Source organism: Sorghum bicolor, chromosome 5 (assembly GCF_000003195.3).
Source record: "Sorghum bicolor cultivar BTx623 chromosome 5, Sorghum_bicolor_NCBIv3, whole genome shotgun sequence".
NCBI classification, from domain to species: Eukaryota; Viridiplantae; Streptophyta; class Magnoliopsida; order Poales; family Poaceae; genus Sorghum; species Sorghum bicolor.
The window spans coordinates 60,258,291-60,330,379 of NC_012874.2; the positions used below are offsets into that span (position 1 = coordinate 60,258,291).

A 72,089-nucleotide genomic window follows, 5' to 3' on the forward strand; every position below is an offset into this window, starting at 1 on the left:
GGCGAGGAGAGGGGGGAAATGGGGAGGGGAAGGTGCTCGGGCTCGCGGGCTCTCCACTACTTGTTGAGACACGAGGAAGAGGAGGGAGGTCGTGGGGAAGCGGGGGGCGCGGCTCGGCAGTTCCTGGGAGAGAGAGAAGCGGGGCAGACGGTTGGGGGGAAGAGGGAGCTGACAGGCGGGCCCGCTGTAACATCCCCGATGTTACGGTTACTAAAATTTGGATCATGTCATAATGAGCATTGCATTGCATACCTGTTAAGCACATTATTATGCATCCACCTAAAACAAGTTTATTTTGAATGGTTGTGCTTAGGGAATTAAAGTGTGTATATGTGGTGTATGGATGCTTGTGTTGGGTGCTAAAACCCAAGGGTGAACGATTCCCGAAAGATTAGGGGGGAAACCCTGATTTTTGAACCCTAGAGTTGCCCCCTTTTGTGCAATTCAAAAACCAAGCAAAATTTGAGGTTGAGTTCAAAAGCAAAGTTGTAGATCTTGTCAAGGTGTACAACTTTGGTGTTTTGAGTTTTTGAAGTTTCATTATAGAATTCAAAGTAATTTTGAAAATACAGATTTCCAGAAAGTGTCCCCTTTTCCAATTTGAACCTCCAATTCAAAATCTATTTGGAATTTTGAAACGTGACCAACATGAAAGTTGTAGAGCTCAAAAAGTTGAACAACTTTCATGTTGGGAGTTTTTCAAGTTGTTTGGAAAAATCAAAAGTAATTTTGGAAATCCTGATCTGCCCGAATTAAAAAATTTGAATTTTCCCAAATTGGATTTTGAACTTCAAACTGTTTGGTCAAATTCACCATGTTCCACTCAAAATTAGCTCTGGTCACCAAAATATGATTTGTAGCTTATAAAATTTTGCACAACTTTTATTTTGGTGGCAATTTGGCTTTAGTTCAAATTTTGGTCGAATTTCACAAAAAACAGAGAAGAGGGGATAAGGGCCAGCTACAGTGATCCGATGAGGATCACCGGCCCCTGTCCAACGCAGCCGCCGCGCAGGCAGCGCCGCGCGCATGCGTGCAAGCACGCAGCTGCTTGCTGCCAGTGCCGCCAGGTGACGTGGACGCCCCGGGCTCGCTTCCTCCTCCACTTGAGCCCCAGCGTGGACGACGCCGCCCGATTTCTCTGCCCACGACCAAGGAACCCCGACGGCTCTCTCTTTCAAATTCACCGTGCTCAGTCCCTCTCGAGCCAAATTGAGCACTCCACCGCGTTCGCCACCTCCTTGCGAACCCAGTGCACCCTGAAAGGTCCTTGTTTGGTTTTGGTAATTGAGTGACAACTTAGGTGGACTAATAGTGTTTATATGAGATACACAGGAGATTAGTCCACAGGTGATTATGTGATGATGGAGGAGCTCATTGCATATGAGACATGACATGGAGTCATGTGACCAAGGTGGAGAAGATCAAGATGAGGCTTGGCTCGATGGACCGGTTGCAAGAGTGAAGGGCAAGTCGGAGGCTTTGAAGCGAGGGACCGCGTGTGACGGTGAAGCTTGAGCAAGACTTGGCGCTGATGGACCGAGGCAACGGTGAAGAGCAAGTGAGGTCAAGATCGATGAACCAATACGGTCACATGATGATATGAAGTGGATCATATCATTTGGTGATTGGTTGGTGCATGTGTTGCATCAACATTGGAGGAGATGGAATGGAAAGCGCAAGGCAAAGGTATAACCTAGGGCATTTCCATTTCACCGGTCATAGGTGTGTAGAGAAGTTTATGACCGAATTTAGGATAGATGGCCGTACTATCAAGAGGGGCAAACTTGTTTGCATATCGGTCATCTAGTGCCACTTGAGCGATCTAACTTTGCATACGTGTTAGGATCGAGTGGCGTGGCAAGTTTGAGAGGCTAACTCCTTTGGGAAAATGTTTGTGAAAATGCTAACACACTTGCACATGGTGGTGTACACTTGGTGGTGTTGGCACATTTACAAAGGAGGTGGAGTTCCTAGGGTTGAGAGGCGTGTGGGTTCCTCTCTCCCATTCGGCGCTTTTCGAGAAAATGAAGTGCATATTTTCTATTGCGCCGGTGGGAAATTTGGAGAAGTCGCGGGAGTGTTTCTCAGTTGGAAACACTCACCGGACGCTCTGTGCGGAGGCACCGGACGCTGGCCTTTAGCGTCCGGTGTGCTGTCGGGTGTAGCAGAGTGCACCGGACGCACCGGAGTGAGTCCGGTGCTCAGCGTCCGGTGTGCAGGCGGTTTGGCGACCCTCTCTGCGCATGAGTCCGGTGAGCACCGGACGCTCAGGGTGCGTCCGGTGGCTTGCGTCCGGTGACCGTGCGAGTTTGCGGAGCTCTCTGCGCACGAGTCCGGTGTGCACCGGACGCGTCCGGTGTGGACTAGTTGAGCGTCCAGTGGTGCTGTGTAGGCACGCGTGCGGAGTAGCCGTTAGCGGCAACGGTCGAGTTCAAACGGCTAGTGACACGTGGCTAACGCCTGAGCACCAGACGCTGGGGGTTGAGCGTCCGGTGGCTCCCTGTGAGCGTCCGGTGCCCACGTGTTTTGCCCAGTGAAGGGGCAACGGCTAGTTTAGCCCTTGGGGCTATAAATAGAAGTGGTGGCCGGCCTTGGCTGGTGCTGAGCACCCTTGGGACTTAGTGTCCATGCTTGGGGAGTGCTAGGAAAGCCTCTAACTCACTTGTGCTTGCAAGAGTGTGAATCAATAGCGATTGAGTGATTCTAGTGCGTTGCATTGAGAGATTGCATCGAGTGGCACTAGGTGTTCGTGTTGCAAGCCGGTGGTGCTTGTTACTCTTGGAGGTTGCCACCTCCTAGACGTCTTGGTCGCTTGTGACTCCGTCGAAGCACGCAAGGAGATTGTGCGGTGCTCCGGAGAAGAGATTATGAGGGGTACGGTGCTCACTCCGCGGGGATCGCGAAGAGCAACTCTAGTTGAGCGAGACGTGAAGAGCAACAAGTGGTCCGGCCGGGTCAAGTGCTAGAGCTTGTGGTAAGCACACCACGTGGGAGAGTGTGACTTGCGGGTCACCACTAGCAAGAGGACCGGCGGCAACCTTGGAGCTTGTCTCAACGGGGACGTAGCTTGGTGGCAACCAAGTGAACCTCGGGAGAAAATCATCGTGTCAACTTTGTTCTTCCCGTTGGTTTGAAAGTCTCTAACACAAGCTTGTATTTACATTCATATATTTGTGCTTGTGTAGTTGCTCTTGTATTTAGTTAGCTTGTGTAGCTTGCTAGTTACCTTCTTGCTTGTGTAGCTAGAAGTAGTTCCCTTGCGTGACTAATTTGGTTTGTGTAACCTTGTTAGTCACATTGCTTAGTTTGTGTAGCTAAGTAAGTTGTGCTCTCTAATTTGGCATTAGTTGCCTTGTTATTGAGCTTGCTAGTGAGCTTAGGCTTTGTGCGCTTTGCCTCACTAGTTTGTGTAGGAGCTCCCCCGGTTTGCAAAGTACTAGTTGCATAGGTTTGTGTGACCTTGCTCCTAGAATTGTTTAGGTGAGCTCTTGCTAAGGTGGCACCTTGCTTGCTTGTTTAGGATCTTTTCAAGGTGCTAGAGAACTTAGATAGAGGGGTGTAGTCTTGGCTAGACCGATAGTTTTAATTCCGCATTTGTTTCGGTTAGCCGGCGTAGTAAATTTTAGAAAGGACTATTCACCCCCCCTCTAGTCCGCCATCTCGACCCTTCGCACCCCCGAGCTCACTCCCTAATCCACTCAATCGCCGGAGCCCCTCTGTCTTCTCCAACTCCGGCCGGAACCGCCGCCGTGGAGCTCTTCCCGTGGCCACGGTGTTCCCGTCGGTACAACGCCTCTCTAGCGGCCGTTTCAAGTTCTTTCTGTGCTCCAGTTGCTCATGCGCTCGCTCCTTCTCCCTGGGCGTGAACAGGTCCACCGGAACGACATCGCCAAGGCTAGAGCACCCGCCCGACGACACCGCCTCCGTCGCCAGCGACCTTGGCTACTCCCGCGAGCCTTGCAACATGAGCACCACCCTCTCTAACCTGCGTGGAAGCTCTCTAGCTCGTCCGTTTGCGCTCTACCGAGCTCTAGTGGCCGGTCTACGGGTGACCGCCATGGCCGCCCGCCTCTTGCGTGGCCGAGGTGGAAGGGAAAGGGTAGAACGAGAGTAGAGGATGTCGACAGAGTCGCAAAGGCGAGGCGAAGCCGATGCGCACACGCGCGCGGGCCGGGAACCACGCTAGCGGCGGCCAGAACCGTGGCCGAGCCGCCGTGCGCGGTAGAGACGAAGCTGACAAGTGGGGTCTTCCTGTCAGCGTCTCGCAGAGAGGAGAGGAGGGGGAGCCTGACGAGCGGGACCCGCCCGTCAGCGACCGCCTGAGGAAGGAGGAGGCGCGCGCAGCGCCCGTGTGGGCCGAGCGGGAGCGGGCCGGCCTGCAGGCCGATTTCCCGGCTGCTCGCTGCGCAGCAGTTTTTCTTTTTCTTTTTGTGCAGTTTTTGCTTTAAGTTTGATTTGGTGTAGAAAATTGTAGATTAATTCAAAAATCATGGAAATTTTTGTATAGCTTCCATAAAATGAATAGAACATAGGAAAAATATTAGGTTCTGTTTTCTAATAGTTTGCAAGTGTATAAAAATTACCTCTTTTATTTAAGGAATAAAACTTCTAGGAATTTTAATAATTTATTGATATGTCCAAAAATCACCAAAATTTGGGGAATGTCTCTGAGGATTATTCCCTGGCTCCACACAAAATTTGGTGGCATTGGGATAATGTTTGAATAAAATATTATTAAACCCCTATTTAGTACTTAAATAATAATTCTAAAATAATTAGATGATAATTAGTTAAATCCTCCTAATTGGGGTTGAGTGATTTTGAAATTGTGTGGTGACCTAAGGTCATTAACCCTAACGACCTTTGGCATTTGGTTATTGTTTGGCACTAATGCTTAATTACTGTCATTAATAATTAATTAAGAATTAATTAAGGTAAATAGGATTAATAAGTAATTAATTTGGGATAATTATGAATTAAGAGGAGTCTTAGTTTACAGATGCAACCTCTTGGGTAAAGACACTGAGTTGATAAGCAACTTTAATTACTGTTTAGTCTATGTTGCACCAAGAAGGCAAGTTGTACTCGACTTAGTCCTTCTTGCATATTTGTCATACGCATATCATGAGCATTCATCCTTTTTGCGTATAGTGCCCGTGACCGAAGGAGCGACCGTTGAACCGAACCCCGAGGTCGGTGCTCCGTTCGAGGAAGTCGGATCCGAGACTTGGGAAGTCTCCGAGGGTCCCTCTCTGCCCTGCAACCAAGGCAAGCCCCGGATGCATTAACCCCTCCTTGAATGTTTTAAATCTTTTGTCACTTATGAATTGAAAATGCTGCATTAGGTAGTTGAGAATTGGGTTAACCTACTTGCTGCATTCACTACCTTGATTTTTGTTATCTTGTCCTTTGCACCGTTTATTTTGAAAATTGCGTAGAGATGCTTAGCCCTGCTACTAGATAGGTTTTCAAACAAAGTTTGAAGGGTTGTTGTGGAATACACTTATGATCTATGAAATTTCAATTTGAGACCGGTCGGTGGACTTGCTTTAAGAATGGAGTCTTAAAGTAGTGTCTCCAACTGTGTCGGTTAAGGACCGTTCCGTTGATGGCCTGCTGGTTGAGACTTTATAGTACTAGCCACTTGCCCTCGGTAAGACCAATTTTGTAATCCCTCGACGCGAACAGCTACTCGCGCACTACGCGTGGAGCGATGGCGAGAGTAGTGTGTACCCACCTTACGGATCTGAGATGACCGGGAAACATCTAGATCGGCTGTAGGATGGTGGAGTACTGTGCTCTCGGGTGCCGCGAACCTGGTCAAATTTGGGGAGAGCTTGATTTGGGTTGACATATGCAAGATTTGGTTCTACATATGTCGGGTGGTTAGGAACTCCAGCTGGATTGCTAAGCGATTCGAATCGTCGTTGCTCCCCGATTGGGAGACTCAATTCCTTCGACCCTCATCGTAGATAATTATGCAACTAAGTGATAAAATGAGAAAGGGGAAATTGTCTCATGAGGTTCGGATCCCAATTCCCGGACTCAGAGTGACATGAAGCTATGGCCGTTGGATAGATAATACATTGAATAAGGACTAGGAGCTCACAGACTTGTCTGTGAGAGGCAACTAGATAGACTGTCCTCGAACTTCTCAGCCTCTCAAGGAGAGGAATTCGCTGGTAAAACTTGAAAGTAAGGATGCACTATTAGTAAGCTTTTCAGCAAAACACTTTGGCTCCTTGCTCAGCCACTCCTTGTCTACCCTAAGCCTGCATTCCCTAATTTCTCCTCTTTTCCTACCGGGTAAGTCTTGTTGAGTACTCCTGTACTCAGGGTTTTATAACCCCTGTTGCAGGTGAAGCTCAAGACCCGACTTGTTTCAGACCCTGTTGTGTGACCGTCGTCGAGGTTGACGACGAGGAAGAGTGAGCGTGACCCATGGGCAGGGTCTGTAAATTTGAAATCTATGTTCTAAAGTTTAAGTTGCTCCGCTGGACCAGGCTTGTAATAACACTTTACTATTTGGAAGAACTCCATTTGTAAATTAAGTTATGTAATACTTCCGCTGTTTTACTCTAAAATTTTATTTTGATCGTATATCGTCTGTGATACTGCAACGTCTTCGCAACGAGTGATCCTGGTGTTAAGGTGGCCACTTGCTATCCTGTAAGGGAGAGAAGAAGTTCTCGTTAAGTGACCATCGCTAGTGGTCAGGACGAGTTTGCTTAATACTCCACAGGTAGCGGTGGGATGAGCGTCCTGAGGTGTTCATCGGACTTCTGGAGTGGGAGGATCCCCGGCGTCACCGTCAGAGGTCCTTGGGACAATGACAGGTGTCGGTGGGCCCAAACACTTAGGAGGTTCTGCCACACCCGGCCTGTCAGCGGGGAGAGAGAGAGGGAAGGGGGAGCCGGCCAGCTGGGCCTGGCCCAAGAGAAAGGGGGAGGGGGCGCGGGGTAGCCGGGCCCAGAAGGCCGAAAGGGGAAAATAGGAGGGGGAAACTTCCAGTTTCCTTTTATATATTTTTTATACCAAATTTCCAATTGAAATTTTGAGCAGGAAAAAGAAAACAAATAAAACATTTTGTTTTCCAACCAATCATCACAAAAGAAATGCTCCAGCATGAATGCAACAAAAATTATTATTCTAAACTTATTTTAAATTTTAATTTCCCCAAATTTATTTATTTTCCTATATTGAAAATGCTCACAAAATAATTCATTTAAATTCAATTCATCTATTTAAAAGAAATAAATTTTTGGGTGTTACAATTCTACCCCCCTTAAAAATAATCTCGTCCTCGAGATTGAGACGGTGCTTACTCAAAGAGATACGGATAAGATTGTCTCAGCTCGTCTTCTCTTTCCCAAGTGGCTTCTTCTTCTTTATATCGGTGCCACTGCACTTTGCACATCTTTATAATCCGAGTTCGGGTAACTCTTTCTGCGGTTTCTAAGATCTTGATTGGATATTCCTCATAAGTTAGATCTCCTTCAACTGTGAGTTCTTCCAATGGAATTTGTTCCTCAGGCACTCGCAAACATTTCTTCAGTTGCGACACATGGAACACATCGTGAATACCTGACATACCCACAGGCAACTCTAACTGATAGGCCACTTCTCCACATCTCCTAAGAATTCTGAACGGTCCAACGTACCTTGGTGCCAATTTACCCTTCATATTAAACCTCCTGACACTTCTCATAGGTGACACCTTCAAGTACACATAGTCGCCTATCTCGAATGCCAAATCTCTTCTAGTATCAGCATAACTCTTTTGTCGAGACTGGGCTACTCTCAAGTTGTCCCATATTTTCCGTACTTGTTCCTCAGCATCTCTAAGAACATCTGGTCCAAATACTTGACTCTCACCAGTTTGATTCCAAAACAAAGGTGTTCTACATTTCCGCCCATACAATGCTCCAAACGGTGCCATATCGAGACTTTTCTGGTAACTATTATTATATGAAAATTCAGCATATGGCAAACTAGTGTCCCAACTGGTACCATACTGTAACGCACATGCTCTCAACATGTCTTCTAGAATCTGATTTACTCTTTCAGTCTGCCCATCGTTTTGGGGATGATACGCGGAACTAAAGTTCAACTTTGTTCCCAATGATTCATGTACTTTATGCCAAAACTGTGATGTGAACTGTGTACCCCGATCAGACACGATCTTCTTCGGAACTTCGTGCAGACTCACGATTCTATCCATATATAATTTTGCCAAGTTTGCACCATCATAGTTGGTCTTAACGGGCAAAAAGTGAGCAACTTTAGTGAGTCAATCCACTATTACCCAAATTGAATCATACCCACGCTGAGTGCGGGGCAATCCTGTGATGAAATCCATACCTACTTCTTCCCATTTCCATTCACGCACTTGCATTGGCTGCAACAACCCTGCAGGTCTTTGGTGCTCAGCTTTCACCCTCTGACAAGTGTCACATATGGCTAAATACTCAGCCACATCTTTCTTTAATCCATACCACCAATATTTTTCTTTAAGATCTAGATACATCTTGGTGCTTCCGGGGTGAATTGAATATGCAGAGTCATGTGCTTCACGTAGGATTGCATCTTGGATGGATTTTACTTCAGGCACACATATCCTCTTCCCAAACCATAGTGTACCATTTTCATCCAACCTGAAACCTGGTGCTTTTCCAAGCACTACATTCTCTAAAATTTCTTTTAATTTCTCATCCTCCAACTGACCATTGCGGATTTCTTGCTCTAGGGTGGGCTCTAACTCCAATTCAACAGTGTTGTTCACTAAACCCAATTTGAGATGCTCTATTTCAGCTAGCAACTCTGTGGGAATGAAGGTCAATTGCATCCCATTGGCATAACTCTTTCGACTAAGTGCATCGGCAACAAAGTTTGCCTTCCCGGGATGGTAATGCACTTCCAGGTTATAATCCTTTATTAATTCTAGCCAGCGGCGTTGCCTTAGGTTCAGATCCGACTGTGTGAAAATATACTTCAAACTTTTGTAATCCGTATAAATATCACACTTGTGCCCAATTAAATAATGCCTCCAAATCTTTAGAGCATGAACCACGGCAGCTAGCTCCAAATCATGAGTAGGATAGTTCAGCTCATGTTTTCTCAACTGCCTGGATGCATAGGCCACTACTCTTCCTTCCTGCATAAGCACACATCCAAGGCCTAGGCGAGATGCATCGCAATAAATAGAGAAGGTTTTACTCAAATCTGGGAAGGTCAACACTAGAGCTGTGGTCAACCTTTTCTTTAGCTCCTCAAAATTCTCTTGGCACTTATCTCACAAAATAAATTTGGCACTCTTCTCTAGTAGGGCTGTCATGGGCTTTGCTAACTTAGAGAAGCCTTCAATAAATCTTCTATAATACCCAGCTAATCCCAGAAAGCTACGGATCTCACTAGCATTGGTTGGAGGCTTCCAATTTAGCACATCCTGCACTTTACTGGGGTCTACGGCTATTCCACCGTTAGAGACCACATGTCCCAAAAATGAGACCTCATCCAACCAAAACTCACACTTGCTTTTCTTGGCATACAATTTATTCTCTCTAAGCTTTTGCAAGACCAGTCTCAAATGTTCAGCATGTTCTTCTTTTGTTTTGGAGAAGATTAGTATATCATCAATGAATACTACCACGAACTTATCCAAGTACTCCATGAACACCTTGTTCATCATATACATGAAGTATGCAGGTGCATTGGTCAGCCCAAATGACATGATTGTATACTCATACAAGCCATACCTTGTGGTAAAAGTCGTCTTAGGTATGTCAGTTGCACAGATTTTCAACTGGTGGTAGCCAGATCGGAGGTCAATTTTGGAGAACACACATGCTCCTTTCAGTTGGTCAAATAAGTCATCTATTCTAGGCAGTGGGTACTTGTTTTTAATAGTGACTTCATTTAATGACCAATAATCCACACACATCCTCCTAGTGCCATCTTTCTTATCAACAAAGATTGCCGGTGCACCCCATGGTGAAGAACTAGGACGAATAAACCCTTTTTCTTGCAATTCCTTAAGCTGTTTCTTAAGTTCCTCTAATTCATTTACCCCCATTCTATATGGTCTTTTCGCTATGGGTGCAGTTCCAGGTAAAAGCTCAATAAGAAATTCAATGTCTCGGTCCGGTGGCATACCTGGCAACTCGTCCGGGAACACATCTAGGAACTCATCCACCACCCGGTCTTCTTGATTACCACCACTCAACTGATTAACTGTAGTAGTCGGCTAAGGTTGTACTGCCACATCCACACTTATTCTGTCCCCACCTGGTGATGTCACAACCACAGACCTCTCCTAACACTGAATTACTGCCCCATGCTGCTTCATCCAATCCATTCCAAGTATAAGGTCAATTCGCATGGTTCTTAACACAATAGGTTTCACCTTGAAATCTACCCCCTTAGAGATATACTAGTGGAGGGGCTCCAGTAATTAGCTGGCATGGTGCCACCCGGTGAATTTACTAGCATAGAATTTTTCAGAGCACAAAGTCGGATGCTATGCACTCTAACAAATGCTTGGGAGATAAATGAATGTGAAGCACCAGAATCAAACAGTACGGTAGCGGGGATGGAGTTGATGTTGAACGTACCCATCATAACCTCAGGTGCTTCCTGAGTTGTGTCAGTGGACACACGATTTACTTTCCCAGAGAACGGAGGTCGAGCAGGCCTCTGATTGCTGTTCTGGTTTTGCTGGGCTGGTGGATTCTGCTTCTTGGGGCACTGGTAGGCATAGTGTCCCACCTCTCTGCAGCGGTAACAGGCATTGGGGTTGCCGCTGGGTGCTGCACTCTTGCCAGGAGCATTGTTGGGCACTCCTTGGCGTGGTGCTTGGTTGCTGACCTGTTGCTGGGGGCGTTGCTAATTCTGGTTGCCATACTGCTGCTGGGGACGTTGTTGGTTCTGGTGGTTGTACTGATGGTGGTACGGAGGACGCTGAGGAAACTGACCACGGTTCCACTGATTTGGCGGTCCTTGACTGCGCTGAGGGAATCCGTACTGAGGGTACGCACGTGGGCGAGTGTTGCTGCCCGACGGCTGCCCCTGGAGCTTTCTCTTCTTTGCATCCATCTCCTTGCGCTTGTTGTCGATGACAATAGCGCGGTTCACTAATTCTTGAAAACAAGGGTAGGTGTTGCTCATCAGCTGCAGCTGCAGTCCATCATACAAACCCTTCAGGAAGAGACGCTGCTTGTCAGAGTCCCTGGCCACCTCATATGGAGCATATCGTGACAGTTGAGCAAACTTGTCACGATACTCACTGACTGACATCGATCCCTGCTTGAGAGACCGGAACTCTTCTGCTTTCAATTCTATCAGGCCCTTTGGAATATGATGGGACCTGAACCCTTCAGTAAACTCCTTCCAGGTGACTGGCGGAGCATTGTTCGGGCATCCATATTGATAGGACTCCCACCACTCCTGTGCAGGTCCTTGCAGTTGGCCTGATGCGTACAACACTTTCTCCAGGTCGCTGCATTGGGCTATGTTCAACTGCTTTTCGACTGCTTTTAACCAGTCGTCTGCCTCCAGTGGATCAGAGGCATGGGTGAACACCAGGGGACGTCCCTTCAAGAACTCCCCACGCTTGTCATGGACTTGAACCGGCGGTGGTGCTGCTACTGGTTCATTGTCCATACGGTTCATCATGGCTTGCATCAGATTAGCTTGCATACCCATGAGCTGCTCAATAGTCATCGGCGGCGGCAGTGGTGGTGGATTCTCAGGTACACCACGTCCACGGCCACGACCACGGCCACGGCCACGTCCACGACCAGCGACTGCTCCTTCGGCGTCCATCTGCTTCCAACAAAGATTCACGGCTTTTAGTGATCTTCCAAAATAATTATTCATCGCTTATAATGAATAAAAACAAGACTAGCAGTTTTCTGGACAAGTTTCAAACTCAGCAGGTCAGTAATCCATGGTTATCTCAGAATCTAGAGGTCCAATAGGAACATGATATACATCGTTGGAAAGGTTAAGAAATTCTCTACAAACTTTATTTAGACCACATTTACTGGTTCCAACCGTAAAATAATCAAAATTGTGGTTTATCAGGTTCTGCTCTGGTTCTCAGTCTGCGCAGGTACAGCAGATTAAATCAGACATATCTCATAGACCCGAACAGATAATGAGGTGATTCCAGTTGGAAATAAAAAATATACCAGTCTAGTTTTCACCATAAAAATTTCGTAATTTTTGACTGAACCAATTATGAGATACAGAATAAACATCACAGACTGCTCCAGAAACAGCACGACTGAGACAGAGAATAAGTAACCCAACCTCACATTAAGCAACATTTACTTCTAAGATTAAGGTTTAGAAACATGCGGACAGGCCCACATGTTTCCACAATCAAACAAAACTCCAAATCATAATTGTTCATCATCACAAACAGCAACACACTAAAGTTCACATGCCACACATTACTGAAATACTCGTGCTAACGTCTAACTAGAAGGTATTGGGAAATCTAGGGAGCTCTATCCTGCAGAACGAACTTGTGGGCTTCTTCTTGTTGATGGGTGGCTGTCCAAGCTGACCACGCAGCTCATCCACCTGGCGCTGGAGGCGCTTCCCCGCTTGCTGTGCAACACGCAGCTCCTGCCTCAGTGCCACATTCATCTCAACGTGTCTCACAGTCGTATCCAGGGTAGGGTCACCGGCAGGAGGTGCCACGACATGCCATGTCCTGCCATCTGGGTCGTTGCGGGGAAGGAACCGGTACCTATCCTCCTGCATGGCCTCAAAACGGCGGACGTGGTAGTGAAAGTACGCAGGTTGGGCTGCATCCTCCATGCTCTCATAGGCGGAAGCACGCCTAACCCTGCTCTCATGGATGGACTCCATCTCATCCGAGTTGTCGACGTTGTTCCGAGCTGTGATGATCACCTCGGCCTTCCAGTAGGTGTTCTCCAACGGGTGCTTGTGCTCCGAGCAAAGGTAGCGGACGGTGGCAGCAAACTCCGGGTAGTAGCTCGCCAACACACCCGTGAGCAGAGTGTGGTAGTGAGTGTCCTCGTCAGCCACCATGAACTTGTTCCTGGAGGTCCATCCCATCTCCGGAACAACCTGTGGGTGCTGAGGCGTCGGTGCTGAACCCATCGACGCGTGGGGTGCAGGCGCAGGTGGTGCAGGCGCAGGTGGAGCAGGCGCAGGTGGTGCTGGAGCGGCGGCCTGCGGAATCGGTACTGCCACCGGAGTAGGCGCTGAAGGTGTAGGCGTAGGAGACCCCGTGTCCTTAGGCTCCTCCTCCTCGCCGCCACCAGAGGCGATGACCTCGGGCTCAGGTAGGTGCAGGTACTGGTGCTAGTGCTGGTGCAACTAGCGAAGCACGGTCGGCGGTGAAGAGGGCACGGTACGCGGCTGCGCTGCGACGAGGTATCTATAAATTTTATTTTAAGAATTAGAATCAATATGTTTACATAAATAGAACAGTGGGTAAGAATATATAAAATTTTAATAAAATAACAAGAAAGCAAAGTAAGCAGTGAAATAAATAAAGCAAAAATAAAAACCCTAAAATCGACTGTTTCTACCTAGGTTTGTGTCCTACAGTCAGCCTTACTTTGATACCAATTTGTCACACCCAAATTTAAGGATAAATTTGAGTACAATAATCTCATGTGCTCCCCAGGAATAGTCGCGCACACAAGTCGACAAATTACAAATGTATCATCACAAGTGTCTTACATAACATTATTACAACACAAATATATCAATGTCTGCGACAAACGGAAATAAAACACATAACTCTAAGCTTGGTAGCTCCAATCACAGGGACGACCGACTGGTGGATCGCCAACCTAGAAGTCCTCAGGGAATTCTTCATAATAGCTTTCATTTGTTACCCATCCGGGATTTTTGTCCAAAAAGAAATAAAGAGACAAGCGTGAGTACATCTCGTACTCCGCAAGCATAACATAGGATTTTATGCGGCTCAAAAAGGTCAGACACTGGCTACTGGAGTTAGCATTTTAATTGGTCAATGTTTTAATCCTATTTTATCATGAAATATGCTTAAGTTCCCGATTAGCCCAAATGAGTACATGATTTTTTTAGATAAAGGATATACCATCCGGCCTCTATATCCGAGGATGTACACAGCCCAGTATTACAGAGTTTGATATGAGAAAAACAAAGAGAGCCAAAGTCCTATACATGGACTAGGACGCTAGTTTAAACAATATAAATGTTTCCATCCTTTATTGGATATCTCTAAAGCAATTACTTCTAATTTCTTGCTTATCTTGGAGAGCACGTCCTTGGCTGTCTCAACAAGCTGCAGCTGAGCCCAAAAGCGTAACCAGTACGCTCCCCTAAAAATTACCTGCATAATAGAGTTAGTTTTCATTTTATTAAAAACATAATCATTGCGGCATCTCCAGATAGCCCAAAGCAAAGCAGCCACCCCCACCCAAATCAGATTTCTAATCTTTTTATTTTGATTAGATAGCCAAGTACCAAACATGTGGCTGATTGATCTAGGTTGGGTCAAACTAGTAGCAAAGAAGATAAGCCTCCAAATCATTTTGGTGAAGGGACAGTCTAGGAATAAATGTTGAATAGTTTCATTCCCATTACAGCAAATGCACTTCTGACTCCCTTTCCAATTTTTCCTAGCAAGGTTGTCTTTGGTTAGGACGACACCCCTTTGCAGGAACCAGAGAAAAATTTTAATTTTTAGAGGTACCTTTATCTTCCATATCTTCCTATGCCGAAAGGGTGTATGTGTATCTATAAGATTGAGATACAAGGAACGGACAGAGAATAACCCAGATCTGGTTAAACTCCATCTGAAATAATCTGAACCATCCACCAATTCGACATGGGATATCTTTGCCACTAGACTAAGCCAATTTGTAAGTTTATTATCCACCAAGGCTCTCCTAAAAGATATGTTCAGAGGGTTCGTACTCATCACTTTTGAGACTGTGGCGTGAGGATCTCTCACTATGTTGTATAAAGATGGATAACTAGCTTTCAGAGACTTAGCCCCTACCCATGTATCTTCCCAAAACCTAGTTGCGGTTCCATCATTAATATGAAAAGAACATTTTGCCAACACCTCATCTTTGATACGCATGAGGCCTCTCCAAAAATGGGAGTCATTGGGCTTAGCTGTCGCCTGGGATAGGCTTTTGGAGTTTAGGTATTTATTCCTTAAAAGCGTTTGCCATATACCTTCTGTATTCAATAGATTAACTAGCCATTTGGCTAGGAGGCACTTGTTTTGCAATTGTAAATTTAGGATACCTAATCCTCCTTGATCCTTAGGGCGGCACAGGATGTCCCATTTGGCAAGGCGATATTTATGTTTGTCAGAAGATCCTTGCCAAAAGAACCTTGATCTATAATGATCTAGGTTCTTTAAGACTCCCTTGGGAATCTCAAAGAAGGACATCATGAACATCGACAGGCTACTTAGGACTGAATTAAGCAGTACTAGTCTTCCCCCATAAGACAGGTACTTCGCTTTCCAGCAAGAGAGTTTCTGTTTGAAACGATCTTCTACTTTTCTCCATTCAGAATTAAGGAGTTGTCTATGATGCATAGGGATCCCAAGATATCGGAAGGGATATTCACCAGTATTGCATCCAAAGAGACTATTATAAAAGGATTCCATCTCTTTAGCAGCTCCATAGCAGAAGACTTCGCTCTTGTGGAAATTGATCTTCAGCCCTGATAGCTGTTCAAAAGCACAAAGCAACAGTTTCAAATTCTATGCTTGTTCGAGGTTGTGGTCAATAAAGATAATGGTGTCATCTGCATACTGTAATATGGACAGACCATCATCTATAAGGTGGGGTATAACACCTCTTATCTGACCGTCGGCTTTTGCTCTGTTAATAAGGAGAGCTAGCATATCTACGACGATGTTCAATAAGATTGGTGACATTGGATCTCCCTGTCTGAGTTCACGTTTGGCTGGAAGTAGGGCCCTATGTCATCATTGACTTTGATTCACACACTCCCACCTGTGACCATAGTTTCTACCCATCGACACCATTTGGGAGAGAAACCTTTCATACGTAGCGTTTGTTGTAAAAAAGACCACTTCACTTTGTCGTATGCCTCTTCAAAATCAATTTTGAAAATGACACCATCTCTCATTTTAGTGTGAAGCTCATGGATGGTTTCGTGTAAGATGACGACCCCCTCCATTATATTCCTGCCTGGCATAAAGGCAGTTTGTGTTGGTCTCACTACAGTTTTGGCTACCATATTAAGCCTATTTGTGCCCACTTTAGTAAAAATTTTAAAGCTCACATTAAGAACACAAATTGGCCTGTATTGCTGAATTTTTATGGCATTATTAACTTTTGGGATTAAGGTAATAATACCAAAATTCAGACTATATAGGTCAAGAGTCTCCCTATGCAGCTCAGTGAATAAGGGAAGGAGATCATCCTTTATCACTTCCCAAAACACCTGATAGAATTCCACTGGAAAACCATCTAGTCCTGGAGTTTTATTATGCTCCATTTGGAAGACCGCATCCCTCACTTCAGATTCAGTGAAAGGGCTAATGAGGATGTCATTTTCCTCCGGAGATACCTGTGGAATATCTAGGATTTGGTCTTCCCTAAGGGAAAGCTCTACACTCTTCGGCTGTCCAAAGAGTTCTTTATAGTAAGTCGTAATATGTCTTATGAGATTATAATCTCCTATCACAGCACCTTGATCATTCTCAAGTTTATAGATATGCTGCTTGCGATGTTTCCCGTTGGCCACTAAATGAAAGAACCGAGTGTTAGCATCCCCTTCCAATAGGGTTTTAACTTTGGCTCTCTGGTACCATTTCAGTTCCTCCTCTCTCAGAAGGTTAACCAAACGCTCTTTTAGATAATGCTTCAGATTGATCTCTTGATCACATAAAGGAGAGATCTCAGCTTTCTTATCAATTATCTCTAAAAGAGCTAACAGAGTCTTTTTTTTCTTTTTGATATGACCCTGCTGTGTGTTTTGCCCATCCCCTTAGATATTGGCGGAGTCTACGAATTTTAAACTGCCATCGTTCAAGGGGAGTTGACCCAGAGCATGGAGATTGCCAAATATTTGCAACCATATCATAAAATCCATCTCTTATCAACCATCCTCTCTCAAATTTGAAAGGACTATTGTGGGCCTGGTGGGTATGGTCTGAAATATTACCATCCCTTGGTTCTACTGTGGTTAATGGAAACATGATCTCCATTTCTGTGGTAACTAGGACTCTATCCAACTTTTCAAAAGTTGGATTATCCCCTGGGCCAGTCCATGTGTATTGGCGGCCAGTCATAGTAATCTCCTTAAGATCTAGAGATTCAATAATAGCATTAAAAAGATCTGGCCATTTAGGGTCAAAGTCCCCAGTACTTTTATCTTCAGGGCATCGCATAATATTAAAATCCCCTCCTATGATATATGGTAGGGATTCTTTAGAGCACGTGTTAGCCATTTCAACTAGGAAATCACGCTTATGCTGGAGTTGTGCTGGTCCATAGACCGAATATAGCACAAACTTAAAGTCATTTGATTTGACTCTAAGGGTGAATTTTACATAGTAGTCTCCCTCCACAATAGCTCCAATGTCAAAGACATTCATGTCCACACCTAGCAAGATAACCCCCCGACCTACCGTGGGGTGCCATAGTGTGCCAAAGGAAATCATGTCCTCCACAAAGATTTTTAAGAACATGATCTGGGAATGAGTCCCGCCCTGTTTCGGAAAGCGCAATAAAATTAATCTGCTCTTCCTTAACTAGTTCAGCCAAATACCTATGCTTAGCCAAGTCTCCCAGACCTCTGCTATTCCAGAAGACACCCTTCATTTTATGATAATTTTGGAAGGGGTTTTTAGTTTTTTAGGAAGTTTGCCTTTCAAAGTATTTTTGGCATTATTGTATTTTTCTTCCTTGGGAGTGGAGAGAGATCGATTAATTGATCACTCTCGTCCTCCAGCAAATTCCCATTTAAATTACCACAGGCGTGGCTGAGAATTGCATCAATTTGGCTTTCTCGCTCATCATCACTCTCAAAATTGGAGAGTCTAGATTTGATAGAGCATTTTTTTCATTAGCACATAAAACCAACCAATCTACCTCTAAGTTTTTAAAACACAGAACGTCTGAGGTATCTAGGTTGATGCCTATCCTACCAAGGTTTGAAATAACTTTAGGATCTGGAAAGCTAGCGAAAGAGTTACCTGGAAATTTGAAGTTCTTTTTCGCTGCCATCCGTTCAACCTTGTGCAAATCATCCTGAAGATTACCTATGAATTCAAGGTTCTTCTTTGCCGTCAGTCGTTCGGACTTCTGTAGGGTATGGACGTCAGCCATCGCCGCAATCCTGGAGCTCCGTTGCAACTCTTTAATAGGAGGAGCAGCCGCTGGGGGTTTGAAAACCCCCACTGTCGGTGAAGCCTTGGCCAGCTGCGAAGGAGATGGAGGGGACCTGGGTAGCGACGCAGCAGCAGCCGTCGGTGAGCAGGTCGCGGGCGTTAGGGGGGCCATGTCCGACATCCCCCCCTCCTCCAGCGTAGCAGGCAGCGAAGGAGATGAGGAAGCAGCGAGCGGCGTGCCGTCCTCCTGTTGCGAAGCAACTAGCAAGGGGGAAGAGGGCGCATCCCCCTCCTTGACGGCCCCCTTTGGCATGGTTGCTGCAGGCGTCGGGTCCACGGGTGGGGAAGCTTTGCCCTCTGTCGTCTCGGCGGCAGGGGGGAGGATGGCGATCGAAGCACCCACCTCCCCATCAGACGGTGTTGTGGCCATGGTGCCACTTGGAGCAGTGGGCGAGGGGGCACTGAACAGGATCACGCCCCCCCCAGCTCATCGATGGCAGTGTCCCCAGAGGTCGGTGAAGTAGAAGGCGAGGGGGTAGATGATGAAGCACCCCTTCTCCCTTCTGCAGGCGCAGGGCCATCCCACACCTCAGCAGGGCGCGGAGTCGGCTGAGGCGAGGTAGGCGCTGCGTGCTCCCCGGTCGGTGGGGAGGCTGGGGGCTCCTCAGGCGGGGTCGGTGCAGCGTGCTCCCCAGTCGGTGGAACGGCTGGGAGAGCAGGCATACCAACTACGGCATGGGAGCTGCTGCCTAGGGGGCTCTCGCCACCCAGCTCGTCAACGGCGTCGGTCCTGTCCTTCAGCGGTGGATGGCCAGGGGAGGCTTCATGGCCACTGCCATCCCCGTCGGCTAGAGAGGCCACGGGCAGCTCCCCCCCAGCTGCTGCTTCGTTTGTTGGGGTAGAGAGCGCTTTGTCCATTCCACATCTTGCCGGGCTGGAATAATCCAGAAGTGGTGCACCCAAGGACAGTGAGTCCGTGCCAAGAAGAGGGGCGGTAGGCGCTGAAGAACCCCCCAACTCAGCGTGGTCTGTCGGCGTCTCCAGAGATGACACAAAAATAGAAGAAAGGTGAGTTTTGTTATGAGAATCAACAAGCCCATTATAATCTGCCAGTTCTTCTGTTGTCGGAGGAGAAAATTTTTTCCCCATCTCTCCGTCATCTTTTTCCACCATGACCTTAAGGCTAATCTCATTTATAAGCTGCGAGCATGCCAGATCCAGGGCCTCTTTCACCAAAGCCTCCTACTTCTGCGTTGGCACATTATGCAGAGGTGCTGGAGCTGCCTCCGAGGCCTTCGAATTATTCTGGGGATGATAGCAATTGGTTCCTTCACCATCACGGTTAAACCACATTAATCATCACGATCAATGCGTCAGATTTTCATGTTATTTCCCCATAACCATCCACACCCAACTATTCCGTAAGGGTCCAAGGCCGCTCAAGTCCGAGAGCACGGCTAGTATACCAGTTTGATCAAACTCTGCGCAGAGGTGTGCACTTTTCCTGTAAGTCGTGTTACCCATATGCCCGGGGTTTGCAAGACCCACTTACACTGCCAAGGTGAGCGGGCAAGGAACACTATGAAGCCTTCCATAGGCCACGCCTAACCAGTTAGGGCCGTGAGGTTTCCTCAGCAGGCAGATATAGAGGAACCCTCTTTCCTATCGCACATTTCCATCACGGCTATACACATAGGAACAAAAGCAGTTCTATACCCAAAGTGGAAAGCCCCTCTTGCGCCCTTTCGGGTAACCTCTAACAAGCTAGATGAGATCCTACTACTGAGCTAAAGTTAGAGCCATATAACCATCACGGTTGCACCTTAGCCCTTTTCCCATTCATTTGCCATCATATTAATTAAAGTCAGAGTGATAGTAAGGTCTCAATTACTTAAAGCACTAGCAACGCTACCCACATGCATTCTACCCATAGATGTCATAAATATATAGTCAGGTGGCTAGGATGTCCTTAGGGTTATCAAAATTAGACACATGCAGATGCGTAATTAATTAAGTGAATAGGTGTACAAGGGAAACCCATGTTATACTTGCCTTCGGTGAAGGGAAGCTGCTGCTGGTCCTGCTGCTCCTCGGAGTAAAACGGATCACCCACGGACACGTCACCGTCTACGCTCGATCGGTACCACACAACAACACGCATTCCAAGTTCAATCATACAAGCAAAACAATCCTTTAGTTAGAACAGTACACCAACAGATCAAAAATGAAATAAAATATTTAAAAACAGAACCTACGTTTCGCTACGAACACACAGATACGAAGATCACGAAAATCAGAGCTAAAACGATCAAGTTACGAATTTTCGGCGATTTCCTATAGGCATTTAATTAATTAAACCTAATCCTAAAATAAAAAGTTGCAAACTACAGAAACAATAGTACTAACATATAGAGAATTTAATTACGAATCCAACGCAATTCGAACGGGTCAAATCAGAGCTAAAACGAATATTTTATGGCCAAAACAATGTAGTGGCAATCTTGTAAATAAAACATGATTTAATCGGATTTAAATAAATTCAGAAATTCTAGAATTTCTCCTAGCCGAGGACTGCGGGTTGATTAGGGAGAAGTATAGGGTTTCTTTAGCAAAATTCACCCACGAAGGGGTATGGAGCATCCTGGGCCACTGGATCGCGAACGGACGGCCAGGATTAGAAGGGGGAAAGGGGAAGGAGGAGGCCGGCGGCTGGAACAGTGCAAGGGCGGCGGCGCGCCATGGCCGGCAAGCCAAAACTCGCCGGAGTTGGCCGCGACAGGGCTACGGGGCTCGGTTTTCAAATTCGACAGCACAGGGAGGTAGAGGAGGGCGAGGGGAGCTTGATTCCAACCCTTGCGTGGCCGGGGAGGGGCTCGCGCACCACGGTCCGCGGCGGCGCCATTGCCGACCCGCCGGAGCACGCGGTTACAGCGCTATAACGCATCAAAACGCGAAGGGAGAAGTGCGGGAGAGAGCGGGGGCGCTGGCGAGCTCACCGGGGAGGAAGAAGGGGACGGGGACGGACCAAATTCGCGGGGACACCGCGCAGCAGTTCACGACGGCTTCGACGATTTCTCTGAGCGCACCAGCAGTGGAAACGGAGGCGAGGAGAGGGGGGGAAATGGGGAGGGGAAGGTGCTCGGGCGCGCGGGCTCTCCACTACTTGCTGATATGCGGGGAAGAGGAGGGAGGTCGTGGGGAAGCGGGGGGCGCGGCTCGGCAGTTCGTGGGAGAGAGCGAAGCGGGGCAGACGGTTGGGGGGAAGAGGGAGCTGACAGGCGGGCCCGGCCTGTCAGCGGGGAGAGAGAGGGAAGGGGGAGCCGGCCAGCTGGGCCTGGCCCAAGAGAAAGGGGGAGGGGGCGCGGGGTAGCCGGGCCAGAAGGCTGAAAGGGGAAAAGAGGAGGGGGAAAATTCCAGTTTCCTTTTATATATTTTTTATACCAAATTTCCAATTGAAATTTTGAGCAGGAAAAAGAAAACAAATAAAACATTTTGTTTTCCTACCAATCATCACAAAAGAAATGCTCCAGCATGAATGCAACAAAAATTATTATTCTAAACTTATTTTAAATTTTAATTTCCCCAATTTTATTTATTTTCCTATATTGAAAATGCTCACAAAATAATTCATTTAAATTCAATTCATCTATTTAAAAGAAATAAAATTTTTGGGTGTTACAGTCGTGCCACGAGCTAGAAGTGATATTTTCATATCACTATCGGGTTTTAAGATGACCGGATAATGTTCTTTAACCGTTAGATCCACCTATTTATTGATTCGCCATTGTTGGATCCTACTATCGCCATTGCTTCTGGTTAGAAAATAATTCTCCAAATGCCCTGCCTGTGACGACCTCTTATAGTCCAACAAGTCATTGGTTCACCATTTGTGTATCTATGTGTAATAGTAAAGAGCCAAAATTTCTGCCACTAATTTTTTCATCCAGCCTAATCACTGATTCTGTCTCGGAACCCGCTTGTGAAGTCCCACGTCTGATTATCATCTTACCTGTGGACATGTTCCCATCTGTGTCCTTTGTCTCGCAAAGTCCCCGCATCCATTTTTTCTTCAATGAAAACGTTATCTACCGAGTGCATTGTCGAGTTCATTTTTTATCTTTTTTTCCCTTTCGCTTTCTCACGTTTAGTTGTGACTTTTTTGTTTCTTCTTTTTTGTCTTTTGTTTTTTCTTATAAATACAGAAAAATAAAAAATAATCAATGTATTATTTTAAGTCTTTGAAATTCTAATCCTTTTCTAATAAATAAATAGTTCCATCACTAAGGCCTGTTTGGAACACGGTAATTTTTCCCTGTTCCCGAACTCATTCCTATGAAATTTCTGCATAATTCCTGTGAAATCCATGCGTTCCAAATTGGCCCTTAAGTTGATGGAGTTTTAATTATATTAGGAATAAAGCTTATAATATTAGGATCTGGACTAGGCGATGGTCTAATCAATCTGTGGACTGAAATCTTAAGTAGTTTGTCATCCAATCCATTCTATATATATATATATATATATATATATAATCACAATAATATCAGTACAAGCTTCCAAGCTGTCTACATATACCAGTACTATTCTCAACGAGGACAGACATGTCAAAATCGAGAGAGGTCTTAGTCATACTCATCAAGGAACAGACAAAATTATTATCTAATTATGGACTAACTAGGCTCAAAAAGTTTATTTTGCAAATTATAAGCAAACTATGCAATTAGTTATTTTTTATCTATATGTAACGCTTTATGTATGTGCCACAAAATTCGATGTAACGGGGAATCTTGAAAAGTTTTTAGATTTTGGATCGAACTAAACAGGGCCTTAGTTCATTTTTGCAATGTCTCGAATCCTGAGTTCATTTCCAATCCCATTCATTTTCACCCTAATCCGACAGCAGAACAGCATAGTAAATTTACCATATGCCTCTCTGGTGTTCTCCTCCTTCCCCCACCTATAAAAGGAGAAGCTAGGGTCCAGCAAAGAAAGGTGTAGGGTTGTTACCCTCACTGGTAGCTGGAACCTAGAAAATCTTGTGTTCGTTTTCCATCTGAGATGGTTGAGAGATATTCTATCATTTTGGACGCTGACATGAGTTAACGAAGGTGCATGGTGGGTACATGCTCCTTGTTGGGCACATCAAAGTGTCAACACAAATGTTTAGGCTAAGAACACCTTTTATTTTTTTGGCATGGCATGTTCTTTGTACCACAAAAGTCACATCTTACAGAGCCTACACTATTGGTGTAGCCCCATGTCTTGGATCTTTGTTGCAGCAGCATTCGTCCTTCATCGGGTTTTTCTTGCTTTTGCAGTGGGAACCAACACCAGTGTAGCCCCATCCTCGACAAGCAAGCCAGCACCCATAAGGTCTGCAAATTGGGTACTGCCTGCAATCTATCTCTGCTCGTGGCAGTGGCAGTTTATTTTCCTGGCAGCAATTGAAGCCTACATATCCAACATAAATAACATCAAACAAGACAGTATCAGAGACTTCCTCTTGCAGCACTAGGAGCCTACATATCTAACACATTAATTTCTTTAAATTTATTGGAGCACTAACACTAACTAATGTTTCGATATCATAAGAAATGAAGTATACATAAAAGTATGTTTTACCTGAGAGGCTAGCAGCTCGGCAGGAGGGTGACGTAACAAACATGATCCCAAGAACCAAGAACAATGCAGCCCACAGGTACACAATCCTTGTCGTATAGATCTTGAGTAGTGCCATGAAGAAGAGAATCTTGCTACTCTCCTCTTTCTGTGACAAGGAGAAGATTTCTAATGTTTGAATTATGCATCTACTGTATTGGTATTTATAGGGAAGAACAACCATCCTCATTTAACATATGTATCTTAGTAAGATTTATGTGATCTACTAGATATCTTGCACTAGTGTTTTGATATCTCAAACTATCTTATTATACTACAATAAATATACTTGAGTATCCAATCTAATCCCTTACAAAAATGTGTTGCCTTACATTTATGGTAGCTACTATATTAATTACATGAGCGCTCGAACATCTTCTTAGATGCTATTAAATACATGTATCTGGAGCAGTCCCCCAGCTGCTGTCGATTGAGCAGTCACAATACAAGGAAAAAATGTCAGGCTGGACCCACTTTTTTTCATTAAGTATATATTTAGACCCAAAAAATAGTGTTAAGGATGTCAATGTGTCATCACATCTAAACCATCACCACATGTACCTTGTGATGTTTTCCCATAAAGTCATTAAAAATGTGTGGACATTCTACGCAACGTATATTGAAAATTTTCTGTCCCTTTTATGAAACCTAATGTATGTCACAAAATAATTAGTCAACATGTGAAAATACAATTAATCACAAATCACTACTGGACGCGGCCTCTTTGCCGAGGGCTAGGCCCAAAAGCCCTCGGCAAAGGCTTTGCCGAGGGCGGCCCTCGGCAAAGGGCTCTCGGAGAATTTTTAGACGGCAAAGATGGCCTTTGCCGAGGGCCGTTTGTCGGGCACTCGGCAAAGCCTTTGCCGAGGGCCTACATGGCCCTCGGCAAAGAAAAGCGACAGTCACGGCGCCGTTTCTCGGGATGGAGTCTTTGCCGAGGGCCTCTACCACCGGCCCTCGGCAAAGAAATTGAGCAGAATTTTTTTCAAAAAATTCTTTGCCGAGGGCTACAAGGAGGCCCTCGGCAAAGATTGTACGCAGGAATTTTTCTGCAAATTTCTTTGCCGAGGGCTATGGCGAAGGCCCTCGGCAAAGACCCAATCTTTGCCGAGGGCTATGGTCAAGGCCCTCGGCAAAGAGATAGAAAATTTTATTTTTAATTTGTTTTTTACATTCCATCGACATAAACATTATATATATATATATATCAACCATCACATATGTATATCACGCATAATCCCATTTCTCACAATATATCACAACCATAATTATGAACCACAAATCATAATATCACAACCATATTACAAGTCTCAGCATGTTCATCATCATTCACATGTTTATTACAACAAGTTCATCAAATCCAAACACAAGTCACAACTATAAACCACAAATCACGCTAAAGTCCAACCACATCACCTACCACGAGTCCTCATCAAGGTAGCCTATGAGACGATGGTGAAGGAAAGGCCTGATCATCTGGTGACGCATTTGCAGGATGATTCGAACCCGCGGACGGAGGCTGCACAAAGAAGCAGAGATTGCATGTTTGAGTAATATGGGAAAATATATTAAAAATTTTGGCAGCACCTCCCCTAAACAGGGAGGTTTACAAAACCTGCAAAAACAACGGCACGAAGGCCGACATCCACAACGGCACGAACGCCGACATCCACAACGGCACGAAGGCCAACATACATGCAAAGACAAGTGAAAAGCGGACTTTTATACTTACAGGAGTAGCTGTAGGAGTAGGAGGAGGAGCTGAAAACAGCACAGGTACACCCGATGCTTGCCCAAGGCTTTGCATGATCACCATCATCTCCGCCATCTGCTTCTGCGCTCCCTCGAACGCGGCCTTATGTGCCTCTAGCTGTGCGGTTAGTGCCGTGGTCTGCTCTTGGCTTTGCCTTTTTGTTTCTTGCAGCTCAGCCTACAATATTTCACTCCAATATTTCAGTAATCAGCTTGTAATTTTGGTGTGTAAATATGAACATACGATGAGTAAGAGATCCATTACCTGGAGTGCTTCAACCTGCCGCAGTGCTGGAGAAGGGCGTGGGCGTATAGCCTGGCTAGAGCTCGTGCTCCGTGCTCGGATAGCGTCGAGGTTTCGAACAGTGAAGGAGTCAATGGCACCATCTGCAATCCACAGTCGCCCGTGCTTCTTGCCTCCTCCGAGCCTCATGATTGCCTCTGCATCAATGGGCTCAGTGCGCACATTGTAATCTTCCCCATGGATCTCCCTTACCGCTGACGTGTACTCTTGAACTTTAGTGTACACGTTCGGGTCGGAGTACACCTCTGGGGGGGCAGCTGGATCGAAGGAGACAGAGGACGACGCCCTGCCCATGTGGGACATAGCCCACGCAGAGAACTCTGAGACCTCCTCGCCTGGGTGCGCAGCCTCCTACAAGAAAGGCGGGAAGATGGTGAGAAATCTAGCATAATTGAGTCTCAAAAGAAATGAAAAAATCACTTACATATGCTTGTTTGTATGCAGGGAGGCTGCGGCTGCCTTGATGGTGAGTCGGACCTTGCCTCATCAGACGTTGTTCCCGCTGCTTCTCATGCATGTCAACATAGTCTTGTGACAACCATTTGTCCACGATCATGGCCCAGCACTCGGGAAACGATCGGCACCACCAGGGAATTGTTGACGGTCCTTAAGTATCAAATTTAATTATCAAATAAACAAAGAAAAGGATCCAAATGAAATCAACATCCAGACTTAGGGTTTTATCTGACAGAATTCCACGAGTTTTGGTGTTTGTCTATTTCTGCAGGGGGTTATCAGGAAATACGAAAGAAAGGCCCACACGTCGGGATTACGTAAAGATATTAACGTGCTGCGCAATTATCTTACATCTAGAAGACTCCAGAAGCCACGAGACCGAAGCGGAGGCGAAACGGGGCCTGACCCTGGGCGCCCGCCCAGTTGGTCAGGGCGCCCGCCCTGCCCCTGAGTCCAATCAGGACTCTGCTTTGCGGGAGATCTCCACCGACCTAAAGGATAAATCTAAACCATACAATCTATGTCGGTTTGATCCAACGGCCCATATTCACTTGAAGGGACTATAAAACCAGACCCCCTGGCCCCTGGAGGAGAGAGCCTCTCAACCCTAATTCATTGTTCCATCAAGGGAGAAGAAGCCTCTGATCAAGATTAGAGCCAACACATCAATTAGATATCTAGATTAGCATAGCTACATAGGATTAGAACTAGAAGGAGTCAATCTTCGATTGGTTTCCGGATCTGTCAGGAGGATTCTTGGTAATTCTCTAATTGTGCTTCTAATTGCTTTCTAATTATCTTTGTTCTTCAATATTATGAATATGACTTTGTTCTACTTCAATATATTGCTTATGACTTTGCTCTACTTGCTTATATTCAAGATTATATTGTTCTTAGTTTATCATAGTTATGTACTTGGCTTAGTTAGATTGGATCTATATACATGCTTAGGATCGTATAGCGTTTATCCATCGGATCCATGGGTAAATGATAGATATTGTGTAGGCGTGGTGCTTATACCGTATTTATCTGCGATTGTACCCAATATGCCAGATCGTGGGGTGGTTCGTGATAGTGACAGCTTCATTGATTCTTATATAGTCCCCCTCTCGTGTATTGGGCTGGCAGAGCAACATTATTACTGGGGAGTGATTGCTACGTTTCTCATATTCCTTGCTAATATCACTATGCATGGGCGTAGTCTTGTCTCGCATTGATTGCTAAGTATGCTTGCACTAACTATGATATGCTAGACTATATAGTTGAGAATAACTTAGGGAATATTCTTGTAGTTCGTTCTAATACCATGCTAATGACTTTCTAGAGTATCTAATTGAGGTGCTTATCATATTTATTATGTGGCTAGATCAGATTAGTTATCCTTGTCACTATTATTATTTCATATATCTTTTATGTGACACTTATCCCTGTATGAAGAGTTAGATATAATATTCTCAATTATACATGCAATGATAGATGCTCAATCTCATATTCTATTCTGTAATCAATAGTGATGATTGTTAATCCCTTCCCAGTGGTAAAAATATAAATAACGATACCTGGAATACTTCCCGGTTAAAATGCTACATCGGTATTAATCTGTGCGCGTGCAGATCCCATTCATTATTTATTTAGAAGAGCAATTGCATATTTCAATACCGCATCTCTCATGTCATGCTGGGGATGACAACTTGGCTTAAGTGGTGTGAGGGATAGGTTTGGCATTTTTGGCACCGTTACTAGAATTAGAGAACTTAGTCTACTTTTGGTAATGATGTTAAGAATACCCAACAAGCATTTTTGGCGCCGTTGCCGGGGAAGGTTGATTACTAATCTGGAATAGAATAAAAGATTTTGAGTTATCATTCGCATCACTAATATTGAGCTTATCTATTCTCTCATACAGTTTTACCCCGATATTTTCTATTTTATCTTATGCAGGGGAATGTATGAATAGAAGACATCTTCTAGGAAATTTTGTTGACAATCCTGAAGCATTATTCAAGAAGACGAGAGCCAAGCTCAAGAAGAGATCATCAACACTTCAGCAAGAAGCTTCATCCAATCAAGAAGATCACCGGAACTTGCCTTCAGAGTTCGAAGCCATGGCGAACAAATCAATCCGCAAGTTCTCAGCTCCCACTACGGACAACATCCGCACTGGACCTGCTGCAAAGATCGATGGCAACTTTGAGCTCAAGCCTGGACTTATCAACACGGTGCAATCCAACCAGTTCTGTGGGAAGGCACACGAAGATGCTAGTGCTCATTTACAACACTTCCTGGAGATTTGCAACACATTCACCATACCAGGAGTTTCCAAAGATGCTATACTACTTCGCCTCTTCCCATTCTCACTGTTAGGAAGAGCGAAGCAGTGGTTCTACGCTACAAAGGAGAAGAATACTACGTGGGCACTCTGCTCAACAAACTTCCTGGCAAAGTTCTTTCCCATGGGCAAGACCAATGCTCTTCGTGGGAAGATTACAAGTTTTCAGCAACAAAATGATGAATCTGTTCCAGAAGCATGGGAGCGCTTTCAAGACTATATCCTAGAATGTCCCCATCATGGAATGGAGAGTTGGCTACTGATGCAGACGTTTTATCATGGGCTCGGCAACAGTGCCCGAGAGACCATGGATGCTGCAGCTGGAGGAGCATTCTTATCACTTACTATACCACAAGCCACAGCTCTTGTGGAGAAGATGGCGTCCAACCAAAGCTGGAATGAAGAGAGGACCCAGACACGCAAGAGAGGTGGAGGTATGCATCAGCTGAAGGAGGTAGACATGCTGTCTGCAAAGCTATACCTGCTCATGAAGAAGCTCGACGATAGAGCTAGAGATAAGAAGGAAGTTATGCACATCTACGACTCTCACATGACTTGTGAGGAGTGTGGAGACACTGGACACTCAGGCAACCACTGCCCTGAGATACTTGAGGATGTGAACTACGTCAACAATAACAACAACAACTACTACAACCGTCCTCAACAAAATCAAGATTGGAATCAACAGAGGCCTAACAACTCAGGTAATTATCAAGGTAACAATTCTTACAACAATAATAATAATTTTCCACCTCTGAGAGAGTTAGTGTCTAATCAAGGAAAGCTAATGGATAACCTATCTAAGAAATTGGCATCTAATGATAAAATGCTAGAAAATATAAATAATAGAATGGATAATTTCTCTACTGCCATCAAGAATCAAATTAGCTTTAATAAAATGATTGAATCTCAGTTAAATCAAATAGCTGCTGCTGTTCCTGCTACTAACCCCGGTATACCATCACAACCGGAAGGATTAGAATCTGCAAATCTTGTAGACATGTTTGATGCAGGTAATTGGAGTAACCCCATCACTGAACTCTCTACTGACCTTCTGTCGGTCAAGAGAGGCGATCCAGGACGCCCCGTCATCCCGATCTCCATCGGCATGGTGGACGTTCCAGAAGCACTCTCCGACTTTGGCTCTAGCGTCAACATTATACCCAGGGTACTCTATGAAAAATTCTTTACATATCCTTTATTAGAAACAACCATGTGTTTGCAGTTTGCAGATCAGACGATAACTGTTCCAAAAGGAATAGTGAAGAACCTTTGTGTCCGAGTTGGTACCTTATATGCCCCAGCAGACTTCGTAGTGGTAGAGACCGGAAATGATGAGAGAGCACCTATCATCCTAGGGAGGCCATTCTTGAACACCACCGGAGCTATCATCTACGCCAGTGCTGCCAAGATCAGTTTCTACGTCAAAGGGAAGAAGGAGACATTTTTCTTCAAGAACAAGACTACACAAATTCCAGATCAATCCAGACGTAAATCAAGGAAGAGGACCAACAGGAGATACAGGAACAAGCAAGTGTGGACCGAGTCAGCTAAGATGGTCACTGTAGTTCATGGAGGCCAAGATCATCAACTTAAGTCACCGTTTTTTACCAAGAAGGATGACTCAGGAATGCCAAGCATTTACTGCTCCATACATGGATATAGCTTCTACAAGACAATTTGCGACACCGGATCGGGCGTCAACATAATGGCCGCAGTCACCTATCGGCTCTTGTTCGGAACCATGCCCCTAAGACCAACATACATTCAGCTCCAGATGGCAGATCAGACATTTCGAGAAGTTAAAGGAACAGTAACTGATGTCCCAGTCAAAATAGACGATCACTTTGTTTACACAGACTTTCAAGTTATTGATATGGGAGAAGACGAGTATGATCCACCCATCATCCTTGGAAGACCGTTCCTCAGTACCGTTAAAGCGATTATCTATATTGGAACTGGAGAAGTTCATATGCACTTCCCCTCAGAGAAGGTACGCCGTTATTTTACTGACCCTAACTATATCGTTGAAGAATCTAAGCAGGTTAGAAAGAGACGCAACCGCAACCAGAGGAGGCAAATCATCAAGGACGGATGAGCAGACTATGAAGGAGAAGTTGTAAGGTCAGAAGACGTAGAGTTTAAACAGAATTATCCAGAGGAAATTGAAGCACCGAGTCAGGTATGGAAAATGAAGATAACTATACAAGAAGAGGAGGCGCTGCCGGAAGTACCGACTACGCCACCCAACTAACCTCAGGACGATTAAGAAAACGGAGAGTCCCGTTCGGAGGACTTAAAAACACCAAACGCCTTGCCAAGAGGTAAACTTGGTAGTTATCCTTTCCCATTCAATTATTTTCAAATAGTTTACTTAGTTAATTATGTTCATACTATCTTAAAAAGAAAATAAAAATATGAAAAACAGTAAGCCCCATGTGAGTATGCGAGTGGCATAAAACTCATAAGTACATTCACTGTGGTGGAATAAAAATAAAATAGATATTTTTTCTGCTTTATAAAACGAAAATATAAAAATAGGGAGTAACATTTATTAAGGAGTCTCAACATGATAAAGGCTAGATATTTATGCTAACACTTAATCAGTTCCACAAGCTTTGTTGTCTATTTGAGCTCCACAGAATTTAAGAATCAAGAAGACTAGCAGACGAAAGACATTCTAATCGCTGTTAGAATGCTGCTGACTTTCAAATACACCTCTGCCGTCTGCTAGCTACATCAAGGGAAATTACGTCAAAATTCAGCTTGGGGGAGAGCACCCCCATTTATCTTGATAAGTATTTCTATCTATCTATCTTTATAGTTATATTGTTTTAGAATTTAATTATACATAACTATGGAAAACAAAATAAATATTTCATGCTTATATATATATATTTGTCTTTTGCTTAGTGTGTTTAATAAATAAATAAAGTGGCTATGCTAATCTGTATCTAAATAAAACTGAAGCATGGATATGATGAATAATTGCTCTGCTTAATTTGCAAATTTTAAGTTCTCTCTCAAGTTTAGACATAACTGTTATAATTTAAAGCTTGCTCTAGACCTAAACTTGTGGGATGAAAACTTGATCTGAAGTCTAAGTTGTTAACGGATACGATATGGGAAGGTTGAGCTGCTATTTATCTGTTCCTAGAGATGCTAGAATTCTGGAGAATTTTATCTTTGAAAATCTTTAAAATGTTGCATGATGAGTTCCTGTATGATGAGATCTTAAATTCCTACCACAGCCAAATATACATGCTTGCTAGACTTTGAGCCACACATTTAATATTTACTGCTTATGAGCATTGAGTGTGGTCAAGCTGTATAGACCCTTAGGAGCTTGTCATGTGGTTAAATCAAGATTTCACTTGCACGTTCACTCATATATGCTACTTCTACTCCGGAAGTACCATCCACATATATCTACTCATTTCCATCTCCAGAATCACCTAAAAATATTCTACTCCTAATCCGGGAGAGAATAACCAAAATTATTCCTGTTTTCCCCTTGTGAAATAAATGCTCAAGTTATCTTGTTACTACCACTTGCTATATTATCTCAAGAGATGAGTGCTCTAAAAAAAGAAAAAGAAAGAAAAAAAAATACGAGGAAATAAAAAGGAGCAAGTGCTCGGAACCTCGAAAGAAAAGAAAAAGTGAGACGAGAGGTAAAAATGGACAAGTGTCCGACAGTAGAATTAGGGGTACAAGATACCCACCTGAGAGACAAGAAAAAGAAGAGCATCTCATTCTCCTCATTCAAAAAGCAAGAAAGGTATGTATCCCCTCAAGGAGCAAAGTAGAATTAGACTTCCACCATTATTGTTTTCACCATTGTTATCACCATCATCACCATACACCATTCATTCGCCACACATGCACATCTTGATTTGGCTTATTGATTTGTTTCTTTGGATCCATGGTTTGACTATGCAATACATGTCTTGTAAGTATGTATACTTTATCTCCCAACTATGAGCTCCGGATATTAAAGCCTTATTAGAGTAGGGTGAGAGAGAAGGCAATGTCACTATGCCTCATACCATAAATACTACATATCTTGAGAGAAGGCATATACCATCACTGCCTTGGTAAGGATCCAGAAATACCACAAAAGAGAGATTTGAGAGAATCATACAAGGAATCTCTGAGTTTTATTTGAAAATCTGCAAAAACCCCAGAGCTATAGCTGATCAAGAATAAGAGACATGGCACTTGGCTAGACTGTTCTATCTTTTAACCACTCAAGACAGAAGTGACGGTTACAAGTCCCATGGTGAAGGTAAAGTAAGTAAGTTTTAAGTCTTGACAGTTTACTCTAACTCAGAGATGAGATCTTATTTAAAAGCATGTGTACCATCAATTTTTAAAGATATTGCAACTACTTCTAATCCATAGCTGAGTCTATCCTTGCTCAGGGACGAGCAAGAGGTAAGCTTGGGGGAGTTTGTTGACGGTCCTTAAGTATCAAATTTAATTATCAAATAAACAAAGAAAAGGATCCAAATGAAATCAACATCCAGACTTAGGGTTTTATCTGACAGAATTCCACGAGTTTTGGTGTTTGTCTATTTCTGCAGGGGGTTATCAGGAAATACGGAAGAAAGGCCCACACGTCGGGATTACGTAAAGATATTAACGTGCTGCGCAATTATCTTACATCTAGAAGACTCCAGAAGCCACGAGACCGAAGCGGAGGCGAAACGGGGCCTGACCCTGGGCGCCCGCCCAGTTGGTCAGGGCGCCCGCCCTGCCCCTGAGTCCAATCAGGACTCTGCTTTGCGGGAGATCTCCACCGACCTAAAGGATGAATCTAAACCATACAATCTATGTCGGTTTGATCCAACGGCCCATATTCACTTGAAGGGACTATAAAACCAGACTCCCTGGCCCCTGGAGGAGAGAGCCTCTCAACCCTAATTCATTGTTCCATCAACGGGGAAGAAGCCTCTGATCAAGATTAGAGCCACCACATCAATTAGATATCTAGATTAGCATAGCTACATAGGATTAGAACTAGAAGGAGTCAATCTTCGATTGGTTTCCGGATCTGTCAGGAGGATTCTTGGTAATTCTCTAATTGTGCTTCTAATTACTTTCTAATTATCTTTGTTCTTCAATATTATGAATATGACTTTGTTCTACTTCAATATATTGCTTATGACTTTGCTCTACTTGCTTATATTCAAGATTATATTGTTCTTAGTTTATCATAGTTATGTACTTAGCTTAGTTAGATTGGATCTATATACATGCTTAGGATCGTATAGCGTTTATCCATCGGATCCATGGGTAAATGATAGATATTGTGTAGGCGTGGTGCTTATACCGTATTTATCTGCGATTGTACCCAATATGCCAGATCGTGGGGTGGTTCGTGATAGTGACAGCTTCATTGATTCTTATATAGTCCCCCTCTCGTGTATTGGGCTGGCAGAGCAACATTATTACAGGAGAGTGATTGCTATGTTTCTCATATTCCTTGCTAATATCACTATGCATGGGCGTAGTCTTGTCTCGCAATGATTGCTAAGTATGCTTGCACTAACTATGATATGCTAGACTATATAGTTGAGAATAACTTAGGGAATATTCTTGTAGTTCGTTCTAATACCATGCTAATGACTTTCTAGAGTATCTAATTGAGGTGCTTATCATATTTATTATGTGGCTAGATCAGATTAGTTATCCTTGTCACTATTATTATTTCATATATCTTTTATGTGACACTTATCCCTGTATGAAGAGTTAGATATAATGTTCTCAATTATACATGCAATGATAGATGCTCAATCTCATATTCTATTCTGTAATCAATAGTGATGATTGTTAATCCCTTCCCAGTGGTAAAAATATAAATAACGATACCTGAAATACTTCCCGGTTAAAATGCTACATCGGTATTAATCTGTGCGCTTGCAGATCTCATTCATTATTTATTTAGAAGAGCAATTGCATATTTCCATACCGCGTCTCTCATGTCATGCTGGGGATGACAACTTGGCTTAAGTGGTGTGAGGGATAGGTTTGGCATTTTTGGCACCGTTACTAGAATTAGAGAACTTAGTCTACTTTTGGTAATGATGTTAAGAATACCCAACAGGAATCACCTACAAATCATCAACAGAGTATTTGACACATTAGAAGATAAAATTGAACCCACTTAATATCAAAATGAATCATTGCGAATGTTATTCACCTATCGCAAGGTACTGGTCTCGGGTCAGCGTAACCTGTCTTGCTTGTGCCTTGGGGAGGGACTGGTGAAGTACCGACCTGTAGTAGTCTATGTGGGACTGGATGCGCGCATTGTGGTGCATCTCGGTGACGTACTTCCTACAAGCTATAGTAGCCGCCCGATCCGCCTGGGCCTCAAGTCCTTCTTCGACCTTGAAAATTTCTACATACAAAACCAATGTATCCATTTATTGTTTCAATAAAAGTTTTAACCAACGAATATGATGTATTAAGCAATGTTCTGCGAGAGAGACTTACCCAAAACTCCGGTAATACCTGCTCCTGCTTGTTGCGGTAAGTGTCATCCGTGGCCAGCGCGTACCTATCCCAGTTGGAGGCCGGCTCCCGCACCACCGGCTCCTCGGACAGTTTCACAATGCCGGGGTACCATTTCCTGCACAAAACACCGAGGACGCTCGCAGGGGTGCGTGCTGTAGTACCCGACAAAACCAACCAAGTCCTGCACAAGTGATTAAGAAAATTCATTAGTTTCTCTTCTGATTTCCAACATATCTTATGAAGTAGCTGTGATGACATCTATAGTTACTTACCTCTTTGCCACGGGCTGAATCACTACGCGGTTGTGAGGAAGCGGTACCGGAGGCAGGCTCGCAGGACCTCGCTCATAGGGAGTCCGAGCAGTGGTACCCCCTCCCTCACCCTCGAGCGCCTCGCCTCCCTCACACTCAAGCGCCTCGCCTCCCTCGTCCTCGGGCGCCTCGCCTCCCTCGCAATCGGGCACCAAGGCTCCCTCACCATCCTCGTCCGTCTGCTGACCTGCCTCGTCCCCCGACGTGTCTGTGGTCGTGGCCGTCACGTGCTCCTCCTCCAGCACAAGCTCGCGTGGTGCTAGAGGAGACCGCTGCCTCCTACCACGGCTGCCCCTGGTCCTCTCGTCACCTCCTGTGGACGCTGCCCCGGACGAGGACCCCTCACCTCGAAGGCGCGGGCGGTCTCTCTCGTAAACCGAGGGCGTCTCTCGGCGTGGACGTCTGCTCGCTATCTTGGTTCAATCACCTGCAATCACAAAGAGTGAACAACATTAATTAGTACATATATTAGAAATAGATTCAGAATATATAAACAAAACACAAAATAAAGAAATATAGTATTACAGGTATTAGGAATAATCTTCATGATTGGGATCATAGGTCTCATCATCACTGTCAAAATTGTCCAAATGGGTAACACTATCCGAAGGTTCTATTTTGTCATCATCATCATTGCCTACAAGTAATTGCTCAAGCATTGCTATGTCCTTCGCATTTACCACCACATCTCCATCGACCTCGCCATCAACCATTTCGTTGTCCACTTCCATTTCAATTGGGCTAGGTAAGACGATCTCAAATGTCCCTGGTAGCCCATCTTCTTGATAGAACTGTCCATCATATGTGTTTGCATTGAAGTTGTAATCATCATCATTTGGTGCAGGTAGTTTACCATGTGGAGATACCTGTCTTTTATGTGACACTTATCCCTGTATGAAGAGTTAGATATAATGTTCTCAATTATACATGCAATGATAGATGCTCAATCTCATATTCTATTCTGTAATCAATAGTGATGATTGTTAATCCCTTCCCAGTGGTAAAAATATAAATAACGATACCTGAAATACTTCCCGGTTAAAATGCTACATCGGTATTAATCTGTGCGCTTGCAGATCTCATTCATTATTTATTTAGAAGAGCAATTGCATATTTCCATACCGCGTCTCTCATGTCATGCTGGGGATGACAACTTGGCTTAAGTGGTGTGAGGGATAGGTTTGGCATTTTTGGCACCGTTACTAGAATTAGAGAACTTAGTCTACTTTTGGTAATGATGTTAAGAATACCCAACAGGAATCACCTACAAATCATCAACAGAGTATTTGACACATTAGAAGATAAAATTGAACCCACTTAATATCAAAATGAATCATTGCGAATGTTATTCACCTATCGCAAGGTACTGGTCTCGGGTCAGCGTAACCTGTCTTGCTTGTGCCTTGGGGAGGGACTGGTGAAGTACCGACCTGTAGTAGTCTATGTGGGACTGGATGCGCGCATTGTGGTGCATCTCGGTGACGTACTTCCTACAAGCTATAGTAGCCGCCCGATCCGCCTGGGCCTCAAGTCCTTCTTCGACCTTGAAAATTTCTACATACAAAACCAATGTATCCATTTATTGTTTCAATAAAAGTTTTAACCAACGAATATGATGTATTAAGCAATGTTCTGCGAGAGAGACTTACCCAAAACTCCGGTAATACCTGCTCCTGCTTGTTGCGGTAAGTGTCATCCGTGGCCAGCGCGTACCTATCCCAGTTGGAGGCCGGCTCCCGCACCACCGGCTCCTCGGACAGTTTCACAATGCCGGGGTACCATTTCCTGCACAAAACACCGAGGACGCTCGCAGGGGTGCGTGCTGTAGTACCCGACAAAACCAACCAAGTCCTGCACAAGTGATTAAGAAAATTCATTAGTTTCTCTTCTGATTTCCAACATATCTTATGAAGTAGCTGTGATGACATCTATAGTTACTTACCTCTTTGCCACGGGCTGAATCACTACGCGGTTGTGAGGAAGCGGTACCGGAGGCAGGCTCGCAGGACCTCGCTCATAGGGAGTCCGAGCAGTGGTACCCCCTCCCTCACCCTCGAGCGCCTCGCCTCCCTCACACTCAAGCGCCTCGCCTCCCTCGTCCTCGGGCGCCTCGCCTCCCTCGCAATCGGGCACCAAGGCTCCCTCACCATCCTCGTCCGTCTGCTGACCTGCCTCGTCCCCCGACGTGTCTGTGGTCGTGGCCGTCACGTGCTCCTCCTCCAGCACAAGCTCGCGTGGTGCTAGAGGAGACCGCTGCCTCCTACCACGGCTGCCCCTGGTCCTCTCGTCACCTCCTGTGGACGCTGCCCCGGACGAGGACCCCTCACCTCGAAGGCGCGGGCGGTCTCTCTCGTAAACCGAGGGCGTCTCTCGGCGTGGACGTCTGCTCGCTATCTTGGTTCAATCACCTGCAATCACAAAGAGTGAACAACATTAATTAGTACATATATTAGAAATAGATTCAGAATATATAAACAAAACACAAAATAAAGAAATATAGTATTACAGGTATTAGGAATAATCTTCATGATTGGGATCATAGGTCTCATCATCACTGTCAAAATTGTCCAAATGGGTAACACTATCCGAAGGTTCTATTTTGTCATCATCATCATTGCCTACAAGTAATTGCTCAAGCATTGCTATGTCCTTCGCATTTACCACCACATCTCCATCGACCTCGCCATCAACCATTTCGTTGTCCACTTCCATTTCAATTGGGCTAGGTAAGACGATCTCAAATGTCCCTGGTAGCCCATCTTCTTGATAGAACTGTCCATCATATGTGTTTGCATTGAAGTTGTAATCATCATCATTTGGTGCAGGTAGTTTACCATGTGGAGATACCTGGTGCACAATAGCCCAACCCTTAAGATCCTCTTTGTCTTAGTTGGCGTATCGAGTATAATACACCTGAACGGCCTGTTGAGCCACAATGTATACATCTTTTCTAGAATAGATTGAATCTTCTCGAATCTCGACTAGCCCAAGATGAGGGGTTCGTCTTGTTGATCGTGGATCGAACCAGTGACATTTGAACATGACAGGTTTAAGAGGTTTGTCTCCATGAAACGAGAGCTCAATGATTTCTTCAATTCTACCATGATAGTCGAGGCCATCCGTGCCGGGCGTACAAACTCCACTATTTGTGGTTTTTCGTTTGGGTTGAATCTGCTCATAACCGGTTGTGTGGAAACGATATCCATTCACGTCATAGCCAGCAAATGACTTGACCCTAACATCACAGCCATTTGCAACTTGTTTCAACTGGTCACTCATGGACGAACCGGTCTGGGCCTACAAGGTGAAGCATGATAGATTGTTATATTAATCAAACTAACGATCAGCTTGGATGATCGAATGTACGACCTAAATTCAACATTACCTTATTTTTGAACCAAGAAATGAAATCAGGCCTCCCTGCTCCTGCACCTGCCGAAACAAGGGTGTCTTGTTCATGCGAGGTAGGATCCCTTGATTGATGCTAGAATTCACAAACAAATTCCTTGATGAATGGCTCCAACTCGGTAAAGTTCCTCAACACATATAGCATTATACTGCGCCACTCTTCATTTCCCAATAGCTTCGGTGACGATCTACTTGCGCTGCCTAGTTGGCCATGGAAAAGGCTGAGGGTTGATTCATTTTCGACGGCATTGTAACGAGGGAGTGGATTATGATTGCTAGGAAGGTTTGGCTTGTAGTATAGCGTCGTGAAGTTTGCCACCTCCTCTCGAAGGCATGCCTCTGCAATGGAAGCCTCAATTCTGGCTTTATTTGTACATTTTTTGCGAAGAGTCTTTAGACATCTCTCGATTGGATAGCACCAACGGGCCTGCACAGGCCCCCCCAAACGTGCCTCGGTCGGGAGATGCACAATCAGATGCTGCATCGGCAAGAAGAAGCCGGGTGGAAAGATCTTCTCCAGCTTACAAAGCAACACAGGTGCCGCTTTTTCCAACTCATGAGCGACGGTCCGAGATATCTCCTTGGCACAAAGCTGGCGATTGAATTTTTTATCATAGCCTACACATGTCTCAATATGAAACCTCGTCAAGTTTCGTGATTTTCTGACTTCGTATACATTTAATATAATTTGAAATCAATTTTCTAAGAAGTGGCTAATCATGTCACGCGCAAAAGATGCGCGGAATTTGATTCCAGTTTGTGCGTAGGGACTCCACACACATCAAATAACATGAATAACATTTTTGGAAAGACTACAATGAATTATTCCATGCCTCTGCAGTTCAAATTTAAAACAGCGGGAAAATTACGACGAATTGAAACAAAATTCAAGAAATATATAAAAAAAGTGAAAATTGTGCCAATTTTTAAAATTGTGTTTAAAATAATGTGATTTGTGCCCACCAAAAAATTGGACTCAAAAATAAAAAAAAATCTTTGCCGAGGGCTGAGGATGGCCCTCGGCAAAGGGGGTCTTTGCCGAGGGTCCCAGGAAAGGCCCTTGGCAAAGAATTTTGTAAAAAAAAATAAAAATCCTTTGCCGAGGGTCTGACGGGAGGCCCTCGGCAAAGGCTGACGGGGCTCGGCTGCCGTTACCCAGGACAATAAATTTGCCGAGGGCTTCTTTGCCGAGGGCCTTTCTTTGCCGAGGGCCTGGCCCTCGGCAAAAGCGTCTTTGCCGAGGGCTTTTGTTTGCCGAGGGCCTCAGTTGGCGGCCCTCGGCAAAGAAGGTCTTTGCCGAGTGCCCGAGATTTGGCCCTCGGCAAAGCCTCAGGCCCTCGGCAAAGAACGAGTTTCCAGTAGTGAATACCAAAGCCGGACTATGGTTAGGGTAGGTTTTTTCTGATGAAACACTACTATGCTAGAACAAGCAATCATTGTTAGGGCCATTGTCAGTCATTCTGGAGCCAGCAGTGGTTGCTTATCACTCGTGGTTCATAAGCCTATAGGATCCAGAAAATTTATTGGAAGCGCTATTCACCCGAAGTCACCTATCATTGCCAGCTCAAACCACCATCCATCAGTGAAATACGACTGCCGGGTCATGCGACAAACATGTAGTGGTATGTGTCATATTACTGTTAGCTAAGGATATGACCCCCAACATTGATATATTACTGATTGGTCATGCCACGAGCTGGAAGTGATATTTTCATATTACTATCGGGTTTTAAGATGACCGGATAATGTTCTTTAACCGCTAGATCCACCTAACCTTCATATTTATTGATTCACCATTGTTGGATCCTACTATCACCATTGCTTCTGGTTAGAAAATAATTCTCCAAATGCCCTGCCTGTGACGACCTCTTATAGTCCAACAAGTCATTGGTTCACTATTTGTGTATCTATGTCTAATAGTAAAGATACAAAATTTCTGCCACTAATTTTTTCATCCAGCCTAATCACTGATTCTGTCTCGGAACCCGCTTGTGAAGTCCCACGTCTGATTTTCTTTCCTGTGGAGATGTTCCCATCTGTGTCCTTTATCTCGCAAAGTCCCCGCATCCATTTTTTCTTCAATGATAACGTTATCTTCCTTGGCCCCGCGCGTGCACGCGGCACGGAGGTGGCCACGCGCACAGACGGCGGCTCGGCTCGGCCTCGCGTCCTCGCGCGGCGCGCGCGCTCGCCCAGGCGGTGGCCGCCCGAAGGCACGCACCGCGGCCTGTTCGGCGTGGGTGGGCTCGGCTTGGCCGGCGTGGAGGCGCGAGCGGCAGGCGGCCCGCCTGCGCGCGACTTAGCCCCGGCGGGCGACCGGCAGCGGCCGGCACTGAGGGCCCGTGGGTGGCTCGGGCGAGACCAGCGCTGGAACCCCGTGCACCCGACGGCCGGCTCCTTCTGGGGCGTGGGGCTCGGCCTCGGCTGCGGCGTCGGTTGGGGCCCCGGGTTCGGGCATGAGGTAATTGGGTACGTCGGCGCCGGGTGCGGTGTGGGGTTCAGCGTTGGGTTCACGCTCGCCGGCGTCGGCATCGGCCTGCCGCAGCACGGCCTCATCAGGAACCACGAGCACGGTGGTAATTAGTTATGCTCTGTTCTTAATTTTTTCCCTGCAAAAATAATCATACGGTTCATGTTGGTGGGACTAATTATTGGATTTAGTGGGAGTTTCAGTTAGTGCAGTACTATTATTTCTACCTGATTTTGTGAGAAATAGAATGAAAATTTGGGTCAAGTAGAAAGTAATTGGCGAAATCAAATGTGTTTTTAGCAGCATGGTTGCCATGCCCTGGAGGGGATCTTCAGTCAACCATGCTTCATCTGTCCTTGTTCATCTGACAGTATGTTATCATTACTAATGCACATTAATTCGCAGGCCTCTGTGCCCAATTGTTTGCTTGTTCTGCAGTAGTTTGAAGTTCTTCCTTGAAGGCTTGAAAGAAGAGTCTACTCAGTGTCAATATTTTTTATAGAAGTTTTTGTGTCAGCTTCAAGTTCAATTCTGGCATATGCATTCTTTAGATTTAGCCTTCGACGTGAAACTATTGTGGCAGTCATGGTTGAGGAAAACTATTAATTGCATCAGTCACTTAGTAGTTAGCGTAGAAATTCCCATGTCTTGTCTTGTCTGGTTTATTTTTCTGGCAGGTCACACTATTGCTATGTAAAATTAGCACAGATCACCATTGACATTATGCAGTTAACCAGACAACAGATGCTAGATTTGGGTGTGAATTTGGTTGACTCAACTTCTTTCAGGTTACTGCAACTTTCCACTCTATGTTTATGACATCTGTGATGAAACTACCCATTAAACGTTGTGCTTTAGTAGCTTCCTGAGGCTATTTATTTCTATCATCAGACCCCATACTTGGACCTACACCATGTCTCTACCATGTCTATAAATAAGAAGAAATATTCTAGTTAACTAATGCCTATTTGCAATCTTAATTTCATATATTGGATGATCAAGATGTCTTCTTTGCCAATTTGCTAGGTGGCTGTCTTGGTTGCATTATCAAATCTGCAACTCGAGCTAAGGGAGATATGGGGCTGCAGTGGCAAAGGCAAGGCTGTTGCCTGTGCTTTGTCCAATGTTACTCCTTTTAGTAAATGTTTAGCTAGTACTCTCAGTTCTATAGTTATGCAAAGAGTTTGTTATGTTGATGCCAAATATTTGGAGAAGATTTGGATAGATGGGTGCCAAAAGTCTGCGCGTCTTGTGTACTTTGTTGTTATGTTGATGCAACACTACAACATATTTGTATTTAGTGGATTCATATTGGACTACAAATAATATATATAATTGTGGGTATTAGGTCATATTAGAGTGATGTACACTTGTTCCTATTCAAGTATATTAAATATATTTAAATTGTATAGAAAAAGCTATTTTACCTGCCAATAAAGGCAGTCGGCAAAGAGTCCTTTGCTACCTGCCAATAAAGGCAGTTGGCAAAGAGTCCTTTGCCACCTGCCAACAAAGGCAGTCGGCAAAGAATTTCTGTTTTGAAAAAAATTAAAAAAAATTAAAAGAGCCTTTGCCACCTGCCAATAAAGGCAGTCGGCAAAGAAATTCTGTTATAAAAAAAATAAGAAAAGCCTTTGCCGACTGCCGCGTGGCAGTCGGCAAACGGGATGTGCGCTGTCATCTCCCAACGACGTTCGTGCCCTTTGCCGACTGCGATACTAGCAGGTGGCAAAGGCTTTGCCGACTGCTTTCCTCTTGGCAGGTGGCAAAGATTTCTTTGCCGACGAATTCTTTGCCACGTGTTCTTTGCCGACTGCCACGTGTAAAACAGTCGGCAAAGCCTTTGCCACCTGTTTTAGGGCCTTTGCTGACTGCTCTTGGCAGTCGGCAAAGAAGGGAATTTCAGTAGTGGTGTGCATTATCGAGTTCATTTTTTCTCTTTTTTTCCCTTTCGCTTTCTCACATTTAGTTGTGACTTTTTTGTTTCTTCTTTTTTGTCTCCTGTTTTTTCTTATACATACAGAAAAATAGAAAATAATGAATATAGTAAGTCTTTGAAATTCTAATCCTTTCCTAATAAATAAATATTTCCATCACTAAGGCCTGTTTGGAAGGCAGTAATTTTTCCCTGTTCCCGAACTCATTCCTATGAAATTTCTGCATAATTCCTGTGAAATCCATGCGTTCCAAATGGGCCCTAAGTTGATGGAATTTTAATTATATTAGGAATAAAGCTTATAATATTAGGATCTGGACGAGGCGATGGTCTAATCAATCCGTGGACTGAAATCTAGTTTGTAATCCAATCCATTCTATATCTACGTACCTATTTATATTCAGATCGATCGATCTATCTATCTATCTATCTCTCTATCTCTCTCTCTCTCTATATATAAGCTATGCACATATATCAGTCCAAGCTTCCAAGCTGTCTGCATATACCAGTACTATTCTCAACGAGGACAGACATGTCAAAATCGAGAGAGGTCTACTCATCAACGATATTAGAATTATATATTTGATATTATTTCTATGGATCCACAAAACAAGTCGCTAAATTACATATTCTCAACGAGGACAGACATGTCAAATTCTTGCTCTACCAGCACATAAATAGTGTGAAACTAAAGTTATATATATTTACTTGTAAATATTGTTGTGCCCGCAAGAAAAAAACCTACCATTGGTTGTTTTTAGTTCAATATAAAATAGATATAGAATAATGTTGCCAATAATAACTTATATTAGGGATGTCATAGTTCTCATAAGATAAAGTATAGCTTTTAAATCTTATAGAAAAGATAAAAATAAATAGATATGTAAAATCGTCATTCTTGTTTCTCATTAATGTGCCCATTTATTTGTGATTGCCGCGGAAACCATAACAATAATTCACAACAGAAAAAGTAGAACCTATATAAATTAACGGGTGTAAGTGACACTAGTACAGAGAAGAGCTTTAGCCCCGGGCCGTAAGAGCCTTTAGTCCCGGCTACGGAACCGGGGCTAAGGTTTCGGGACTAAATGTGCCACCTTTAGTCCCGGTTCCGAGGATCGGGACTAAAGGTCCACCTTTACCTTTAGTCCCGGTTGGTAACAGCAACCGGGACTACAAGGCACGCCAGGGTGTGCCACCTGGCCTCCACTTTTAGTCCTGGTTGTTGCTACCAACCGGAACTAAAGACTTTTTTCTTTTTTCTTTTTCTTTTTATTTGGTTTTCCATTTAGGGTTTACAATTATGTTATTGTTATTTTCGAATGCGTATTGTTTGCTGGTAGTTTATGGAACGCGCACCTATAATTTATATAATTTAAAGCATTACATAGAAATATACTATAAAACACTATATATATATAAATAATATGTATCTATAGGTCCATAATATAATATTTACACATGTGCTTCACGGACAAAGTATTTACAACACAATTTATCTCCGCCACTCAAGCATCGTACAAATGATCATCGTTATTTGGTTTCATTGGCTCCTGATGGTTGAAGTAGCACTCGCCGCCAGGATTCAGGACTTGGTCGTTAAGAAATCCTACGATTATCTCCTAAATTCCTTTTAGGCGCACCGCATCCAGCACCTGCTCCTTCAGCCACATCTCCTTTGATAGACATTAAAGAAAAAAGTTAGAGGTATGAATAGGATTTATTAAATAGCAACAAATAAATGAAATAAACTTATTATATATACATGTTACATACTTTTAGGTGCTCAAGATTAGTTCTTTTGGCATACACCGTCATAAACTCGCACACATAGTAGCCACACAAATTGTTGCCCGGTGTCTGCCGTAGAACCCACTGAAGTAAGATGGGCTTTGAAAGTGCTGCATTCAACTCTGGACGGTGTTTCTGCACGAACCCAGCCCAAACCCTAGCAATAAAACGATCATTATTAATTATCCATTACCAAGTTAAAAGAGCAGAATTTAATATATAGAGATCGGAGTTATCCTTGGAAAATATCTATCATTTCTTGGTAATCGTCCTGTGGTTTTCTCAATGAGTCATAGATTACCAATTGACTTTGCCAGAGATCAATGACAATTAGTATCCAATGAAAGCTGCATTTGTGTGCATATGTAGGAAAAATTAGTATATATCTTCATATTTATCTGATTAATTAGTTAAATAGAATGTACACACGATAACGACACTTACTTAAAGTTATAGATAAAGAGTATATATCTTTTATCTTTTTGGTTGATCAAGAACCTCCGTAGATTTCTCTCCGTTTGAGTTCTCCATAAGACATACGGGGTCTTGTGGTCTTTGAATACAACATTTGGATCCACAAATCCAATCTCCTTGTCATTTCTAACTCTGAGGTCCCTCATCATGTTTCTGCATATGTGTAGCGGGTTTCTGTAATTAGTTATATATATACTTGATAAGTTACAGAGACATTATTGAAAGGAAGAATCACTTACAGATAGAAGCAACTCATTAGAGATTTGTCAAGAGCGTCCATGTGGCATAGTTCGTGTAGCTCATTAAATTGAACATAAATAATATCATCACCACGGAAGTAATGATAGTTTCTAATTCGGACACAAAGATAGTCATCTGCTTTTCTGACACACGCTTCCATGTACCATTTGTTTAGCATGTACATTTGCGTTCCAAGCTTGCTGAGGGCCGCAGGGTTGTATAAACTCTTGCCATATGTATATTCCTTCTGCCAATGATCAATTTGTGGAGCACTTTCAATTGGTGCCCCCGCTATCATTTGGGCTAAGCTAAGACCAGTTTCCGCAAAAAAAATTTCAAGCTCTTCAAATTTTAAATCTGCCGGTATCTGCTGGTCTAGCACGTCAATGTTTGAACCATATTCATTTCCAATGACTAGCGGGGGCACTGATTGCTTTGATTGTTCCCCGAGCTATGCTACACCCTTGCGTGCTCTTTTCTCTTTCTTCTTCTCTTCTTCTATGGATTTCTTTAAAGTGCGATCATAGTCCGATAAAGATGATGATTCTTTCTGAGCTTCACGCCTCTTTTTTTGTTCAGCCTCAACCCTTTGTCGTAGATCTTCTGGCCGTAGTAAGGTGTACGGCTTCTCAGGGTTTCGCTTGGCTTCTCTTTCAGTCTTAAGTTTCTTGAAGAAACTATCCACATCTGATTTTACTGAAGCATTTAGTTCTGCATCAGTCTTCTCATAGGACAGCTTCTTAGGAATGATAGCTTGTTTCTTTTCGGAGGCTTTCTTTTTTGGCGGCGGGGAGGCCGACACATTTGATTGTGTGGCCGGCCTCTTCTTTTGTGCTGGAGCCACGTGTGGAGGCGATGGGGCGGCCGGTGGCGGTGTTGGAGCCCTAGGTGGTGGCGCTGGAGCCCTAGGTGGCATTGGAGCCCTAGGTGGCGGTGTTGGAGCCTGAGGTGGCGGTGTTGGATCCCGAGGTGGCGGTGTTGGAGCCCTAGGTGGTGGCGTTGGAGACCGAGGCGATGCAGTAGTGTCTTGCACTCCCTCGTCATCACCCGCAGCACTATGATATGTAGGTGACCACCTGTGAAAACAAAAGGTATATGAGTAAACCACTAACTAAGAGAATGCAAAATAAATTTAGTGAACAGATGTATAGTCAATTTTGATCCGCACCTAGGATTAGATTCATGACGAGGAGGTGGTGGTAGACTACTAGGTGATGCCCTAGGAATAATGATGTAGCGCTTGCGCCAACAAATAAATGTCTTCTCTCCATCACCTCCTTCAATCTCAAGCTGCACATTACTGAAGCCTTTGACAACTCTATCCACCGAGACACTAGCATATCCAGGTGGAACTATCACCCCATGGATTCTTGGTGTCCTCGTAGGGTCGACAGGAGTTACAACACTGACACCAACCAAGACTGTGGCAGTCCCCTGTGGAATGTGCAGCTCACATGTTGTCAGAGGTTCAGCGATGTCATCCACCGGAAAGTGCAGCCCCACGTCGTCTTGAATAGTTGGCATCTCCGTGGAAGCGCAACTACTTTTCAACTGTCCGGGGGGGCTAATGTTGACTCTAGGCTCTGATGCAGTTTGCCCTTGTATAGAACTTACTACAATCTGCACTTGTCTTTTGATCTCCTCGTTCATTCTCTCTTCAAGCGCTTTCTAACGCGCTATCGCTTCACGAGCCGCTTTGCCTGACTCAATCACCATTGCCTCCAACCTATGCAACCGCTCTGCTTCCTCTTCCTTCTTTCGTTGGCGGCTTCTATAAGTCGGTCTATCTTTAGGGAAGCCATGCTCCCATGATACCTCCCCATAGCCTCTGGTTCGCCCACCGTGTTCAGCAGTCTCCAGGGCGTATGTCAGCTCATCCTTTTCTCTATTTGGCTGCCAGGTGCCGCTTTCAACTAATCCTCTAGCATAGGCCTTTCTCTGTCCTACTCTCTCAAGCTTTTCGCCGTACACTATCTTTCCGGTCTCTAGGTCTATGGTTCCTCGTGACCAAAGAACCAATACTTGGCGCGCTCGGGCCAGTGCATTGATTCTGGTTCGATCCCTCTCCCAAGAATCTCCTGTTCTAGCTTTTGCCACTTAGGAATAGCAGTTCTGTAGCCACCTGAACCCAAGTGATGGTGGTATTGCTTTTGTTTAGCATTTTCTTGATTCTTAATCATCCGTGCCTGACCCTCTTCTGAGATCTTAAACTCTACAAACTCATCCTAAAAAGGCCTCAACTTGACGTAGGCCTTGTTGGTGAAATCTGGTGTCCGGCCTTATGCAACAAAAGTCTTATATAATGTCTTCTTCCAAGCCTGAAATTGTTTGGCCATCTTCTGCATAGCCCAGATTTTAACCTTCTCCTTCAAAGCTTCATCCTGTGTATCGAGTGTGAAATGTTGAAGGATATCTTGCCAAATCAATTCCTTGTCACGATCTGAGACAAAACTAATATTAGGGTTATCTTTCTGTTGCCTCCATTCACGAGCACTGACCAGGAGCCTGTCCCTTACAAGGTAGCCACAGTGCGCAACAAATTTTTTAGAATTAGCCCCAAGTACTTGTCCTGTACCGTCATCGAATTCCGATAGAATGTACCGACCCTCCAACGGCTTCTTCGGGCCGCGCACTTTTCTACTCTTCTCAGAAGTTGTCGCCGATTTAGAGGGTTACACAAACAAGTATAAATATATTAGTATAAATGTTATTTATTTATATTTCATATATATACATATATACTAGATTGTAGATAGACCTGATCACGATTGTCTCCCACAAGTTCTTCATAATCAGCAAAGTACTGACTCCCATCATCTTCGCCTTGGGGATCTGGATTGGCGCCGCTGTTGATTAGATCCATCATTGCATCATCCATGTTGTCATTCGGATTGGCCATTTCTGCAAAATTAATCAAGTGTTAAAAGTTTTTGACGCGATCAACAAAAATTATTTGGATAGGCTAAACTTGACAATATTCGATTATATCATATAAATTATAAATCTCATCTCAATATCTATCCCTACTAACTAATTACAACACATGATAAATTATATCATATAAATTATATAATACAAAAGATAAATTATAAAATAGAAATTATACATCTCATCTCAATATCTATCCCTACTAACTAATTACAACATAGGATAAATTATATCATATAAATTATATAATACAAAAGATAAATTATAAAATAGAAATTATACATCTCATCTCAATATCTATCCCTACTAACTAATTACAACACATGATAAATTATATCATATAAATTATATAATACAAAAGATAAATTATAAAATAGAAATTATACATCTCATCTCAATATCTATCCCTACTAACTAATTACAACACAGGATAAATTATATCATATAAATTATATAATACAAAAGATAAATTATAAAATAGAAATTATACATCTCATCTCAATATCTATCCCTACTAACTAATTACAACATAGGATAAATTATATCATATAAATTATATAATACAAAAGATAAATTATAAAATAGAAATTATACATCTCATCTCAATATCTATCCCTACTAACTAATTACAACATAGGATAAATTATATCATATAAATTATATAATACAAAAGATAAATTATAAAATAGAAATTATACATGTGTTCGTCCATTTTATTATTTTTGGCAAAAGACTTTATGTATATCAATTTTGGGAACATATTATTTTTGGCAAAATACTTTATGTATATCAATTTTGGGAATATATTATAAATATATAATATAATATAATATACTCTCTTCGTCCATAAAAGAATACAATTATGTGATTTGTGTCGATGAAACTAATTCAAATTTAACCAAGTTAATAGTATTTATTTCTCAAGAAATTATATGATTTGTGCCTTTATCATAACAATTTGTAACTTCGCTTAACAATATTTATCAAACAAACGAAAGTGCGACGATTTTGCCTTTAAATTGGGACTAAGGCCTTGTTTACTTCCCCAAATATTTTGGAAAATATTTCAAATTCCCTATCACATCGAATCTTGCGGCACATGCATAAAGTATTAAATATAGGTAAAAAAATAACTAATTACACAGTTTGTATATATGTAATTCGCGAGACAAAAAAATAAACATGCCACACTGTTCACATTGTTCACATTTTGCATGTAGGAAAAAAAACAATTTGTATATAGGTAAAAAATAACTAATCACACTTTTCACATTTTGTATAATTTTTTGCAAGTAAACATGGCCAAGAACGACAATAACTGCTCGGTGCTGGCCGGAGAAGATCGAAGCTCGGCGCGGCGCAAGGAGGGTCCTCGGCTCGGGCCTGCAGGGACCTGCAGGGACGAGGGTCGGTGCAAGGAGCTCGGCGGTGGCGGGGCTCCGTACGTCCTCGGCTCGGGCCGAGGACGAGGGTCGTCGGTGCCGCGCGTAGAAGAAGAAGGGTCCTCGACTCGGGTCGTCGGAGCTCGACGCGGCGCTCCGTACGGTCCTCGGCTCGGGCCGGGGACGAGGGGTGGTGGCGTTGGCGGCGGCGGCGCTCCTGGGCTCGAGACGACGGCGGCACTCGGCCGGGGACAAGGGTGCGAGGCTGTTGACGGTCCTTAAGTATCAAATTTAATTATCAAATAAACAAAGAAAAGGATCCAAATGAAATCAACATCTAGACTTAGGGTTTTATCTGACAGAATTCCACGAGTTTTGATGTTTGTCTATTTCTGTAGGGGGTTATCAGGAAATACGGAAGAAAGGCCCACACGTCGGGATTACATAGAGATATTAACGTGTCGTGCAATTATCTTACATCTAGAAGACTCCAGAAGCCACGAGACCGAAGCGGAGGCGAAACGGGGCCAGAGGCAGGGGGCCCGCCCTGTTTCCCTGGGCGCCCGCCCACCTCTGGAGGCCAATCAGGACTCTTTCTCTCGGAAGATCTCCACCGACCTAAAGGATCAAGGATAACCGTCCAATCAATGTCGGTTTGATCCAATGGCCCATATTCAGTTGAAGGGACTATAAAACCAGGCCCCCCGGCCCCTGGGGGAGGCACCCCTTGATCATTATTCATTATTCATAGACAGAGCAAAAGCTAGGGTTTAGAGATGAGAGCTCTCCTCTCTTCTCAAAACTAGAGTAGATCTAGATAGTAGCGAGATGGAGAGCGAAGGAGGATTAGAGGAGAGGCCGGCCTGTCGGTTCTTCCTCCGGTTGTACTTCGTCATGATCAAGCTCCAATCAAGCTTGCTCATGGGATGACTCTAGTAATCTACTTCTAATTCATTATGCAATTACTAATCATGTATATTCTGGTTCACAACTCTTTTGAGTACTTCTAATCTATAGGACGCTATAGGTTAGAGTTGTAGTATAGGTGTAAGCATGGTGCTTAGACCTAGATTACTTGTGGATATGCCCTGTCTAGCTGGATCGTGTGGTAGGCTGCGTAGGTGACAGTTACGTTGGTCCTCTGTAGTCCACCTCTCGTTAGTAGGACGGGTAGGGTTTATCGGCCTAAGGATAAGCATCCTTTGTGGTGTACTCTTATCACGTGGTTCGTCCCAGACATAGACATACCCCTTTAAAGTAGAGAAACCATAGTTATCCTCTCTATTCTGCTACCATTGCCCATATACTAGATTGCTCTATTCTATATTCCCATATTATCGCTCACAGTAATCTTACCTTTAATATTGTTCTTATTCGATTCTACCATCTTTCCTATTTACACCTATCTATCTATCTTGGTTAAGTTAGAGCGTAGATCAGTTCTCCCGTTTCCCTGTGGATACGATAAAACCTTTAACCGGGTAAAAGCATCAACGGTATCCGTGCGCTTGCGGATTATCTGTGTGCGTATAAATACCATAGTACACTCTAGTGCCATGCTGGGGATGACAACCTAGTATTCAAGTGGTGTTAGCAAGTGTCAACAAGCATTTTTGGCGCCGTTGCCGGGAAAACGGTTGCTGAATTGACTATGAACTAGCTTAATCATTTTCTAAAAAAATAAATATATATATATATACACTTTTCCTTTTATCCTTTGCCTCATCTCTGCTATTCTTTCTTCTTATCTAATCCTTGATCTCTGGTCTATCATGAATTCAAACATGTCTATCTATGAATTTCACAGACCTACGGGCACACATCTCGAACCACCAAAATCTTCAAAGCCTATCATAGCATCTAGTTTTGAGATAGACCCCGAATATATAGAATTTGTTCAAAAACAACCTTTCTCAGGAGAAGGTGAGGAAAACCCATACACACACCTAAGAGAGTTTTATCGAGTCTGTGACCTCCTTCGCATAGAAGAATGTCCGATGAGACCCTTAAATGGAAGCTCTTTCCGTTCTCTTTAACGGGAAAAGCTAGACATTGGTATAAACTCAAAGTAGGGAGTGTTCATGGAGATTGGAAGGAGTTACATAATAGTTTTCTTTTAAAATATTTTCCAATCTCCAAAGTGGCGGAACTTTGGTGTGAGATTATTTCTTTTAGACAACTGGAAGAAGAATCTCTTGGCAAATCATGGGACCGCTTTATTAACCTTACGCTCACTGGCCCAAAGCTTTCTATTCCAGAAGAAGTTCTTCTAATTCACTTTTTTGAGGGCCTTAGTAGGGAAAATAAGCAAACCTTGAATGCGGCCTCTGGAGGATCTTTCCACCACCTATCCGCTAGTGAAGCTTGGAATTTGATTGATTTATTAAGTGGAAAGTCTCCTAGCTTTTATATCCCTAAGAAAGAGACAGAACCAGTTCCTAGACAAGAAGAAGAAGTTTCGACAGCCAGATCACAACCACTTCAATTCCAAACTTTAGCTATCGATCCTAAACCATCAATACCCCAAAATTCTCCAAGGGAGGAAGGAATTCCGACCTTAAATCTTTCAGATGCTGACGGTATAGGCTTCTGGTTCCGTAAGAGACCTTCAAGCAGGGATAATTCAAATCCTTGCAATGATGGTTCTCTTAGAGAATGTCCTGGTTTCTTTTATGAAGAAGTCGAGGATGAAATATCAAGTGAAGGAGAGCTAAGCCATATTGAAAATTCTAACACCTCCCCTTTCCTGATCATAAGTTCTAAATGGCTAGAATGTGTAGAATGGATGGATAAGGAAGAAGCCTTAATAGATTCTGACCTTGGCTCAATTTCAAATGGTGAGTTCTTGACTCCCTTTGAAGATGAGATTCATCCAACTACAGAAGAGGACATAGGTGAGACCAATCCAGGAGAAACTGTGAACATTCAGATTGGAGGTGAAGATAACATTAATGAGCATGGAATGTATTTCATAGCCACTTCGTTTGCTCCATGCTCATATGCAACATCTTCCCAATCTATTGGTCTCTCCAACATCACCACATTTGATATCTCCAACCCCCTCTTCCTTTCTATTTATAAAAACTTTAAAAGGGCGGTTGTCGATGCATATGTTTATAATAAATATTGCAGATCTCATTGAGTTGATCTTGATATAGGTCAGCGTTGGAAGGGAAACCACTTCGCCGACATAAATTGATGGTTTCCCAAGGACAAGCTTGGTGTCCTAAAATAAGCACTGATCAGATCGTAACATGAGCTTTTAATTATTTACAACATTACCTGGTGTATTGAGCATATAAGGATAATTGTAAAAATATTCCTTCGGGTATTCTTGTCACTAACCTTTCCAGGATTGGAGCAAGAAGATCGGATGAATGACAAGCAAGTACAAGGTATGTCCAACCAATCATCATGCAACACTGAATTAAATTCATCCAAACTTGAATTCTGCAAAATTCAAGCTTGGGGGAGTACTTTACATAAAAACATCCTTTGCCATGTTGCTATGTTGGTTGTCCCTACCTTTAAGACATGCTCAATTTGTTAAATACTAATCACACTACTTCATCTCCACTTGAGTAGATCTCTATAAATGCTGTCATGTTACCTTTGTCTATTTACTAGTAAGTGTTAGTTTGGAAGTACTGCACATACTTCTATTGGCTTTTAAATTAAGCATGGTGCTTAGGTTAAACAACCTTCCTTAATCTGATTAGACATGGAGTCTAGTTCGGTTATTGAACTAAAAGCTGCTTGTGTAGACCTTGGTATATTTTTGTCGGACTAACCCCTGCAGAAAAACTTTCAATATCAATTTGGGAAGTCCTGAGATAAACTCACATCAGAGACAAAGAGAGTGACACATGAAGTTTAACAATTTGCACAAGAAGGACATAGCTCATTCATCATAAAGAGATGATCCATGGAGGGTGCCACAAACATGATGCACAACCACTAAGAAAGGAAAGCTTCCACAAGGTGATACTACACCATCACTCTTCAAGTAAGGTAACACCTTAAGGTACTTGACTATCACTTTTATAAGCTTCTCCTTGGTTCTGGCTTTCATATAAATAAAAGAGACAAACATGTATGATTTACAACTCTAGATTAACCAACCCAACTGATTCAACATGTTTAGTCCTTTAATCCTTGTTCTTAGTACTACCTCCATGATCCCACACTCCTAATCATATGAGCTAAAATGTTACACATCCAATCATTGAGAGATATAAAGAAAAAGACATATACATAGATAGATTATCTTTCCATAAGGTTGAGCGATCTGATCTGACAAATGTTATAAGTGCTACACTTATGAACTTTTCATCCATCAACTTTGTCTTGCTCACTATGCTTAGGGTTAGAGAAGAACAAATACACTTTAGGTTCTGTTAGTGTTTTCCACCAACAGGACCCATGCACTTGATCTCTGCCTTGTCTCTATGAGCAGGTACACTTCGAGCAAAACACGGAGGAGTTTTATAACTCTCAGACTCTACCAAGTGAAGGACCTGGATCTACGAGCACAAAGACACTGAGCAGGATACTGCCAACGCCACTGCTGGGCAAACGAAGAGGTGCAGACGTCAAGGTCCGCACCTGAATCAAATGACGCACCTGAAGAATGAACACGGTGAGAAGTCTTGTTAAGAAGACTTAAAACACTGAACCCTCGCCGAAAGGTAAGATCGGTAGTTATCCATATTTATCCTTTCTGCATTCCCTTTTCCCTTTAATTATTTACTTTTCTTAAATAGATTATTAGTTAATCATGCTATCTTAAAAAGAAAATAAAAATGTTAAAAAATACTAAGCCCCATGTGAGTATACGAGTGGCATAAAACCCATAAGTACCTTCACTGTGGTGGCATAAAAATAAAATAAATATTTCTTTTCTGCTTTATAAAATAAAAATATAAAAACAGGGAGTAATATTTATTGAGGAAGCTCAACATGATGAAGGCTAGATATTTATGCTAACACTTAATTAGTTCCACAAGCTTTGTTGTCTATTTGAGCTCCACAGAATTTAAGAATCAAGAAGACTAGCAGACGGAGGACATTCTAATCGCTGTCAGAATGTTGCTGACTTTCAAATACACCTCTGCCACCTGCTAGCTACATCAAGAGAAATTACGTCAAAATTCAGCTTGGGGGAGAGCACCCCCATTTATCTCGCTAAGTATTTCTACCTATCTTTATACTTATATTATATTAGAATATTAAAATACATAAATTATGAAAAACCAAATAAAGATTTTATGCTTATATATATATATCTTTTGCTTAATGTGTTTAATAAATAAATAAAGTGGCTATGCTAATCCGAATCTTAATAATAAAACTCTAGCATGGATATGATGAATAGTTGCTCTGCCATGACTAGTTCTCAAAAATTGAATTCTCTCTCAAGTTTAGACATAACTGTTATAATTTAAAGCTTGCTCTAGATCTAAACTTGTGGGATGAAAACTTGATCTGAAGTCTAAGTTGTTAACGGATATGATATGGGAAGGTTGAGCTGCTGTTTATCTGTTCCTAGAGATGCTAGAATTCTGGAGAATTTTATCTTTGAAAAATCTTTAAAATATTGCATGATGAGTTCCTGTATGATGAGAGTTTAAATTCCTACCACAGCCATATATACATGCTTGCTAGACTTTGAGCCACACATTTACTATTTACTGCTTATGAGCATTGAGTGTGGTCAAGCTGTGTAGACCCTTAGGAGTTGTCATGTGGTTAAATCAAGATTCACTTGCACGTTCACTCATATATGCTACTTCTACTCCGGAAGTACCATCCACATATATCCATCCACATCCATCTCCAGAACCACAAAAAAATATTCTACTCCTAATCCGGGAGAGAATAGCCAAAAATATTTCTATTTTCCCTTGTGAAATAAATGCTCAAGTTATCTTGCTACTACCACTTGCTATATTATCTCAAGAGATGAGTGCTCTGAAAAGAAAAAAAAAGAAAAGAAAAAAATATAATAAACGAGGAAATAGAAAGGGGCAAGTGCCCGGAACCTCGAAAGAAAGAAAAAGTGAGACGAGAGGTAAAAATGGACAAGTGTCCGACAGTAGAATTAGGGGTACAAGATACCCGCCTGAGAGGAAAGAAAAAGAAGAGCATCTCATTCTCCTCATAAAGTTTCAAAAAGCAAGGAAGGTATGTATCCTCTCAAAAGAGCAAAAGTAGAATTAGACTTTCACCATTGTTATCACCATCATCACCATACACCATTCATTCGCCACACATGCACATCTTGATTTGGCTTATCGATTTGTTTCTTTGGATCCATGGTTTGACTATACAATAAATGTCTTGTAAGTATGTATACTTTATCTCCCACCTATGAGCTCCAGATATTAAAGCCTTATTAGAGTAGGGTGAGAGAGAAGGCAATGTCACTATGCCTTATACCACAAATACCACATATCTTGAGAGAAGGCATATACCATCACTGCCTTGGTAAGGATCCAGAAATACCACAAAAGAGAGATTTAGAGAGTCATACAAGGAATCTCTGAGTTTTATTTGAAAATCTGTAAAAACTCCAGAGCTATAGCTGATCAAGAATAAGAGACATGGCACTTGGCTAGACTGTTCTATCTTTTAACTACTCAAGACATGGCACTTGGCTCTCCTCTCTTCTCTAAACTAGAGTAGATCTAGATAGTAGCGAGATGGAGAGCGAAGGAGGATTAGAGGAGAGGCCGGCCTGTCGGTTCTTCCTCCGGTTGTACTGCGTCATGATCAAGCTCTAATCAAGCTTGCTCATGGGATGACTCTGGTAATCTACTTCTAATTCATTATGCAATTACTAATCATGTATGTTCTGGTTCACAACTCTTTTGAGTACTTCTAATCTATAGGACGCTATAGGTTAGAGTTGTAGTATAGGTGTAAGCGTGGTGCTTAGACCTAGATTACTTGTGGATATCCCCTGTCTAGCTGGATCGTGTGGTAGGCCGCGTAGGTGACAGTTACGTTGGTCCTCTGTAGTCCACCTCTCGTTAGCAGGACGGGTAGGGTTTATCGGCCTAAGGATAAGCATCGTTTGTGGTGTACTCTTATCATCACGTGGTTCGTCCCAGACATAGACATACTCCTTTGAAGTAGAGAAACCATAGTTATCCTCTCTATTCTGCTACCATTGCCCATATACTAGATTGCTCTATTCTCTATTCCCATATTATCACTCACAGTTATCTTACCTTTAATATTGTTCTTATTTGATTCTACCATCTTTCCTATTTACACCTATCTATCTATCTTGGTTAAGTTAGAGCGTAGATCAGTTCTCCCGTTTCCCTGTGGATACGATAAAACCTTTAACCGGGTAAAAGCTTCAACGGTATCCATGCGCTTGCGGATTATCTGTGTGCGTATAAATACCATAGTACACTCTAGTGCCATGCTGGGGATGACAACCTAGTATTCAAGTGATGTTAGCAAGTGTCAATAGAGGCGACGGCGGGGAGCGGCGCGCGGCGGAGGAAAACTAGGGCTCAGTCGAACTGGATCGAGGAGGAAGACGACTGTTTTGTTATATACACGCGGGGACCTTTAGTCCCGGTGCGTAGCACCAACCAGGACTAAAGGTCCACCCTTTAGTCCCGGTTCCTGGCTAGAACCGGGACTAAAGGCTACCTTTAGTCCCGGTTCTAGCCAGGAACCGGGACTAAATGTATTTTTCAGTTTCTTATTTATTTATGCATACAATAATTAGATTAATGTTGTTAATTGCATAGTAAATAGAATAATAGGTATTAATTTGTTAAAAAATAATAGTTCTATTTCTTTTTGTCTAATTGCTTACATAATAAATTTGGAAACATAAAATCTTTTCATCACTTATATTAGCAATCTTAAATATGAAAAATAATTAGTATTTTGTTAATGCAAAAATGTATTATTTAATTTTAATATCTTAAAGCAGATGTTTTTGATAGAAAAATTTGTTTGTGCAATATTTAAACGTAAATTTTGTTTATTTATCATCATTTATCTCCGAAATCATGATATACGTGATATTCACCATTACATCAGATTATTTTTTTTAAAAAAAATTCTATTTCTTATTTATTTATGCTTACAATAATATTCACCATTACATCGGATTATCTCAAACAACTTTGTATTCAAGTTTTTTTCATTTCAAGTTATCAAATGGGTCATTTGACCAAGTTTGACCTAAGTCAAAGCATTGGTTTTTAGAAACACACACTTTGACCGAACCCTATATGGTCCCAAATGGAAAAGTAATGAATACAAAGTTTGTTGCACTCATCAAGTTCTATATTTTGTCTAATGGTCAACATTTCTTTTAGAAAAGTTTGAACCACTCAATTTTGAATTTTGAAAGAATTCATAGCCACGCATCGGTTTTCGGAACCCTAGATGGTCTTGAATGGAAAAGTCATGAATACCAATATTGTTCCACTCATCAAAATCTACATTTAATATATAGACTATTTTTGCATTTGACAAAGTGTTGCGAAGGTGTAGTTCAAAATCCACAATTAACACATATAGTTTCATATAGTTTGTGTGAGATTCAAGAATTGGTGGGTATTGTGAACTTAAACTTTCTCAAATGGAAAAATTGTCTATATAAAAAGTTTAGATCTTGATGATATCTAACAACTTCGTATTCAAAAATTTTTCATTTTAAGTAATTTAGTTTGCCATTTGACCAAGGTTGACCAAAACCCGTCTTGGATTTTGAACAAATGTGCTTAGGGTTGGCTCAAATTTATCCAAATGGAAAAATGGACAATATATCAAATGTAGATCTTGATGATCTCTAACAACTTTGTATTCAAATTTTTTTCATTTCAAGTCATCCAATGGGTCATTTGACCAAGTTTGACCAAAGTCAAAGCATTGGTTTTTAGAAACACACACTTTGACCGAACCCTATATGGTCCCAAATGGAAACGTAATGAATACAAAGTTTGTTGCACTCATCAAGTTCTACATTTTGTCTAATGGTCAACATTTCTTTTGAAAAAGTTTGAACCACTCAATGTTGAATTTTGAAAGAATTCATAGCCACGCATCGGTTTTCAGAACCCTAGATGGTCTCGAACGGAAAAGTCATGAATACCAATATTGTTCCACTCATCAAAATCTACATTTAATATATAGATCATTTTTGCATTTGACAAAGTGTTAGGAAGGTGTAGTTCAAAATCCACAATTGACACATGTAGTTTCATATAGTTTGTGTGAGATTCAAGGAATGGTGGGTATTGTGAACTTAAACTTTCTAAAATGGAAAAATTGTCTATATAAAAAGTTTAGATCTTGATGATATCTAACAACTTCGTATTCAAAAAAATTTCATTTTAAGTAATTTAGTTTGTCATTTGACCAAGTTTGACCAAAACACGTCTTGGATTTTGAACAAATGTGCTTAGGATTGGCTCAAATTTATCCAAATGGAAAAATGGAAAATATATCAAATGTAGATCTTGATGATCTCTAACAACTTTGTATTCAAATTTTTTTCATTTCAAGTCATCAAATTGGTCATTTGACCAAGTTTGTCCTAAGTCAAAGCATTGGTTTTTAGAAACACACACTTTGACCGAACCCTATATGGTCCCAAATGGAAAAATAATGAATACAAAGTTTGTTGCACTCATCAAGTTCTATATTTTGTCTAATGGTCAACATTTCTTTTAGAAAAGTTTGAACCACTCAATTTTGAATTTTGAAAGAATTCATAGCCACGCAACGCTTTTCGGAACCCTAGATGGTCTTGAATGGAAAAGTCATGAATACCAATATTGTTCCACTCCTCAAAATCTACATTTAATATATAGACTATTTTTGCATTTGACAAAGTGTTGCGAAGGTGTAGTTCAAAATCCACAATTAACACATGTAGTTTCATATAGTTTGTGTGAGATTCAAGAATTGGTGGGTATTGTGAACTTAAACTTTCTCAAATGGAAAAATTGTCTATATAAAAAGTTTAGATCTTGATGATATCTAACAACTTCGTATTCAAAAATTTTTCATTTTAAGTAATTTAGTTTGTCATTTGACCAAGGTTGACCAAAACCCGTCTTGGATTTTGAACAAATGTGCTTAGGATTGGCTCAAATTTATCCAAATAGAAAAATGGACAATATATCAAATGTAGATCTTGATGATCTCTAACAACTTTGTATTCAAATTTTTTTCATTTCAAGTCATCCAATGGGTCATTTGACCAAGTTTGACCAAAGTCAAAGCATTGGTTTTTAGAAACACACACTTTGACCGAACCCTATATGGTCCCAAATGGAAAAGTAATGAATACAAAGTTTGTTGCACTCATCAAGTTCTACATTTTGTCTAATGGTCAACATTTCTTTTGGAAAAGTTTGAACCACTCAATTTTGAATTTTGAAAGAATTCATAGACACGCATCGGTTTTCGGAACCCTAGATGGTCTCGAACGGAAAAGTCATGAATACCAATATTGTTCCACTCATCAAAATCTACATTTAATATATATATCATTTTTGCATTTGACAAAGTGTTAGGAAGGTGTAGTTCAAAATCCACAATTGACACATGTAGTTTCATATAGTTTGTGTGAGATTCAAGAAATGGTGGGTATTGTGAACTTAAGCCTTCTAAAATGGAAAAATTGTCTATATAAAAAGTTTAGATCTTGATGATATCGAACAACTTCGTATTCAAAAAATTTTCATTTTAAGTAATTTAGTTTGTCATTTGACCAAGTTTGACCAAAACACGTCTTGGATTTTGAACAAATGTGCTTAGGATTGGCTCAAATTTATCCAAATGGAAAAATGGACAATATATCAAATGTAGATCTTGATGATCTCTAACAACTTTGTATTCAAATTTTTTTCATTTCAAGTCATCAAATTGGTCATTTGACCAAGTTTGTCCAAAGTCAAAGCATTGGTTTTTAGAAACACACACTTTGACCGAACCCTATATGGTCCCAAATGGAAAAGTAATGAATACAAAGTTTGTTGCACTCATCAAGTTTTACATTTTGTCTAATGGTCAACATTTCTTTTGTAAAAGTTTGAACCACTCAATTTTGAATTTTGAAAGAATTCATAGCCACGCATCGGTTTTCGGAACCCTAGATGGTCTCGAACGGAAAAGTCATGAATACCAATATTGTTCCACTCATCAAAATCTATATTTAATATATAGACCATTTTTGCATTTGACAAAGTGTTAGGAAGGTGTAGTTCAAAATCCAAAATTGACACATGTAGTTTCATATAGTTTGTGTGAGATTCAAGAATTGGTGGGTATTGTGAACTTAAACTTTCTCAAATGGAAAAATTGTCTATATAAAAAGTTTAGATCTTGATGATATCTAACAACTTCGTATTCAAAAATTTTTCATTTTAAGTAATTTAGTTTGTCATTTGACCAAGTTTGACCAAAACCCGTCTTGGATTTTGAACAAATGTGCTTAGGATTGGCTCAAATTTATCCAAATGGAAAAATGGACAATATATCAAATGTAGATCTTGATGATCTCTAACAACTTTGTATTCAATTTTTTTTCATTTCAAGTCATCAAATGGGTCATTTGACCAAGTTTGACCAAAGTCAAAGCATTAGTTTTTAGAAACACACACTTTGACTGAACCCTATATGGTCCCAAATGGAAAAGTAATGAATACAAAGTTTGTTGCACTCATCAAGTTCTACATTTTGTCTACTGGTCAACTTTTCTTTTGGAAAAGTTTGAACCACTCAATTTTGAATTTTGATAGAATTCATAGCCACGCTTCGATTTTCAGAACCCTAGATGGTCTCGAACGGAAAAGTCATGAATACCAATATTGTTCCACTCATCAAAATCTACATTTAATATATAGACCATTTTTGCATTTGACAAAGTGTTAGGAAGGTGTTGTTCAAAATCTACAATTGACACATGTAGTTTCATATAGTTTGTGTGAGATTCAAGAATTGGTGGGTATTGTGAACTTAAACTTTCTCAAATGGAAAAATTGTCTATATAAAAAGTTTAGATCTTGATGATATCTAACAACTTGGTATTCAAAATTTTTTATTTTGAGTAATTTAGTTTGTCATTTGACCAAGTTTGACCTAGTTTGACTATTTTTGCATTTGACATGGAGGGGTGAACCACATGGGGAGACGGGTGTTGTCCCTTACCAAAAACTACTTTCACATTCTTAACCATCTCAAATACATCTTCTCCAGTTCTGTTGCGAGGCTTGCATCGGTGGTCTGCCTTACCTTTAAAATGCTTTCCTTTCTTTCTAACTGGGTGATTCATAGAAAGAAATCGACGATACCCAAGGTACACGACCTTTCTGCATTTTTTCAAATATATACTATCAAGGTCGTCAAAACAATGTGTGCATGCATTATATCCCTTGTTTGTCTGCCCTGAAAGATTACTTAGAGCAGGCCAATCATTGATTGTCACAAACAACAGTGCTCGTAGGTCGAAGTGTTCCTGTTTGTACTCATCCCACACACGAACACATGTTTCACTCCATAAAAGGAGTTCTTCAATTAATGGCCTTAGATAGACATCAATATCATTGCCCGGTTGCTTCGGGCCTTAGATGAGTACCGGCATCATAATGAACTTTCGCTCCATGCATAACCATGGAGGAAGGTTGTAGATACATAGTGTAACAGGCCAACTGCTATGACTACTGCTTTGCTCACCAAAAGGATTCATACCGTCCGTACTTAAAGCGAACCTTAAGTTTCTTGCGTCTTTTGCAAACTCTGTAAATTCCCTTTCTAGTGCTCTCCACTGGGACCCATCAGCAGGGTGTCTCAACATGTTGTCTACTTTACGGTCTTCTTTGTGCCACCGCAACAATTTTGCATGGTTCTTATTTCTAAAAAGACGTTTCAGACGTGGTATTATAGGAGCATACCACATAACCTTTGCAGGGATTTTTTTCTAGGACGTTCTTCCCCCTCAACATCGCCAGGGTCATCTCACCTAATCTTATACCGTGATGCGTTACATACGGGGCATTCATCTAAATTCTCGTAGTCCTTGCCACGGTATAGGATGCAGTCGTTAGGACATGCATGTATCTTCTTGATTTCTAATCCCAAAGGACAGACGATCTGTTTTGCTTCGTACGTAGTAGTGGGCAGTTCATTAGGCTTCGGCAGCATTTTTTTTGATCTTCAGTAATTGCCCAAATGCCTTATCGGATACACCATTTTGTGCCTTCCATTTTAACAATTCTAGTGTTGTATCCAGTTTTTTTTTGCCCATCCTGGGCAGATGGGTATAGTAATTTCTTGTGATCTTCTAACATGTGGTCAAACTTTGTCTTCTCTTTTTCACTTTTGCAATCTTTTTGTGCATCACGAATGACATCACCAAGAGCATCATCTTCAACAGGTGCGTCTTCTGCACCTGCCTCATCTTCAGCTTCTCCCATTGCTGTATCACCGAAGTCACCGTATTGAGCAATAATGTCGTCAGGCTCCAACTGTTCTTCTTCACCTTCTTCCATCATTATCCCGTTTTCTCCATGCTTGGTCCAACAAATATAGTTTGCCATAAAACCCGACTTCAACAAATGTGAGTGAATATTTCTAGAGCTAGAATATTCCTTCAAATTCTGACACAAGGCACATGGGCAACATATGAATCCATCCCGCTTGTTTTCCTCGGCCACTCTTAAGAAATAATGCACACCATCAATGAATTCTTTGGAGCGGCGATCGGCATTGTACATCCAATGACGTGTCATTGTCTGCATTGCAACGTAAAGTATTATAAGTTTCTAATTTTTTATAAAGAAATTAAAGTAACAAATAACCTAAAATTCTCTATTTCTGGTTTTTCTAAACCAACAAAATTAAAAAGACATAAAAGTTCTCTATTTTCTAACTAATCATGAAATGTGGCATGCATACTAGTTATAATTAACTAATTAACCATGTCATAAAGTGCAAATTAACGAAATATAAGTTTCTAATTTTTAATAGAGAAATTAAAGTAACAAAAAACCTAAAATTCTCTATTTCTAATTTTTCTAAACAACCAAAATTAAAAAAGCACAAAAGTTATCTATGTTTCTAACTAATCATGAAATGTGGTATGCATACTAATTATAATTAACTAATTAACCTTGTCATAAATTGCAAATTAAAGTATTATAAGTTTCTAATTTTTAATAGAGAAATTAAAGTAACAAAAAACCTAAAATTCTCTATTTCTAATTTTTCTAAACAAGCAAAATTAAAAAAGCACAAAAATTCTCTATTTTCCTAAATAATCATGAAATGTGGTATGCATAGTAGTTATAATTAACTAACTAAATCGGTCAAAAATTGCAAATTAAAGTATTATATGTTTTTAATTTTTTTCTAAACTAATTAAAATAAAAAAATATATTATCACTATTTCTCTAAAAAAACGCGTCGCTTTTCAAATAGCGATGAAGCTAATAACCTCTTAAAAAAACCATAAAATAAAAAACAATATACATAACACTAGGAAATGACATATGCCGCTTCTAAATGCTGAGAAGATGAAGCTAGTGACCTCTTAACAAGTCGATGACGGTGTAGAAACGATGAAATGAATCAATAGCCGGAGATGAGAGCAAGAACAAGCAACTCCAAATGAAGAACACAACAAAAGAGTGAAGATCGATGGGCTCGGCTAGGGAAAGAAGAGTTCAAATATGGGGAGGGACATTTAGTCCCGGTTCTTTTTAAAAACTGGGTCTAAATTCCAACACTAGTCCCGGCCGGTGGGACGGACCGGGACAACAGCTTTTAATCCCGGTTGGTGGTACCAACCGGGACTAAAGGCTAGGCTTTTGTCCCGGTTGGTGAGACCAACCGGGACTAAAGGTCCCCTCTGCCGATGTCTGACACAATAGCCGTTGGGCAGGGGACTTTTAGTCCCGGTTGGTCTCACCAACCGGGACTAAATATGTTTTTGTCCCGCACGCTGTTTGGGCCGAGATTATTGTTCATTTTGGGCAAGTGACCAAAGGCCTGTTCTGTAGTAGTGTGAGCTGTTCACCAAGCTCAAGCAACACACGTCAAGCATTTCATAACATTTTTCTCCTATTACAACGCATAGGCATGTTTGCTAGTAGTCTCAATATGTGTTTTCTGTGGGAGAAACATCCACGTACACCATGCATTTTGTACTCAAGATGATGCACTGAAGTACTAGAAGAATGTTTGTGAAGATGGAGCCACGCCGAAGCTAGGGCATGTTGGTAGCAATATAAAGCTTTAACCTGGCGCTCTGGTTGGTAGTTGGTTTGCGTTGAGCCAATGTCATTGGCTCATCCCTACATCCTCGTTGTTGCATGGGCTGCCTAGCTTGGTTGTTGGCCAGTTCGTTAGAAGTTGGTGTGGTCATCGATCTATATCCTTTGTTGATGGTCAGTAAGTGATCAATCTGAGCATCAACTTTTCAGTAAAGTTAAAGTTACAACTTCATAGTAGTAATTTATTTTTCAATAATGTGGTTCCTCGTATATGGAAGTGTGCAAATGCAGGGATAAATGTGCAATTACATGAAAGACTTGGCTCCAAAGGCAAGTGGGGCTTCTCTTCAAAATATGTTCTTCGGTTTTTTCAAAACTTCAGTCATCTAAAAAACTAAAACAGGTCGGTTAGTTTTTAAACTCAGGACCAAGCAAGTGCAGTCTCGTGTAGTTCGGCTCAGTCCCGGTCGTGACCGAACTAACCGGACTAGACAAAGCAACTACTAAATAGCATAATTTGTAGCAAACTTTAGCAATATTTTTTCTATTTCAACGCAAAAATAATAATATTGCATATAAATTAAGCAAAAGTGATGAGTGATGGTTGATATAAACCCACCAGAACAAATATTATATCACTAAATATAGTCTAAACTGCACATTATGTCCAGAAAATGCAAAATTTCAGTTAGTTCGGTTACACGAGGTATATAAGCAAACTAGGACTCGGGATCGAACTAGTGACCAAAAACTTTTGTCTTGGTCTCGATTAGTTCGGTTTGGTCTTCGGTTAAATATGCCCAGTGCTATCCCCCACTACTCATACTTGTTGAAGATGCCAGGTACCAACAGTGTACTCTCACTTAAAGGTGACCTGGAGCACTCCTATGATTGCGACATCAAAACTGTTCAACTTGCGGCTAATGAAGAGCTCCAGGGCTTGATGGACCATGATCCTAAGAGTTCCCATAGGGCCAACTACCAGGACAAAAGGTGTGGAACAAGATGGCGATGGTTCCAAGGCAAGAAAATCGGCCTAGATGGTTTTAGGAAGATATACCTTTATAATAGGATTAGAATTCTTCAATTGTAACTCACTAGGACAAGGACCATATTGGCAGTCCTTAACTACTAATATATACCATCAACCAAACATGGAAAAGTGCATAAAAGGAAATACCTACATAGAATAGGGGTTATATATGCTGATAGAATTCCATATCTTTGGTGAATCAATGTTACTGCAGGGGTTTATCAAGAAAAGAGAAGAGGGATCAAGGATGTCGGGCTAAAAGGCATATTCTACCATCAAATTAAGTTGAGAAGGATCTAAAAGACATAAGAAGATAGACCACCAAAGATGGGGCCCACCTGGCATAGACGAGGGTTAGCTGACCCCACCTCTATAGGTTGGCTGACCTAGCCTAGCCCCACTTGTCAGCTGCCTTCTCATATCGGTTCTCCACTGTCTTAGGGTTTGCATCTACGCCATTGACTGAAAGTCGGTTTGATCTGAGGGTCCTAGTTCATCCCACCGTATATAAGTAGACCCCTACCCCCTGTGTTCAGAGCATACCAAGTCATTAGGGCGATCAAGGCTAGAAACCCTAGAGCCCCACCATATTCTAGGCACAACTACATAGGTTAGAAGTAGAGAAACGCAAGCTTCGCTTGGATGTTGGATTTGTGTCAAGAGTGTTGGTCGGTGTTTGTATTTTAACGGATAGAGAATAATCATAGAGAATGATCCGCAAGCACATGGATACCGTTGTAGCTTTCACCCGGAAGTTGTAAATATCATATCCACAGGGAAACGCGAGAGAGTAACTACGATCTAACTCAACAAAAGGGGTGATAACTAGGTAGAGATGTATGATAATTAAGAGTAGCAACAAGGTTAGGATAAATAGGAGCCTAGAAAGGATAACTTTGGGTCCTCTACTTCTAACTTGGGTAAACTATGTTTTCTATTGTCCAACTTGAGAGGATATCTTATTGTTAATCCCAAATTTTGGCGAGTTAGGAAACTGTTAGTGGGCCTGCTTCGCAGAAGGAGGGGCAGCCAGATGAGCGGATCGACTAAACCAGAAGCGTAATGAAATTAGGCGATCAGAAGGGTGTTGTAACAAGGCAAGACGAAAGAAGACGTGTCGAGTTCAATTAGAAAGGAAGAGTTAGAGTCTAGGTTACCTTTTTGAGGAAAGAGTCATATTAGGACATGAGACTAGGACTCCGGGCTATAAATTTTAGGAACCCAATCCTTGTAAGAATATACACAATCATAATACAAACCCTTTCGGCTCCGGCCACCAACCTTAGGAGTAGGAGTAGAAGTAGATCTCGGCGAGACCTTCAACAAATCGAGCTACATCGATTGAAAATTTGACCTTCGGTTTGCTTGTAAGTATTGTCATGGTTCATGTTTAGTTTGTCATGGCTGCATCATTCGACATCATGTCAAGCTTAATTATGAAGTAGTTATCGACTTGAATTGTGTTTGTAAGGCTGCATTGTTTCAATCTCTTATGAATCTCAATTCAAGTTAGTTATGGGCTCTATTAAATTGGCAATTTAATACATTCATCATGTTATCAATATTGTTCAAAGCTTAATGTTTTATTTATCGTAACAATATTCTACCCGATGAAGACTTGGTTTTGGAGATCCTCGAGACAAGGAAATCAAACATTAAGAAAGGGATGATAGAGCAGGAGAATTCAAAGAAACAAAAGAAGGAAGCGTACCACTAGGATATTGTCAATGGACGCCATCAGAGCAAGAATCACCGAGTTGCAAGGATTTGGTATGTTGGGGTATGATTGCGTAGACACTCGGAGGATTGTGCGGGTTTCAAATTTTTGATTGAAGATGTTTGGAGGGAAACCCTAGCTTTTAAGACCGATGAACGAAGAAGACAGAGAAGGAAATGGAGTAATCAATATGTCCTTATCGATTTTGAGTGGCAATTTTGAGATAAAAAACAATTTTATCCTAAAATTGGGGGGCATGTGTTGATCCCAAATTTTGGCGAGTCAGGAAACTGCCAGTGGGCCTGCTTCGCAGAAGCAGGGGTGGCCAGATGAGCAGATCGACTAAACCAGAAGCGTAACGAAATTAGTCGATTCAGAAGGGTGTCGAAACAAGGCAAGACAAAACAAGACGTGTCGGGTTCAATTAGAAAGGAAGAGTTAGAGTCCAGGTTACCTTTTTGAGGAAAAAGTCATATTAGGACATGAGACTAGGACTCTGGACTATAAATATTAGGAACCTGATCCTTGTAAGAATATACACAATCATAATACAAACCCTTTCGACTCCGGCCACCAACCTTAGGAGTAGGAGTAGAATTAGATCTTGACGAGATCTTCAACAAATCGAGCTGCATCGGTTGAATTCGACCTTCGGCTTGCCTGTAAGTATTGTCATGGTTCATGTTTAGTTTGTCATGGTTGCATCATTCGACCTCATGTGAAGCTTAATTATGAACTAATTATCAACATGAACTGTGTTTGTAAGGCTGCATTGTTTCAATCTCTTATGAATCTCGATTCAAGTTAGTTATCAGCTCTATTATATTGGCAATTTAATAGATTCATCAAGTTATCAATATTGTTCAAAGCTTAATATTTTATTTATTGTAACAATATTCTGCCCGATCAAGATCTAACAAATTGGCTTAAGCTTCAAATCTAAACGCTTATCATAAACCTCAAGTAAATAACAATTATCAAGCGAATATAAGATAGCTAACTTGTTGGTCTTGATCGTTACATGTTGTGCGTTCGAGATATTTATTTTGTTATGATTATTCTGGTTTTAATAACTAAACTCAATTATAACAATATAGATAGATCTTGTTCGTGCCTCATGGACCCTGTATCGGCTAAAATAGTCGATCCAGTTAAGCTTAACGAATAGCGCGTGTGCATGGATTCTTTACGCATTAAATGAACTAGTAATCTGTATTGGATTTATTGAAGCCCGTTGATTGTTAGACTAGGTAAATATAGATTTAATACAAATTATTGAAGTAATCTACTGAAACCGCAGACCGTTAGACCAGTTTTAGTAAGTTATTGTTTATTTAATGGATAAAAGGATAATGTATGTGAGCTATCTTTTATCATTATACATAGCGTATCAGCTAATAGCTGATCTGGTAATTTATACCCGTAAGAAGCAATTGTTCAATAAAATCGATAATGTTTATCTTTTTCATCGTTTCAAGGAGTTGACTTTCTAGTAAAATTCCTTTATTCAACGGCTTCTTAAGGCCATACATCTCGGAACTGTCTGGCAATAACCGCCAGGTTCCATAATTTGACATTTGGATTTCTACCTTGTCAATTTTCAGGTCAAATTGACTGGCACGCCCCGAAATCAATTCACTAAGCTCGTGTATTTGTGGCTCAGGAAGTCTAGGACTCCAGCTCGTGCACTCTCTCTGAGAGCCCCCAAGATTGTAGGTATGAGAAACCAATTTTTGCACCAACACTTATGAATATATGAAATTTCTTCTCTACAAGCACCAATAAACCTATCAATCCCATTAATGGGATGGTGGACTACAGTGGACTCAATAGGTCTATCACACTCATGATCTACCACTGAAATCTAGAAAATACAGGACTTTTACGCTTAACCTAAGCCCAAGCACCATGCCTACACTTAAGATTAATACTCTACTCCTTCTAGTGCAGGAATAAAGCACTCAAAATAGTCACAAATAATTGAACAATATAAACAAAGTAAACTTAGATCAAAATTTGATTACCAAAGAAATCTCAAAAATAAGCTCAAGTAGAACTTGGATCCGCTGAAGTACATGCCGTAGAGGGAGCATCAACAGGTCAGCACCTCCTTCAAACTCTTCCCTCACTCTTTATCCCTCTATTTCTATTCATAAGACTAGATCCTATGGAGATCTAATCTTCTATTGATGGCTTTCTCTAGGAGGTAGATCCATTTATTCATAAGACTAGATCCTATGGAGATCTAATCTTCTATTGATGGCTTTCTCTAGGAGGTAGATCCATTTATGGGACCCCTCTCTTGATCCTAACAGAAGAATATGAATTAGGGCTTTGGGACAGATCTAGGGAGGGGGGCAAGGGTTTCCTTATATAGCTTGGTGGGATAAACACACTACAAGAAATCTGCCATCTTATGACTTCTACCCCATGACATTAGACTAAATAGTCACTACTTCAATTAGTTTATGACTTTTTTTCAGAGCCAACTCAACTTAGTGACTTTAATTAATTTATGTCATAAAAATATCTTAATGCTAGTAGAATGGTATATTGTGACTTTATTTGCCTTGTCATAACAACCAATTTACAATTGTCATATTGTGGTTTGAACTTACCATTTTTCAAATTTCAAAATTTGAACTGATAAAATTTAGTCAAATGACAATATGGCCAAAATGAAAGTTGTAGATCTACATTATTTATACAATTTTGATATTCATGACTTTCTAAGTTGAAATCATTTGGGGGTTTGAAATTTGTTTTGAGCTTGTAATTTTCAGATTTCAAAATTTGAACTAAAAAATTATTTCCAATGAAGAAATGACCAACATCAAAGTTGTAGATATTTAGGAGTTATACAACTTTGGTATTCATCACTTTTTATCATTAGAGGTCATTTGGTGTCCCAAAATTGTTTTAATTTTTTTCAAATTTCAAATTTTCATTTTTTTTAAAATTGTTTTTCATTTTAAAAAGTTCAATTTTCAGTTTTTAGTTTTAAAAAAGATCTACATTTTTAAAATTGTTTTATATATAATGATATATCTACATAAAAATTTGACCCCAGCTAATATATTTATCTTTCTCTAAATTTACATAGTGCATATGTATAGTTTATAAATGCATAAAGTAATAAAAATAGAAAAAACCCCACGCACGCCAATACATGGAAGGCCCAATACAGTCGTGTCCCAGGCTATAAAAAACTTACGAGAGATATATGCCCCACATCATCACCCTCACCTGAGGCCGCAACTCCAGTTCGTGACCGTTTCCTTCCGCGCCACTTCTCTCCCGTACACGCGCCCCTCTCCTCGGCTCATCGTGCTGCCCCTCTCTTGTGCCGCTCGTCCGCGCCGCACGTCGCCATTGTGCTCGAGTGCCAGGCCATGCGCGGCCCTCAACGCCCTTGCTCTAACCTCAGGCACCGCCATCCACCAAGGCCCCAACGCCCTCGCTCTGACCAAGGCGGTGGCTCGAACCGTACCGCTACATTTGAGGTATTATCCTCTTCTTCGGTCTCTAATACTGCTGTGTTCATGGGATCCTCGATCCCGCAACCAAGTTGCTGAAATCCATAACCCTAATCCCCAGATCTGGTTGTGGAAATGTTTGTGACCATGGATCTGCAGTTAGAAGAGCCAATGGCGGTGCCCTAATATACTTCTCTGGATTGCATATGATGTTGCATATATATAATCTTGACTTTGTGTTGATAACGTAGCTTACAGGTGGATTTCAATCATGTGCCCTTAGTTTCTGTGTTATA

General features: G+C 42.0%; 2 protein-coding genes across 2 annotated transcripts; one reads left to right on the plus strand and one right to left on the minus strand.

The window, feature by feature from the left end:
• LOC110435373 lies at window positions 23,550-24,131 on the minus strand. The gene is made up of 2 exons (XM_021460870.1): window positions 23,975-24,131; window positions 23,550-23,803 (listed from the first exon to the last, which is right to left on the minus strand). The coding sequence occupies exons 1-2, from the start codon at window positions 24,087-24,089 to the stop codon at window positions 23,589-23,591; spliced, it is 330 nt and encodes a 109-aa protein (XP_021316545.1). The 5' UTR covers window positions 24,090-24,131; the 3' UTR covers window positions 23,550-23,588.
• LOC110435314 lies at window positions 41,077-42,914 on the plus strand. The gene is made up of 2 exons (XM_021460758.1): window positions 41,077-41,668; window positions 42,589-42,914. Exons 1-2 carry the CDS (start codon window positions 41,119-41,121, stop codon window positions 42,699-42,701), a joined length of 663 nt encoding a protein of 220 aa, XP_021316433.1. The 5' UTR covers window positions 41,077-41,118; the 3' UTR covers window positions 42,702-42,914.

What these genes read in the sequence shown, in the direction of transcription:
- LOC110435373 (XM_021460870.1), bottom strand. Translation starts at nt 24,089, where the DNA reads ATGGCACTACTCAAGATCTATACGACAAGGATTGTGTACCTGTGGGCT. An exon ending in CCGAGCTGCTAGCCTCTCAG is followed by an intron (nt 23,804 to 23,974) that starts GTAAAACATACT and finishes TTGGATATGTAG; the next exon opens with GCTTCAATTGCTGCCAGGAA.
- LOC110435314 (XM_021460758.1), top strand. Translation starts at nt 41,119, where the DNA reads ATGTTCCCATCTGTGTCCTTTATCTCGCAAAGTCCCCGCATCCATTTT. An exon ending in CAGGAACCACGAGCACGGTG is followed by an intron (nt 41,669 to 42,588) that starts GTAATTAGTTAT and finishes CCAATTTGCTAG; the next exon opens with GTGGCTGTCTTGGTTGCATT.